The sequence below is a fragment of the Grampus griseus genome (assembly GCF_964374135.1).
Source record: "Grampus griseus genome assembly, chromosome: 15".
NCBI lineage: Eukaryota > Metazoa > Chordata > Mammalia > Artiodactyla > Delphinidae > Grampus > Grampus griseus.
In genome coordinates this window covers 46,980,094-47,052,182 of record NC_139009.1, presented here as the reverse complement: position 1 = coordinate 47,052,182, position 72,089 = coordinate 46,980,094, and positions in this window count along the sequence as shown.

The following is a 72,089-nucleotide window of genomic DNA, read 5'->3' as shown; positions in this document are numbered from 1 at the left end:
GGAACTTCCATACTGTTTTCCATAGTGGCAGTACCAATTTGCATTCCTTGTAACAGTATACTAGGGTTTCCTTTTCTCCACATCCTTGCCAAAATCTGTTATTCTGACAGGTGTGAGGTGATATCTCATTGTGGTTTTGATTTGGATTTCTCTGACGATTAGTGATGTTGAACATCTTTTCATGTGCTTGTTTACCATCTCTATATCTTCTTTTGAAAAATGCCTGTTCAGGTCTTCTGCTCATTTTTTAATCAGGTTGTTTGTTGTTTTGATACTGAGTTGTATGAACTATTTGCTTATTTTGAATATTAACTCCTTTTCCATATATCACTTGCAAATATTTTCTACCATTCAGTAAGGTTGTCTTTTTTGTTGTTGATGATTTCCTTTGCTGTGCAAAACCTTTTAAGTTTAATTAGGCCCAATTTGTTAATTTTTGCTTTTGTTTTCTTTGCCTTAGGAGACAGATCCAAAAAATATTGCTATGATTTATGTCAAAGAATATTTTCCTATGTTTTTTCTAGGAGTTTTATGATTTCTAGTCTTACATTTAGGTCTTTAATCTATTTTGAGTTTATTTTTGTATATGTTGTGAGGAAATTTTCTAATTTCATTCTTTTACATGATGCTGTTCAATCTTCCCAGTACCACTTATTAAAGAGACTGTCTTTTCCCCATTGTATATTCTTGCCTCCTTTGTAGTAGATTAATTGGCCATAAGTGTGTGTGGGCTTATTTCTGGGCTCTCTGTTCTGTTCCATTGATCTATGTGTCTGTTTTTGTACCAATACCATATAGTTTTGATTATTGTAGCTTTGCAGTATAGTCTGAAGTCAGGGCTTGTGATACGTCCAGTTTTGTTCTTTTTTGTCAAGATTGCTTTGGCTATTTGGGGTCTTTGAGGATGCCATATAAATTTTAGGATTATTTGTTCTAGTTCTGTGAAAAATGTCATTGGTATTTTGATAGGGATTGCATTATATCTGTAGATTGCTTTGTGAAGTATGGACATCTTAACAGTATTAATTTTTCCAATCCATAAACCTGGGATATCTTTCTATTTTTTTGTATCCTCTTCAGTTACCTTTGCCAGCGTTTTATAGTTTTCAGTGTATAGGTCTTTCACCTCTTTGGTAGCGTTTATTCCTAGCTATTTTATTCTTCTTGATGCAATTTTGAACATGATTATCTTCTTGCTTTGTCTTTCTAATGGTTCATTATTAGTCTATAGAAAAACAACATATTTCTGTGTATTAATCTTGTATCTTGCAACTTTACTGAATTCATTTATTAGTTCTAATGGTTTTTTGGTGGAGACTTCTATATACAGTATCATGTTATCCACAAATAATGACAGTTTTACCTCTTCCCTTCCAATTTAAATGCTAAGAAATTTTAAAGGCAATATACATAAGATTATGAGATTTAAAATACTGTTTCCTTACTAGGAGTACATGTTCCCCAAACCTGAAGTACTTTTTTTTTTTTTTTTTCTTGGAGTCTGTGCATGAGTTTAGATCCAAGAAAGGACCATGCTTCTGGAATTGAGATTCTGTTATTCTGGTAGTGATAATGGATTCTGACACCTTTATTCAGGATTCTGACACCTTTATTCAAGTTCTAAGGAGGGATCAGAAGATATTAGTGGGAGGGCTGGGCAACAGTTATTGTATATCCATCCAGTCTGGCCAACTTCCCTGGCAGAGATAAGTGTTCCAGCTGTGTGGATGATAGCCTCAGTCTTCATGGATTAAAGGTGTACATTAAGGTTAATTTTTTAACAGAGCTACTGAATTCAAGGATGGAGTAGGGAGCTACCTGTATATTAGGATTTCAGGGGAATCAAAAAGCACCCCAATGCCCTAACAATGGGCACTGTCCCACTGCTGATGACTTTAACTGACATGCTTAGACATTTATTTCTTTGACAATATTTTCTTCACTGATAGAATGAAAAAAAATCCATATAATATTATAATCATGATTTTCTAATATTCTTTAGAGAGAAGGCAAAAGGATAGCTCATGTATACCATATTTTTGAGGAAAAAAATCAGTGTGCCTCTTCTGACACTTTAACATTATGCTTTGTGGAAAAAGGGATAGAATATTTAACATTAGAAATATCTATGAAATCCTGTGTGTATACAATCACTTTGCTTATAAGAGATGGGCAACATGACTTTGAAGATTACATGCTTGAGGTTGTGGATAGAGAGAGGGAAGGAGTACAGACCTTAGAACAAGGCAGAAGTGTGGTCTCCTTTTTATCTACAAGATTGAGAGCTTTTACCAGAACGTAAATGTACTAGGTCAGTAAGCACACCACTTAGTTCAGCTGTTTTACATGTAGCAAGACTTTCTCTGTGAAGGAAGCAGCATAAGACTCTCAGTTGAGTGCAAGCTCTTAGCTCATGGTGGACATCATTTTGGGTAGCGTCATTTCAAGCAAAGGGAGAGAGCCAGGAAAAAGGGATATCTTGGGAGCCAAGGGAAAACACAGCCTGTTTCACTTTTGTTGAGTTCTGAGCGGGTTTCTTTATCCAGATTGTTAGAACTACCATCTGTAACCTTCATTTATTGGTTCTTATTCTGTCCTTCAGTTGTGGGACTTCCCTAAGTCTTCCTCACCCCCGCAGTTCCTTTAATAATTCTCCATAATGCTTGGTTTTCAGACCCTTCATCATCATCTTCACCATTGTTAGAATGTACCACATTTTATCCAGGTTGAACGCAAAATGATGAACTCATGCCTGTTCTAGACACATACTAACTGGAGCAGAGACTGTGGGAACTATTTTGTCCTGGACGCTGTGCCACCTCACCACAGCCCGTGATTTCATGTTTGCTCATAGATATGTCTCAATTCTTAATAACATTAAGTGTACTGTTAACTGAAACCCCATGCCTTTATACTTTCTTCACATGAACTGGAGTTAACTTATATTTCCATCATCTGGTACATGTGAAGCTGATTTTTTAAACCTACTTGCCTGATACTTCATTCATCATTACTGACGAATGACTTAATTTTGTCTGTTCTTCTGATCAGAAGAACAAGATTTATTGGCCGTTCTGGGGTGCTAGTGTAGAGAGTAAATTGTTTCAAGGTGCTATCAAGGCATTTAAACAAAACATTTGGAATTATGTTACAAATACCTTATCTACTCATTCAATGCTGTAATGGGATTTATGTGATTGAAAAACTCTTGCTGAGGGACTAAAAGCTTAGAATTTTTCATTAAAAATCAGCTGCATATGTGAGCATTTATTCATTTACCCTTGTTTATAAACATCACCTAATAATTGTGGAAATTATTGTTTGCAAAAGAAGTTTCTACATATTTTTGGAAAATGTTATTTGGCTTTACTAAAATCCCAGTTTTCTTTTATATAAAATACACTTTATGGGAATGTTTTGAAGATAAAATAATCTGTGATTAATAGTAATTTCAGTCCACAAATTCCCATTTGCAATAAATATTTCCTATAATTAAATTTAATTTGAAATCTGAGTCACCATTCATTGTACTAGTGAGAAAGGCAACATTTAGTCATTCTTGAGGTTTGTACAAATTAAAGAAGAGGTGGGATTTTAACATGAATTTGAAGTGGGGGGAGAACTCTACCTGGAATGATTGGACGAATTCAGGAGTGGCAGTTTAGACAATTCAAGGGGAGGGAGAGCAGGCAAAAAAGGTGTTACGTAGGAGAAGCCAAACTGGGTTTGAAACCAGAACTCAGTCTAGTGTGCTTGTAATAGCAACTATGCATTGGAAGAAATAAGGGAGAAAAGTACGATGGGAGTGGAATTACTTTCACAACTGTTTACCCAGACTGCGCTAGGCTAGGTAGATAGGTTCGAGTTCCTCTGCAATTAAATGCTTTGGGGCCATTAAATTCTTCTGAGGATAAAGTGACATGGTTACCTTCATGCTTTTAATGGAACATAAAGATAACTGGAACAAGTGTGGTCATGTTTGGAAAGGAAGTGCTTGCAGTTAGGAAGCCCCATTAGGACATATTACAGTGGTCCAGGCAAGTGATTCAGAAGGCCCAGACTAGAGGAGTGTTGGAGAGAACACGAAGGAGGGAACATGATATTGGGTTCTTTCTGACAAGGAAGCACTCTTAATAGAAATACTTGTCTTCATCATTAGAGTCTATTCCTTCTTCCACTTCAATCAACCATTGATTAGATAGTCAGAGTCATGCATTTTCTACCTCCTACTAATCCTTGTCCCTAGCCTGGGACAGCAAGTTGTTTCTTAGTGAATGTAGCTACCAGGGAAAATTGACTTACAATCAGTGTGTAGTGGGAATTAGCAAAATAAGTTCTACTTAGAATAAAGTTATATTTGGAATATAGAAGTTATTTTTATGATCATTTTATGCCTTTATAATTTAAAAATCAGTAGCTAGATAAGGTTAAATAAGTATAAATGGCATTTATATTTGTTATAGTTGAAGGTAACTAAATAATATGATTAATTCTTATTAAGCTCTAAGACAAATTGAATATGGGTTAAATAATAAGGTTATAAGTTATGTCCTTTGGCTACTGGTATTAAAATTGATAGAAACCAGAAGAATATAAATATAATATGCCATTAATTGCTGTTTATAGATTTTTTGTCATATCTAAAATTTTAAAAAAGCGTAAGACCTTTAATGTGCCATGTGCTTTGTAGCTCACAAATCACATTCTTGGATAGTCTCATTTAATCCTCAGTACAGTTCTGCCAGCAAGGCACTTATTATTTTCCCAAACAGAGACTCTGAAGAAGTCAAATGAATTTTACAACTTTTTATCGAGCTGGCCAGTAAAAAATGAGAACTTGACACTGTGATTTTGTGTGAGTGATTCTGTGTGTTTTGAATGCCACACCATGCTACCTAAGTTATTAGTCAGGATACACTAAATTTCAATAACTCAGAACAAACAGTATCTATCTATCTATCTATCTATCTATCTTTCTTACACTTGTCCATCAAGTGCTAGCTTCAGGCTCTGCTCTGTGCTTTCTTTAGTCCAGAACATGAAGCCAACAGAGGACATCCAATCTGGTAGTGGCTGGTCACCATGACAAAGGGAAAGAGGACATGACAAAGCTCATACATTTTGAAAGCTTCTGCCTTGGTGACTCACAGTACTAATATCTGCATGCCATTGGTCAAAGTAAATTAAACAATTACGCCTAGCTTCGGGTGCGCAGAGATGTATGTCTTTCCATGTGTCCAGAAAGAGAGCTGGACTATTTATAAACATCCTAATTACTACCATAGTTGTTAAAAGTCAAAATTGAAAAACTAATAAAAATTTAGAAAAACCGTATTTTTGTTTTAAATAAAACAATGTTTGCCTTTTACCCAAAGTTTACATATGAAATGTTTGCTTTGTGTAATTTTAATGAGCATAATTTATTGACAACTCAGCATAGAAATTCTCAAAGTGAGAATTGTGTAAGACCAAACCTTTGAGATGCTCTGTGATCCAAGGTTGTATAAGTTTTGAAACTCTATCTCCTATCACTTTCTTGGAGAGTCACAGTTATATTAGCATTTAAAGCCCAAGAAATCCTGATGAAGTTCCAAACTCATCTGAAGACACTCCTTTGTGTGTGTGCATGCATGTGTCACATCCACTAGCGTCCTGACAACGCGGGACTCCTTGGGAAATTCACCCTGAATTCTTCTTTAATGTCCTCTTTTTCCTTAATCTTCACATTCAGTCTGCCAGAAAGTCCATTCAGAATTATATTTTCCTGAGTAGTAGGCAGCAAAAATTGTAAAAAGCCTATTGTAATAACCATACTAGCTATATGCCATAGCAAGTGACTTAAACTTTTGGAACCTCAGAAGTGTTGTTTGTAAAATGGGTTTAATAGTTGCTGTGAGGATGAAAGTAATGACATGTAAGATACCTGACCCAGCAGGTAGCTAGTTTTGATTTTCCTATCTATTCTTCCTTTTTCTTTCCACTTACATACTGGGAAAATAAAAGAATGGAAATGATTTGCCATTTTTTCTTATTTATTTAACTAAAATATTCTATTTGTGTGTTTCTTAAAGATAGCCTGCAAAACAGTAATAGAATAAACTACCACACACTTTAACTTTGCTAACTTCTTAGAGGGAACATTAGAAGCAGAGAGCACTGAGCCAATGGGGTACAGAAGTCATGATTTCAGGCACCAGCATGTGTCAAAGACACTAAGCTAAAAAGCTAAAGAACTTTTGTCAGCAAAGCTGACTGCCACTTTCCATAATGAAGGCACATTTCCAAAATGTGCCTTGAGTAGTTCCCCAGAGCAGGAAATAAAAAACATCCCATTTTAACGTCCTATTTAGATTTGCTCTACTCTAGTCTTATCTTTTTTGGTAACAAGAAGAGAGAATTATTTGTCAGGATAAGGATTCCTTGTTAAAACTCATTTTTAAATGGATTTACCTTTCGGACATATATAATGAGAAAGAGGTTCTTTGGGACATCATCATAGACAAAAGCAGCCACCACAATGATGTAATGAAGCAAAATTGAAATAATAAAAATAAATATGAGATGATGAAAATGTTAGAAAGTAAAAGCTTTTCTACTATACAATCCCAGGGGTGCTGGGCTACAAAACTATCTTATTCTGGAATCAACTATATATTTCCAGATCTGGCCCAGATCAGAAGCAGTTTTTTCTGAGATGTAAGAAATTATGCCTAGTTTCTCTTTATGCCATATCTGGGCCACAGAGACCATGAAGAAGGAGACTGGTAGTGAAACCCATTTAAGGACTGGGTTATAAATCAGTCATCTGCAAACCTGACCAGGGAGTCTGGACTTCATATGCTCTTGTGTAGTGAATCTTTACTAAATAATCTTCTGTAGAACTCTGTTACCTTTAAGTGAGATAAAGAGAGAGTGTGGTGCAGGGTAACTGGGAAGAATAATGATTTCTTATCAGGAGCACCCTACTCTGGTTCTCTGTGGCCCAGTAGATGTGGGTCCTTTTCTGTTTAACTTTTTGATTTTTATCCTTAAGTTATCCTCAGCAGTGGACTGCTATTTGTTTCTTTATGCGAGAAAGCTTTCCCCTGGCTATGGTGTCCCCTGAAAGCAGTCATCTTCATCAGTTCTACTGAGTCCAGGAGTGATTTTCTAATGCTAATTTTAGGCTTGTGCCCTGGAGTTGAAGGTCTACAGAGCTAAATATAGAGTAGACATTATTTCCACTCTGTAACATCAATGAAGAGCACATCATAGCTTCAAATGATGAGAAAATGTGAACCTCTCCTCAACAGAAAAGACTGCAAAGCTAGCATAGAAAGCACAAACTAAGAGATTTAACATCTGACTTGGTGATCTACAGATAATTGCCCATACATTTATTGTCTCATTTATTCCCCCATTCATCAGACATTTGCTAAAGTCTCCTATGTGTCCTTTTGTGTAATATACAGAGGAGGTGATCGCAAAGAAACCACACATTGCAGACCGAGGCAGTTCTGGAGCCCAAACCTGACTTTTTTAGTCCCTGCAAGTTACATATCACTCTATGCCTTAGTTTCTCCATGTATAAATGGAAGAAATAAACATTGTAGCATACTTTTCTTAGTGGATTAGGTGGTGTACTTAAAACCACGTAGCAAACAGTGGTATCACACAACACTAGTTAATTCTCTTTGCTTTTTGAGCTGTCTTTCCCTATGATTCTGGAAATGATGCCGATATGATGATATGGTTTCTATCCCCGAGGAACAGACTGAAACTGATGCTAGTCAAAAAACATGGAAAGCCTTTCAAATGGGTTAGACCAGACCTACTTTTAACATAGGAACCCCAAAATTATAGCATATCTATGAGGGGAACAAACATGTCTGTCTTTTATATAGTTTTGGAGTTAATAGAGCCTTATCACGATTCCTGTCACTTAGTGCTTTCCAGTAAATATTAAATGGATGAATGAGCCTGAAAGAAGTAGAGATCAAGGACTAAGTAATTTCTAATGAGGGAGAAATGATTTCTTACATATAAGGTGTTCAGGTCTGGTGCTTAGGACACAGAATCTGAGATTGAGATTTGTGTGCAGAAATGTTATTAGAGATGGTCTCAGGATTAACATGTACAGGGGTAGGTAAGGAAGCAGAGTTGGGCAGAGAGAGGAGTTGGGCTGTGTGATGCACTCAGAAGAGTCAGTGAATCCACTGGTATCTCAGAGACTAGAACAGGTAGGGTTTTCCTGAGCACCCTTACTTTGAGCAACATGCAGGCTACCCTTGAGAAGTGGGTATAACCTTTTACTGAGGGAAATTCCTGGAGAGGGCTGACAGCTGAGGGCTATCGGGCTGCAGGCTTCTCAGCAATATGGAAAATTGGCCTTTATTACCGAAGGGAGGGTCTGTGGGTGCAGTACACTGTCCACTGCAGTCTACCATTCCTTCTGATCAGATCTACTTCTTCCTGTATATCTGAGAACAGCTATTCCAGGATATTGGTTCAGCTCTTTTCCTGTGGACACTTACAATAGGAAGGTTAGTGAGATCACTAGAGACTCTGCTGCTATAGCTTTTCTTGAAATCACAACTAATGTTCATCCTCTCCTTCCCCTATTGTCCATTTAGTCTTCACCTCAACCACAGCCAACCTCTGCTGGTCTCAGTGGCATACCTGCTGATGTGATTCAGAGTCTCATTTCTGAGGGGTCTGAACTTCTGGTCACCAAACTCTTCTTAGACTGTGGCTGCTACACTTCTCTATTTAACGTCAAATTTGGACAAGCGATTACCTAGAGAGTCCTAAGAGGATTGCCTCAGTGTCAGATACATTCTTCCCTTTCCCCATTACATAACCACAGCCTAATCTCCTCTTAATGATTGATAAACTGCCAGAATAGTGACTCTTCTTGCCTGCTGGTCCTTTGGCATAATGTGGATCCTGAAGTGCCTGTATAGCAGCCGTATCTTAAAATTTAACACTTGCTCTAAACCAGCAGTGAACAGATTTGGAGGGAAGGGAAGTACACATTTTCCAAGTGGGCCACGCTCTTGTCCCTGAACCCATGTATTCTGTCTAGTAAAGGCATGGCACCATGTGATGGCCACTGTTTAGAGTATATAATGAATCGGGAGGATGGCATCCCATCTTCACAGAGTTTGATCTTTCAGTTGGTGTCTCAGCTGTGCCTTCAACAGGCTGTTAGTTGCTATGTCAGACTAGCAGCTTCAGGTTGGTAAGATTTTTTGATAGGACCAGTGGATCTCACAGTGATGTGCTCACTGCCCACCCCCTCTTCTGTAAATCGTGTTCTTTGGTCTGATATGATATTATATGGGATTCTGTGTCAGCTTACTTTGTAAGCCCTTTAATGGTGGTAAAGGCAGAACACCTGATGGTAGCAAAAAGGAAGTTCTTATATGGAATGTGTCTATTTCAGCCAAGTGACTCACTCTCAGGGTACAAGAAGTTCAGTGTGGTTAAGTTGCTCTCAGGTGGATGGTTGGTTTCCTTGGAGAATGGTCCTGTATCAGGGAGTCATTGTTCTATTATGTTCTCTACCATGGTACCACATGACATACTTCATCTGAGCCCATATAGCTCCCTCAGGTTCTCTTTCTTGCTTCTGTAACTAGGAAAAAGAAGCACAGGGATATTTTCCAAGACTGGGAACACTGCTTCCAAATTTCCGGTCCCCTTAAGTATGCTATGACAAGTCATACCCTTGTCTTCAAAAATATAGGAAACATATGCTGTCAAATAATCACTCCTCTCTCACTTTCCCCATCTGGGAAAACTTTCTTTTCTCTCTATTGTATCTTTCTAAAACTCATTTTCTTTTATCCCTTCTCTTTGGAGATGTCCAGAATAATTCTTTCAGTGAGTTTATCTCTAGACAAATAAAAGAATAGCTCTTGACTTCAAACTGCTTCTGATGTTAGCCCTGGAAAAAAGAAGTTCCAAAGGCAAGAAACTACTAAAGGTCTGGCTACTGTACTAGAGACGGGGGAGGAAAAATAAAGCAAACAAAATGCAAGTTAATGCACCAAAAGTGTCAAGCTAAAGTGGTCCAGTGCTATGAATCCAACAGACAGGAGAGAGAGACTGAGGGAAAACGGTTTAGTGGGGTGAGATGACAGACGGAATGATTATGTACCACCACAGTCAAAAAGAATTTTAGGGGCAAAAAAGACCCTGAAGATCACATAATCCAATTCTTTTCTTTTACACAAGGGTAATCTGAGGCTCAGAGCTAGAACCAAAGTCCAGGGCTCTTAATTACCAGCCCAATCTCCATTTCTAACTCTTATTTTCATGCCTTAGATGACTGATTTTTCTTGTTCAAACCTTGGTAAGGAGAGATGTGCTGAGTTCTTGGCAGGTGACTGTGAAATTCATGCTGCAACTAGTTTAAGGTTTAGATGTTTGTTTCCTGCATGCACGCTACTATGAGACCACAAGGAGCTGTGAGATACGATCTGCAGTCATAAATCAAGCTAGAGATATTTAACAAAGGCAGTTTGTGTCGTGAAAATGAATGTATTGTGGTGCTATGTAACGACAAAAACCTCTCTTTTCCCTTCCCCTTCCTTGCTGAAGCTGAAGGCAGCTGCATAATAAAAAGTGACCCTTTGAAGCCAGCAATGCTAACCTTCCCAAACTTGATAAGAATATTTAATTTCTTTATCACCAGACTGGGCTTCAAGGAAAGTACAATTCAGACATAAAGAGACCAGGCAAATGGTTCCAGGGCTCTTTTCTGTTTCTGCTCTACCTGCCAGAATTTTTGGCATTGCATCAAGCAGCCCTGCATTCCCCAGCCCAGACAGATGCTTGTCAAGGGAATGGATATTTTAAAGAGGTTGCCTTCTGTTTCAATTAACTGACTGATAAATGAAGTATATCTGGCAATGCCATGTTCATTCTCATGTTAAAATTACAGTGAATATATGAACACGCAAGAATAGGTATATGTAGTAAACATTTGTATTTCTCCATCCACCCAGATTCTGCCCCTGTGTCTTCTAATATTAGAACTGTAATCCCCTTTGCGGAAATTATATCCTATGCGTTATATATAGTCTGCATATTGTTCTCCATTGATGTGCTCTGTACAATCCTGGTAAATTGTCAATGCATACCTGAGGCTCAGTTTCTTTGAAACTCTCTCCAGATTTTTAATCTTCAGTGGCATGACGCAGGGTGGAAAAATGGAGTTGATTCATGTAAGAGGCTGATTCATTCTAGCATAGTGTTATCCAATAGATATTTCTGCAATCATGGAAATATGATACCTTTGTGCTATCTAATGCAATAGCCGCTAGCCACGTGAGACTACTGAGCACTGAGGTGTGGCTAGTGTAGCTCAATAACTGAATTTTTAGTTTTATTTAATTTTAATTAATTAAAATTTAAATAACCACATTTTTATGGTAACGTCTGTTTCAGACAGCACAGCTCCAGCAGAGCTCCCTGGAGAAATCAGGCACTGGCACATGGTATGTGTGCACGTGGATTCCCAGATAGTACGGTTCTTTCTCTTTTTGAACCTCTTTCTTTAGCTATTTCTTTGACTCTCTGAGCTACCTCAATCCAGTTTGTTATGATAATTTCCTCCTTTTCCTAGTAGCTGGAATCAATTTTATTTGCTTGTAACCAAAGAACTCTAACTGAAGAGCTTAAGTGGGGAAACTCACTAATTTATTGACATATCAATAAGTTAAGTATCTATATGTGTCTGAGCTGGTCTTTGGGGATGAAAAGTTATAAACAAAAATCCTTACCTTTCAGGAGCTGAGACTAATGAAGAAGATAGAAACATAAACAGCAGTAATGCAATGAGAGAAATCAGATATTTACAAAGAATTCTGGGATCCCAATGGATATTTCATTAATACAGTGCAGTGGGTTAAATAGTGCTCCCCCCCAAAAGATAAGTCCATCTGGAACCTGTGAACATGACCTAATGAGGAAATAGTGTCTTTACAGATGTAATTAAGGATTTTTGAGATGAGATTATCTTGGATGTAGAGTGGACCCTAAATCCAATGACAGTGTACTTACAAAGGACACACAGAGGAGAGACACAGGGAGACGAGGAGAAGGTATTTGAAGGTGGAGGAAGAGAATGGAATTATACTGCCACAAGCTAAGGAATGTCTGGAGCCACCAGAAGCTAGAAGAGGCCAGGATGGTTCTCCCCTAGAAGATCTGGAGGGAGCGTGGCCCTGCCAATACTTTGATTTTAGACTTCTGGCCTCCAGAACTGTGAACTAATATATTTAATTTGTTTTAAACCATCAAATTTGTGGTAGTTTGTTATGACAGTTACAGGAAATTAATGTATATAGTAAGATATTCCAGTTCTACTAACAGAACACTGCCTTAAACCCAGCCTTCTGTGTTGTCCCTTGGGTAGCCGACCTAGATATCAGGGACGCTAGACCCTATTTGTTCTACCTCCAAGTGTTAAGTAGGGTTATTCTGCAACACAGATGGAACATATCCATCTTATCTTTGCATATTGTCCATTCAGCTGTAAGTTCCACAAGGGAAGGGATATTTGTCTAGCCTGTTCACTACTATATTTCCAGCACCTAGAAGTATACCTGCCGTACATTTAGTTTTAAGTAAATATTAAATTAATAAATTAAATTTAAAAATAATTTAATTTAAAATTAATTTAATTTAATATTAAATAAATTAATGCTGCTGGGTCCTTCCCCTGGACCTTGCCAAACTTCTTTCTCCTGCCACATCCACTTTCAGTATTAATGCTAATGTTGGTGATGTTCAAGTTCACCCTTCTTCCTTGGTGAATCATGTTGAGATTGCTGATTACTACTTACCCAAAAGAAACACAACCATGGAATTGACTTGGTCACCCCTACCCTAATCCCAAATTGTCACTAGATTCTGCCACCCCTCTTTTAAATCAAAATATCCTGAAAGGAGTAAGAGTAAAAAGCATCTCTGGATCATATTGGAATAATCACATCTTTGGGGAAAACTGGTGCTTTTTTCCTGGTATATTAAAGCAGATTGCTTTGATCAGTATATTGTTGAGCTACTGCCAAGTTTATTTTCTTAGACTCTACAACCTCATCCATAATTTCAGAGTTAAGTTGTATCATGCTTTAACCATCATGCCACAAAATGTATACATTGAATTCCTGGCACTGTATTCTACGAAGAGGTCTTCAGATTCTCGTTAGATTTTATTGACTGTCTTTCAACATATACTTTTAGAAAATATGATTGTCTTTTTTCTCAGCTCATAAGGCATTTAAGTAGTGGCAGTGACTCACATGCAGTGACTTCACACAGTGACAAGTTACAGACTAATACTGAGAAAAAAGGAAGTTATAAAATAGATACAAAAAATGTAATGTACAACAGACAGCAGCCATGTAATGCAGGGGCTAATCATTCTACATCCCTCAATAATCTACAGTATTACAATGGGTGCTCATTATAATGACTCAATCATCAAAACAGACTTAGCTTATATTCAGTATATTAATCTCTATAAGAGATTAGAGAGGTAGAGAATATATGTTTTTAAGAATGTCACAAACTCATTAATTTATGTATTTTTTAACAATCACCATGAAAATATTTATTTGTGATAATCGTAAGTCAGTAAGACCAGCACAAACAGACACGGTCTTTATAGCGCTGGAAGGGGTTTTATGTTTACAAATACACCGCAAGCGTACAGTAGGTGGGGCTGGTAGAGCACGGGGCTAGTGAAACTACTGCCTGAACCGCAGGGAATCCCCCAGCTGCCGCCCCCCGCAGCCAGGACTGAACTGTGTCTGAGGCTGCATGACTTAAACCCCCCCCACCCCCCAGAAACCTCCAAAATCTGAGCTCCATTCAGGAATGACAGGGTAGGCATCGACTGGCCTGAGTCAGTGCCTTGGTCCTCCTGTGGGTCCAGTTATGCAATTGTTGGCCAAAGTCCCAACTAAAATTCAGAATTAGAAAGTATGCAGCTTTAAAGCCAAAAACACCACCCACATACTTCTTATCTTTGGGGGCTACATGGAGTAAATTAAGAATTCAATCCCATTTCCCCGAATATCAACATCTGTATCTCCTATCATCAAGACAGCAACAAACTCATTAATTAAAAAAAAAAAAAAAATGGTACTTGAAATGGCAAATCTTACTTAGGGGGATAATCCCCTTAAGGGTTCATGCTGAGAAAGACTGGGAAGCTCCTGGAGCTCTGGAACAACAACAAGCCTGCCCAAGTATAAGGACTGAAGGTTCTGAAGACAAAGAAATCAGGTTATTAATGTCAAACTGGAATATATACTATGATTTGAAACACAAGTAGGAGGTCACTGAAGGTACACAGGGTATAATCTCCAACCTGGTAGATTGATGGTTCCATCTCTCTCTCTCTCTCTCTCTCTCTCTCTCTCTCTCTCTCTCTCTCTCTCTCTCTCTCTCCCCCTCTCCCTCTCCCCCTCCCCCTCTCCCTCCCCCTCTCCCTCCCCCTCCCCCTCCCTCTCTCTCTCTCTCACACACACACACACACACACACACGTATAGAAACAATCAAGACCACATCTTTGGGGTGTGGAGGCCCTGAAGCGACCTTGTATACATCTCTCTTTATCCCAGCACAAGGGCAGCCAATCTAAAATTGAATTATGAAATCATTTGTTCTTGATTTCAGCCCCTATGGTGTCCATTGTACTTACAGGAGCCATGCTGCCTCCTTTTCTGTCTCAGGGAAAACCCTCTCCTCTACTGGACTTATTATCTACAGGTATTATTTCCAGTCATTCTTTCAAATGCTACAATCTCTCCAACCCCAATCTAAAAATAAAAACTCTGATAGTATCAATCCACATTTACCTGAAACATATTTAGTATCGACCCCATGATGTAATACCCCCAGTATTATTATTTTTATCTCTAATTATATTGATAGATTTGTCCAATTAAAGGAACCTCAGACAGTACAGGAAGAATTTGAACTCTTGAAAGAGATGGGAGATTTAAGTGTTAAGGAATTTCATATCATCCAGCTGGCTGAGAAGCAAACAGCAGCTTTGGGGTACATACTGGGGCCTCTTGTCTTTTAAGTGGATATGTTAGAACATTGATCATTGCTATTACTATTATTACTGTGCTTACAGTGGTAGTGACAGTAGAGTATTCACATGGTTATGGTGTTAAGGAAAATTGTGGATGCATATCTGACAAGGTAGTCTTCTGCATTTGATGGTTTGGGTTCCATACTCCTTAAGAAGTTACATTCCTCTTCCAGCATGAGGAAAATACATAAATAAATATGTGTAAGTGAGAAATATTGGGAATTTTTATCTTCTTCAGTGAGGTTCATAGTTTTAAAAACCCATTGATCATATAACCATCTGTCACCATTCAAGCTAATAAGTATTTGAGGTTTGCTTTCTCACGAGGATTCAGTGCTGTGTCTTGTGAGGCTGGTTTTACTTTTTGCCTGATTATTTATGTCTCTCTTCTTTTTTTCATCTTAGAGGCATAACAAGGAAAACTGCTGTCTTCCCATAGAGTTATTTTTTAATAGTTTCAGTATATTTATTTATTTGGTTTGAACTGACCAGTCGTCTCAAATGCTTGTGGTTTGAAATATTCTTCAATGATCTACTGAAGGAATTCTCTTCAGCTGAGTGTGATTCCTATCCTCTTGTCAGGTCTTCGGTATCTGAAAGAATGTGTAGAGATACCAAGACCTTTGGAAGATTTATCAGCTGTTCCCACTACCCAAAATACAAGCGTTCTTGTAATAAATTAGAATACTATGTGATATGACTCCTGGGGCATCACTCTGTCTTTAAAAGATAAAAAGTTACTAGATTTAGTAAAATTCAAAACTGGAGAAAAAAATGCTCTGTTTTCTTGCATTCTACCTGGCCTTGGTATATGGGTTTACAAAATTAATGTTTTTAGTTTCTTATGTTGACAATTATCTTAAACAACAGAAGAGGGTTTAGTGGTTGAGGTTTGGTATTCACCTTTTCCTAGACTTGCCTTTCACAAAAAAATTCCATCATTGCAGCACTAAATGGAGCAACTTAGGAAAAATTTAATCAAACTTCTTTCACAGAGGAAAAAGAACAAAATCTTGCTCTATCATGTTGCACAAATGATGTATTTTCTCTTTCTAAATAATCAGGCACTAGGGATGCTCCAATGAGTTGGTTTAGTGGAATGCAGATTCTGATTAAGCTAACATTTACTGAGCAAAAACTGCATGCCAGACACTGCCACATCTTTTAATGATACTGTTTAATCACACAGTGTAATAACTGTAGCTACAACGTATAATTGCCAACTATATGCCAGACAATTTTTGCTCATTTATTGATGTTGCTCCAAGCTATGCAGTCAGTGAGTGCTGGAGACAAGATTTGCTCTTCACTTTGTGTAGCTCCACAGCTTCTCCTCTAGTATTTCTCAGCCAATGCTGCCTGACCAAATAGGGTAATTTGACCTTCCCTTGATTTGTACCACTCTTATCATGATATCTCTCCCTGGATGATTAAATTCTAAAACTGATTTACCCATTTAGATCATTAAAACACTCAACTGTTTAAGTGATTCTTCAGTGCACAAATGCTCCTGAGAGGCTAACCCCTTAAGCCTTTCTTGGCTCAAAGTACGGAGGATGAGACTCGAGCCAGGCCCTGGGACAGTGGGATGCAGGCAAAGCGACTACGGGCATGTGATTGCGATTATGTACTTGGCTCAGTGATGGAGAGAATCATGGCAAAGAAAGCTGGAGGAATCCCAGACAAGTCCTTGGTGCTTCATAATTTAAAGAACAATTCCTCGTCTACCTTGTGTCCAATCAGAACTGTTCCACCAAGAAGACCTACAGGTCCTAGCTATAGGTTTATTGTAATCTCTTCCTTTATCTTTCCTTTATTCTTTTAACTGTTTCCAGTTTGTATGCCTCCTTTCATCAGTTTAGTTGCTTGAGGCTAGTGTTTGAACTTGCCTTGCAGTCTTGTAGGCATCCTGCACAAACTTACACATGGCAATTTTCAATAGAATAAAATTGTTTGAAGTTAACTTCTTCCAGGGAAAGTATTTCACAGTGTCTATACAAGGTGAATATCCATTTAATTATCCTAATTTTTATCATAGTGACCGAGGCTAGATGGGAGATATAACCACTAGGAGATATTCATCTAGTAAAATACAGAACCAAATGGGCAAGTGTCCAAGAGTAGGAACTGGAATGTAAATTCCAGAACCTTTTTTTTTTTTTACATCTTTATTGGAGTATAATTGCTTTACAATGGTGTGTTAGTTTCTGCTTTATAACAAAGTGAATCAGTTATACATATACATACATCCCCATATCTCCTCCCTCTTGCGTCTCCCTCCCTCCCACCCTCCCTATCCCACCCCTCTAGGTGGTCACAAAGCACCGAGCTGATCTCCCTGTGCTATGCGGCTGCTTCCCACTAGCTATCTGTTTTACGTTTGGTAGTGTATATATGTCCATGCCACTCTCTCGCTTTGTCACAGCTTACTTCTTTTCATTTATATAAGTTGGTGTTGCACTGGTGTCAGTTCTCTTATAATCATTCCTGGTAAGAGAGCAAAACCATGTTTGAGATATGGTTAGGTTAAATTGCATGAAAAATATGGAGTTGGGCAAGTGAGGATGGGAACACCAGAGAAGTGAAATCTATTGAATTAATAAGAATTTATTCAATATTTACTGTACTCCTGGTACTGGAAATGTAGATTGAACTTAAGCTAGGGGATTTTTTTTTTTTTTTTTTTTTTCAGTACGCGGGCCTCTCCCTGTTGTGGCCTGTCCCGTTGCGGAGCACAGGCTCCGGACGCGCAGGCTCAGTGGCCATGGCTCACGGGCCCTGCCGCTCCGCAGCATGCGGGATCCTCCCAGACCGGGGCACCAACCCGTGTCCCCTGCATCAGCAGACGGACCACTGCGCCACCAGGGAAGCCCGCTAGGAGATATTTTGTAATAACTTCGAGTTTTCTTTTTTTAATTTAATTAATTAATTTATTTATTTTGGCTGTGCTGGGTCTTCATTGCTGCGCGCAGGCTTTCTGTAGTTGTGGCGAGCGGGGGCTGCTCTGCATTGTGGTGTGCGGGCTTCTTATTGCTGTGGCTGTTCTTGTTGAGGAGCATGGGCTCTAGGTGCGTGGGCTTCAGTAGTTGCAGCACGCGGGCACAGTAGTTGTGGTTCGCAGGCTGTAGAGCACAGGCTCCGTAGTTGTAACGCAGGGGCTTAGTTGCTCCGTGGCATGTGGGACCTTCCCGGACCAGGGATCAAACCCATGTCCCTGCATTGGCAGGCGGATTCTTAACCACTTTGCTACCAGGGAAGTCCCTGGGTTTTCTTTAGTACCCCAATTTTCCCCTTACTGTTCCCCTTTCTCTCAGATGGTTTGCTTCAAGAATTTTGATTTTGTTGTGTTTATCCAAAATATTCTAAGTTATTATTGGTAAGAAATTGCAATTTTAAATAATCCTATAAGACCAGTTGGACAGATAGGAAGGGCACTAGGTTTGGAATAAGAGAGACATACGTTTTTAATCTCTGCTTTACCACTTAATATACTTCTGTTTTTCGATAAGTCATTTATCTTCTCTAATCCCAAGTGTCTCTGTCTATAAAATGGAGATAAATACCTTCTGGGTTGGTGTGAAATGTGAAGATTAAATGAGATAATGTATGTATCGTACACAATGCACAGCACCAAGTAAGTGCTCCATAAATAACCCTAACTGCTGTGCTCTTCTATTTAAATCACCCAGAACAGAGCTAAGAATATATTAAAATCACTGTAATTCTTATTGCATTTCTCTTCCCTTTAATATTCAAGACCTGAATCTAGGGGTAGAATTTCTGTCCCTGAAACTGGGAGAAGTAGATGCAAATTTGGCTCAAAGGAAAGAGGAGGAAAAGAAGAAAAGTGGTAGGAACTTTCTGAGACTCTTCAAATCAAACCAGCTGTGACCTTAAATCCACTTTGAATTAAGCTCTGTTCCACTAGTGGAAGATTTCAGAAAGGCAGTTTGTCTTTCCTTTACTGTCTCAAATTGTGTCTGGGCAGAGAACAAACAGGCAACCTCTTGACATTCTTTATTTTGTTAGCTAAAACCCATATACCTAGATCTCCAAATTTGACTAACAATATAACTACAACATTTGGAAAAAATGTATTTTCTTTTCTTTATCAATAACATGTTTTCCCTCTCAACAACTGTTTGTTTTTTAGTTGGAGGGTGGCAGGATTGGGGAGGGGCTCTTTTAGTCATTTCCTATTTCAAATTTCATCTGTTCCTACAATTTATACATGGAGTGCCTACAGAAAGAATGCTCAGGCTTTCAGATTTTAGTTCTTCATTACAGCTGCAGCTTCTCTCCAAGATGGTGGCTGAGCATATGGGGGTAGAAATATGACTTGCATGATGTCATGTAGGAGGGAAAGGCTTAGAGAACTTGGAGATTCTGTGGTCTGCTTCTTGTGTCGCAGGCAGTGTCTTTTTTCCTCCCTGGTTGAGGCTTGCTCATCTGGTATCCCTGGCTGGAGGGTGTAGCTGATGTAAGTCACAGTCCTTTCTCCCTTCCAGGGCCTGACTCATTGACCTTTACCTGAGCCCCTCTTGGTCTATAGACCCCTTTCAGATCTGACTGTAACTCGCCTTCAGCCAGGTGCCAGGAATCCGAACTGCAGTTCTCATCCAAGCCATTTTGTCTCACTCTTGGGATCCCCTCTCTAAGTCCCCTAGCCAGGTTCCCAGCTATTTCTGGGTCCTGTCTATGCCTCGTCGGGATCAGCAGGCTCATGATCATGGAACCTCAGTGCCTTTTAGTGACTGACCATCCTGAGCCACCGGGTTTACTTTTTACAGCTGTGGCTGTGAGGCTTTCTCTTCTCATCATTCCAAAAGAAGAGTGGATACCCTCGGTATCGCTACCACTTGTCTCATTAATGCTCCCTTTCTGAGCTGAAGACTGAAGAGGGTAAACTGAGCACGTGCCTCTATTTTCTCTCCTGCCTTTCTTCTCCCTTTTTCCTCCCATAACCCCAGGACCCAACTGTGCAGGCTTTTCTTTACTTCAAACTCCAGCCTCGTTACTGAACCTAAATGATGATGAGTATTTCATTCACTTTACAGGGACAGTTCTATAATGTGTTCTCACTTTAGCCTTTGACTTGTTAAATCATCGCTAAAAGAATGAGGTAATTTCTCTTTAAGAAGCCTGGCTTTTCTGCCTATTGCTGTGCCAAAGAGGCGAAGTACTGATTCTTTACTTCTTGAGAACAGTATAACTCATTGAAGTGGAAGTTTGCAGTGTGACCATGATGAAAGGGGAAGTTAACATGCACTTAACATATTTACAAAAAAATTATCTGTCACCTATTATGTCTTTGGTCTGAAAATTTCAATGGGTTTTCCATTGTGTGTGCAAATTAATTTTGAAAAATGAACCAATCACATATTATATCAGTATGTTAATGTAGTTTTCACTGTTGGTGCATATCCTCATGGAGAACATGGATTGTGATGAAATATGTGTCAGCACAGAGTTTGCTTTGTAATAGGCCCTCATTAAATATTTGTTGAGATAATTAATTCATGATGACCTGTGCTCAGGTCTATATTGGCCAAGGTCTGTGATAATATCCAAAGAGGAAACATGTAAAACATAGCAACTACTTTGATATAACATTTTCCAAGCCTTTCAAGCTCCATTTGATATTCTTTTACTATCGGGCATTTCTTGTGGCTTATTTTGTTCTTTTTTGTTTTTTTCTACCCCGTCTTCTCTTTGGTGAAAAGAAACATGCTTTTGGCAGTTGAAACCAAAGCCAGTGCCTTTTCATTTCCTTTTCACGTTAGCCATTAAACTTTTCACAGTTTCTGAGTCTTGTCCTGATAGTCTTTTGTTTCGACAGTTAGCTTCAAGTCTGAAGGCAAACGTTTGTGCAACTCGGCTGTAGAGCAGCTAACTGGGCATCTGCATTATATGAGCAAGCCCTACCCACTAGTAACTGGATGCAGAAATGAACAAAAGACAACAGTCTTTGCCCTTACGGAGCTTATATTATAGTGGAGGCAAATACAGACCAAAAAAAAAAAAAACAGGTTTGTCATGTGAAATCAAATTATTAAACATTTACCGAGTATTTACTGTATCCCAGTGTTTGTGAAGTGCTATGATACTTAAAAGTTGGTATACCCATGGTCTTTTCCTTAAAACTCAAAGTCTGTCTTAACTAAACTTAAGCTAAATGTGAAGCAGTTAGAAAACCAATACAATTGGTAACATTTGTAACAAATGTAAAAGGAATGAAGAGAAGAGCATAGCCACCAGAATCTTTAATAATAATAATTTATTACATTTAAATTTATTATAACTACACACATCACTAGGCCATTTGCATTAATGAGAACTCAGTAAGGTTGGGGGACACATACGATTATCCCCATTTGTAGGAAGAATATGAGACAAGACGGGGTAAAGCAACTTGCCTGTGTTTTATGACGGATTAGTAGTACCAGAGCTAGAATCAAGGTGTTGGACCCATACTGCGTCCAGGGGGAGGGGAGAGGAGGGGAGGGGAGGGGAGGGGAATTTTTGCCAAGAGAGACAGCGGTGACAAAGGCACAGAGCTGGAAAGATACAGAGTATTAAAGGAGTCTCAAGATCTCAGGTTTTTCATGTTTCAGATTTGAAGCAGATGAAACCAAGATCATTCTTAAAGACTCTTCTAACATCAAAAATACATTATTCCTTTTTAAAGAAATATCATTTCCATTACGTACTCTTAAAGTTTGATGGAACAGATTTTTCCACTCAACAAAAGTATAACTATTTTTGGTGGGCAGTTTTCTATTTCTGCAACTCTGATATTTCTTTGAACCTTACGTGCTGCCTCTCTTACTTTTTGAAGAACAGTTTCACCTGAAGTTTTTATTTTACCTTCAAGGTATTATGTGTAAAGAATTTGTTATATTTATTTCCAAATAAATTTCCTTTCAAAGTATGTTTATAGCTGTTTTTTCCCCAGTAGCTAAGGATGAAAACTTCGAAGCCATCCTTGCTGCCTGCCTTTTTTTTACTTTCCCTTTTCTAAGAGCAGCAGTCACCAGTGTTTTCTGCAATTGCTAATTCCTTTGCATTCCACTGTTCCCAAGCTAAAACGGAATTTTATTACTTCATTGTTTGCATGACTTTAATAATTTTGTAATTAATTTTCTCCATCCCTTTCAGTTCATCATGCAAACTCAAGACGACAGAGTCAGTATAAATATAAAATTATTGTCAACCAAAACAGGTACAGGATAAAGAAAGGTTATTAATGTGTCAATGGCATTTTTTGTTGTATTTTATATTTGTCTTAAGAACAGGTATCTTGTATGTCTTATTCACTACTTTGTCCCCAACACCTGGAATATAAGGCTCTTGTAGACAGACTCTAAGATGGCTCTCCTGTCTCATGATATTTTGATCTGCTCCCCATGATTATAGATAGGACTTGTGACTTGCTTCTAACCAATATATTCAATAATATGGAAGAGTGGTAGAATATCATTTCCACAACTACATTATAGAAGATTGTAACTTCCATCTTGCTAGCAGGCTTTGATTATTGACTCTTTCCCTTGCTGGCTTTTATGAAGCAGGCTGCCACATGGATAGACCCACATGGCAAGGAAATAAAGATGATCTCTGGCTGACAGCCAACAAGTCCCTAAGGGCTTTATCTGATAGCTTATAAGCATCTGAATCCTGCTGATAACCACATAAGCTTGGAAGTAGCAGATCCTTCCCCAGTCAAGTCTCAGATGAGACCCTAGCACTGGTCCATGCCTCAATTGCAGCCTCATGAGAAACACTGAAGTAGAGGACCCAGCTAAGCCATGGTGGGATTCCTGATCTACAGAAATTGTGAGATAATAAATGTGTGTAATTTAAGGCTGATAGGTTTATGGCAATTTGTTATGCAGCAATAAATAACGCAATGCCTTGCATCTATTTTGCAGTTAATAAATATTTGTCAATTGAATACATGAATGAAATATCCTCATTGTATATTTAAGTCCATCTGGTCTAATGTGTCATTTAAGGCCTCTGTTTTCTTATTGATTTTCTACCTGGATGATCTGTCCACTGATGAAAGTGGGGTGTGAAAGTCCCCCACTATTATGTTACTGTCGATTTCTCCTTATATGTCTGTTAGCATTTGCCTTATATATTGAGGTGCTCCTATGTTGGGTACATATATATTTACAATTGTTATATCTTCTTCTTGGGTTGATCCCTTGATCTTTATGTAGTGTCCATCTTTGTCTCTTGTAACAGTCTTTATTTTAAAGTCCGTTTTGTGTAATACGAGTACTGTTTCTCCAGCTTTCTTTTGATTTCCATTTGCATGGCATACCTTTTTCCATCCCCTCACTTTCAGTGTGTATGTGTCCCTAGGTCTGAAGTGGGTCTCTTGTAGACAGCATATATATGGGTCTTGTTTTTGTATCCATTCAGCCAGTCTTATGTCTTTTGGTTGGAGCATTTAATCAGTTTACATTTAAGATAATTATTGATATTTATGTACTTATTGCCATTTTGTTAATTGTTTTGGAACTTGTTTTTGTAGATCTTTTTTCTTCCCTTCCTCCTTTCATCTCTTCTTTTGTGATTTGATGACTAACTTTAATGTTGTGTTTGGATTCCTTTTTCTTTTGTGTGTGTGTTTCTATTGTAGATTTTCGGTTTGTGGTTACCATGAGGTTTTTTTTGTTTTTTTGTTTTGCGGTACACGGGCCTCTCACTGTTGTGGCCTCTCCCGTTGCGGAGCACAGGCTCCGGACGCGCAGGCTCAGTGGCCATGGCTCACGGGCCCAGCCGCTCTGCAGCATGTGGGATCTTCCTGGACCGGGGCACGAACCCATGTCCCCTGCATCGGCAGGCAGACTCTCAACCACTGCGCCACCAGGGAAGCCCCTACCATGAGGTTTTGATATAGCATTCTATGTATAAACAAGAGTGTTTTAAGTTGCTGGTCTTTTAATTTCAAATGTATTTCCAACATCGTGCATTTGTGCTCTCCTCTTCTCATGATTGCTGGTTTTGATATCATATTTGTGTGTGGATGATTTCCTAACTTTACTGTATGTTTGCCTTTACTAGTGAGCTTTCCCACCCATAATTTTCTTGTTTTCAGTTGTGGCCTTTCCTGCCTAGAGAAGTTCCTTAAGCATTTGTTATAAAGCTCATTTGGTGGTGTTGAATTCTTTTAGCTTTTGCTTGTCTGTAAAGCTTTTGATTTCTCCGTCGAATCTGAATGAGAGCCTTGCTGGTAGAGTATTTTTGGTTGTAGCTTTTTCTTTCATCACTGTAAATATATTATGCCACTCCCTTCTGGCCTGCAGAGTTTCTCCTGAAAAATCAGCTGATAACCTTATGGAGATTCCCTTGTAAGCTATTTGTTGCTTTTCCCTTGTCGCTTTTAATATTTTCTCTTTTCTTTAATTTTTGCCAGTTTGATTAATATATGTCTTTGTGTGTTCCTTCTTGGGTTTATCCTGTATGGGGCTCTCTGTGCTTCCTGGACTTGGGTGACTGTTGCCTTTCCTATGTTAGGGAAGTTTTCAGCTATTATCTCTTCAAATATTTTCTCAGGCCCTTTCTCTCTCTCTTCTTCTGGGACCTCGATAATGTGAATGTTGGCATGTTTAATGTTGTCCCAGAGGTCTCTTAAACTATCTTCATTTCTTTTCATTCTTTATTCTGTTCCACAGCAGTGATTTCCACCATTCTGTCTTGCAGTTCACTTATTCATTCTCCTGCCTCATTTATGCTGCTGTTGATTCCCTCTAGTGTATTTTTCATTTCAGTTACTGTATTGTTCATCTCAGTTTGTTTGTTCTGTAAATCTTCTAGGTTTTTGTTAAACATTTCTTGCATCTTCTCAGTCTGTGCCTCCATTCTTTTTCCAAGATCTTGGATCATCTTTACTATCAGTAGTCTTTTTAGGTGGAAGTCCTATCTCCACTTCACTTTGTTGTTTTTCTGGGGTTTTATCTTGTTCCTTCTTCTGGAACATATTCCTTCTCATTTTGTCTAATTTTCTGTGATTGTGGTTTCCATTCCACAGGCTGCAGGGTTGTCGTTCCTCTTGCTTCTGGTGTCTGCCCCCTGGTGGATGAGGCCAGTCTAAGAGGTTTATGCAGGCTTCTGGGTGGGAGGGGCTTCTTCCTGCTCACTGGTGGCTGGAGCTGGATCGTGTCCCTCTGATGGGCAGGGCCGTGTCAAGGGATATGTTTAGAGGTGGCTGTAGGTTCGGGTAGGGCTGGGTTCCCAACCTGTTGGGTTGTTTGGCCTGAAGTGTCCCAGCACTGGAGCCTACAGGATGTTGGGTGGGGCCAGGTCAAAATGGCGGCCTCCAGGAGAGCTCACACCAATCAGTACATCTGTCCCCAAAGTGTCTTTGACCCCACAGTGAGTCACAGCTGCCCACCTCCCCAGGAGACCCTACAAACCAGCAGGTAGGTCTGGCCCAGGCTCCTATGAAGTCACTGCTTTTTCTCTGGGTTCCAGAGCATCTGAGACCTTGTGGGCACCCTCCAAGAGTGGAGTTTCTATTACACCCAGTCCTGTGGAGTTCCTGCGATCAAGCTCTGATGGCCTTCAAAGCCAAATGCTCAGGGGGCACTTCCTCCTGATGCCAGACCCTTAGGCTGGGGACCCTGACATGGGGCTCAGAACTCTCATTCCTGCAGGAGAACCTCTGCGATATGATTATTTTCCAGTCTGTGGGTCACCCACCTGGCGGGTATGGGACTTAATTTTATTGTGATTGTGCCCCTCCTGCCATCTCATTGTGGCTTCTTCTTTGTCTTTGGATGTAGAATATCTTTTTGGGGGAGGTTCCAGTCTTTTTTTTTCGATGGTTGTTCAGCAGTTAGTTGTGATTTTGGTGTTTTCGTAAGAGGAGGTGAGCTCACGTCCTTCTTCTGTGCCATCTTGTCCTCTCTCCGTTTTGTATCTTTATAAATGAATATTCTATATACATATTTCAATAAATACTACCTAAAAAGAACAAAAAAAAACCTCTTAAGAGTTAAGAAAACTAGATTAATTTTAAGACTGGGACCTTTAATCTCTGGGCATATTCTTTAGTGTTGAGTAATTATGATGTGGTGAATGTGGTAGTGTCAGGTATTGCTTTTGAGTTTTTCTTGTTGTTTGATGGCTAACATCTCTGCTGTCATTGAACATACTTAATTAAATGTGTGATCTATACTTTCACACACTAGTTAATTAAACCCATGTCTGTAGACATAAGGTGAACTCTCCTTTTATTTTCTCAGAGACTTTGACGTTCCAAAGTCATTTTTGCCATAATTCTTGAGGATACTTAATTAAATGTGTATTGTTTTCAAATATCCTCGTTACCAACAGCATATTGTACCATGGTGCTGGACATGCAGACAGAAAATCAAATTATAAATTGAAATGTGGCAAATATACATTAAAAATTAAATTCTATAGATCTTACCTCACTTGGCAAAGACTACTGTCAGAAGATGTAACTTAATATTTCAGATCTTCAATAAAATATTCAAAAATCACAATTCTCTTCTCTTGGGAAGAAGAAAAAGTTTCAGCAAACTTAACATCTACAAAATATAGTGACATATGAGGGGCACATATTTTTTATTATAAGTAGTAAAGGAAAATATCAGGAGGCAATATGTTTATTACCAGGTTGGAAGTGCTAGTTACTGTGTTTGTATCAGCTGTTTCTGGAAATTTTGCAATAGGTTTAAATGTTTGCTTCTGTGACACTCAGGCAATTCCTTGTTTGCTTCTTCTTCTAGTCCAGTTCATTTTCACTCTGTCTCACCCCATCAGAATCCTGTCTTTTCATTCTGCCATTCTTGTGGTTGTGTTTAGAACTGATCACATTACTCAGAAAATAATTTTTTTTTTTTTTAGAAAATAATTTTGAATCAATTAAATGTGCCTTGAATTAAAAAAAATAAAACAGAGGATGAGAGTATATTTAGCAACATGCCTTGTTAAAAAAAAAAATTGTTAGTGGAAACCCCAATTTCAAAACATAATATGGAAAGCAATAGTAAAATTGGACAGTAAGTCATGTTTAACTGAGAATACAAATGGATAATTAAACTTGTGTGTGGGAATTCTCTGGTGGTCTAGTGGCTAAGACTTGGCATGTTCACTGCCTTGGGCCCAGATTGATCCCTGGTCAAGGAAATAAGATCCCACAAGCCATGTGGCATAGGCAAAAAAAAAAAAAAAAGAGAGAAAGGAAAACCTTTGTGTGACCACAATTCACAATTAAAGGATAAAGGAAAGCAAATAAAAATTGCAAATTCAAATTTCAATCCAAGTAGTTGTTGATACTTTTTTTATCTTTTTGTTTCAAATGAAGTGGAGGTGAAACTTGATTGAGGGTTGGCTAGTGAACAAATTGGCCTCATGTATCATTTTGTGGAGAGTATGAGTTGTATGGTCAACCAAGGACATTATATTTGACACAGAGAAATGGGTGGATTTCAAGAAAGAAGAGGATATTTAGAAAGTGGGACCGGTAGAGGAGAGTAGAAAATAAGAACCTAGGTCTTCCCTAGATCTTAGTCTCTGGTACCTTTTAAATTTTTTTAAGCAGCTTTATTGAGGTATATTTGATATATAAAAACTGCATGTATGTATGTGTACAATTTGATGAGTTTGATGTTTACAAACACCCATGATATCATCATGATGATCAGAGAATAGATATATCCAGAACCTCCCAAAGTTTCCTTGTGTCCCTGTTTTCTTTCTCCTGTTTCTGTTTGTTTATTCTTTTGTGGTAAGAACACAACATGAGATCTATTCTCTTAAGAGATTTGAAGTGTAAATACTATATTATTAACTGTAGACATGATGTTGTCACTAGGTATCTAGAACTTATTCATCTAGGATAACTGAAACTTTATACCCTTTGAAAAACAACACCCCATTTCCCCCAACCCTCAGCCCCTGGTGACCATTATTATATTCTCTGCTTCTATGAGTTTCACTATTTTAGATACCTCATATAAATGGTATCTAAATCAGGATATGATTTATCTAAATGGTATCATGCAGTATTCCACTCTGTGATTGACTTATTTCACTTAGTATAATGTCCTTCATCTATGTTGTCACAAATGAACATGGGAGTATAGATATCTCTTTAAGATCTTGATTTCATTTCTCTTGGTTTATACCCAGAAGTGGGGTTGCTGGATCATATGGTAGTTATACTTTCAATATTTTTTTAATGATCCTCCATATTGTTTTCCACAGCTGCTGTACCATTTTCCACTTCTTTTAGAACTAATATGCAAATTAGAGTTGCAGATATAAAATCAACATGGAAAAATCAGTTGTATTTCTGTACACTAACAATGACCGATGTCTCAATTCTTAAGAAAATAATCCCACTTACAATAGCATCAAAAAGAATAAAATACTTAGGAATAAATTTAACCAAGGAAGTGAAAGATTTGCACACTTAAAATTATAAAACATTGATGAAAGAAATAAAAGCGGTCACAAATAATTAGAAGACATTGTGCATTCATGGAATGAAGACTTAATATTGTTAAAATGGTCCAGACTACACAAAGCAATGTACAGATCCAAGCTATCCCCATCAAAATCCCAATTGCATTTTTTTCTTACAGAAATAGAAAAATTACAATCCTAAAATTCATGTGGAACAACAAAAGATATAGATTAACCAAAGTGATTTTGACAAAGAAGAACATATCTAGAGGCATCACAGTTCCTGATTTTAAAATATATTATGAAGCTACAGTAATTAAAACAGTATGGTATGAGCATAAGTACAGACATAAAGAACAATGAAATAAAATAGAGAACCCAGAATAAACCCACACTAGAAGATTTACAGAACAAACAAACTGAGATGAACAGTACAGTAACTGAAATGAAAAATACACTAGAGGGAATCAACAGCCCAGGTCGTAGGGATCTGTGACAAAGGCTAAGAGATCATGAGAATCCCAGGTGTGAGGTAGATTGACAGTAGACTATGGCAAAATGAAAAATCATTGTCCTGCCAACTTCCAGATCAAAGTCAGTTCACAGCCTCAGGGTTCTTTGATTGAAGGAGATCCTAAGTCCCCAACATCACCACAAATATATGTGTTAAATAGTCCATTGTTTTATTCCCCAAAAGATGTGGGGGCTTTGTCAGGGTTTCAGTGCCCTGGAAAGGCCCCTTACCTAGACTTTTCAACAGGGTGTCTGAACTGTGCTGACACAGAATATCTGAGACAGTATCATCGTTTTACAGTTATAGAGGCCAATGGTGGACCAGTTGTAGCAGTGAGTACCATAGCTTGTTTCATTAACTTCCTTGCTTGAAGTTTTTTCAGATATTGTTTCTGTGACTTTTACTTCCTCTTTTGGAGAAGTGAGGGCATTTTATCTTCATAAAAATGGTGGGTCATTTTGCAGTATGAGAACTGGAAAAAATGGGAGGGCATGAATAGATCTGAGTGATGCAACGAATGGGCCGTATCAGACACCTTCTAAGTACCACTTCAAATGTTTGTGACCTCATCTGCCCTAGTCTCTGGCCACTGGTTTTACCCCAGGTGCTGTGATGACTGACTTCACATGAGAGCACCTTGTCTCATGCCTGTACTCTATATCTCTTGTCTCTTGCCTGAGGTTTCCTGGTTTCCACTGAGGTGTGAAATGCCATAGAATACACTTGGCACCTATGCTTATACAGTCCTGAAGCTGAACTTTTAACTGAGGGGAAGTGGGAGTTGGTGACTGTATTCTTAATTCTTCTCCACCTGGAAGGGCTCTCTCTTTTTTTTTTTTTTTTTTGCGGTACACGGACCTCTCACTGCTGTGGCCTCTCCCGTTGCGGAGGACAGGCTCCGGACGCACAGGCTCAGCGGCCATGGCTCACGGGCCCAGCCGCTCCACGGCGTGTGGGATCTTCCTGGACCGGGGCACGAATCCGTGTCCCCTGCATCGGCAGGTGGAATCTCAACCACTAGAAGGGCTCTCTTAAATGCAGTAGTAAATAGGCCCTCTCAGAAGATAAACCTACTAGATCAAGCAAAATTAGTTGTGTTGGATTTTAAGCAGTGACCAGCTCCATGGTACTTTCTTTCCTATTTACTCTTCTTCCTTCAATACCTCACTCCCCATTTCCTTCCCTCCTGATTCCTTGGGATTTCTCTCACCAATAAAGTATTAACACATATATTTTTGCCTTAAGCTTTGTTTCTAGAAAAAAAAAAGCTTATATAATATCACATTCCTCAGACATACGTATTTACTTCTTATACCTGCACTGATTTTGTTTCCTTACTTGAGTAGCAAACTCCTGATCATTCTTCAAGTTTTATTTCACTGTGTTCAATAAAGCTTGATCTACTCAAACAGAATTAATCATTTTCTCCATTGTGTTACTATTAACTTCCTAGCACATACATCTATCATTGTATTTACCATAATGTTTTATAGTGGTTTGTGTTGCTGATTAAACCATGAACTCCTTGAAAGTCATATCTTATGCTTCTTTGGATTTTCAACATCATTAATAGTCTCTGGAACATAGTGTGTAATCATCATTTTATTTTTTTACATCTTTATTGGAGTATAATTGCTTTACAGTGTTGTGTTACTTTGTGCTATATAACAAAGTGAGTCAGCTATATGTATACATATGTGCCCATATCCCCTCCCTCTTGTGCCTCCTTCCCACCCTCCTTACCTCACCCCTCTAGGTGGTCACAGAGCACTGAGCTGATCTCCCTGTGCTATGCAGCTGCTTCCCACTAGCTGTCTATTTTACATTTGGTAGTTTATATTGGTCAGTGCTACACTCTCACTTCATCCCAGCTTACCCTCCCTGAGCCCATGTCCTCAAGTCCATTCTCTACATCTGCATCTTTATTCCTGTCCAGCCCCTAGGTTCATCAGAACCTTTTTTTTTTTTTAGATTCCATATATACGTGTCAGCATATGGTATTTGTTTTTCTCTTTATGACTTACTTCACGCTGTATGACAGCCTCTAGGTCCATCCACCTCACTACAAATAACTCAATTTCCTTTCTTTTTATGGCTGAGTAGTATTCCATTGTATATATGTGCCACATCTTCTTGATCCACTCATGTGGCAATGGACACTTAAGTTGATTCCATGTCCTGGCTATTGTAAATAGGGCTGCAATGAATATTATGGTACATGGTTCTTTTTGATTATGGTTTTCTCAGGGTGTATGAACAGTAGTGGGGTTGCTGGGTCACAGGGTAGTTCTATTTTTAGTTCTTTTGAGGAACCTCCGTACTGTTCTCCATAGTGGCTGTATCAATTTACATTCCCACCAACAGTGCAAGAGGGTTCCCTTTTCTCCACACCCATTCCAGCATTTATTGTTTGTAGATTTTTTGATAATGGGCATTCTGACTGTGTGAGGTGATACCTCACTGTGGTTTTGATTTGCGTTTCTCTAATGATTAGGGATGTAGAGCATCCTTTCGTGTGTTTGTTGGCAATCCTTATATTGTCTTTGCAGAAATGTCTCTTTTGGTCTTCCACCCATTTTAGGGCTGGGTTGATTGTTTTTTTGATATTGAGCTGTTTGAGCTGCTTGTATATTTTGGAGATTAATCCTTTGTCAGTTGCTTCATTTGCAAATATTTTCTCCCATTCTGAAGGTTGTTTTTTCATCTTGTCTTTGGTTTCCTTTGCTGTGCGAAAACTTTAAGTTTCATTAGGTCCCCTTTGTTTATTTTTATTTTTATTTCCATTAGTCTAGGAGGTGGGTCAAAAAGGATCTTGCTGTGATTTATGTCATAGATTGTCCTGCCTATGTTTTACTCTAAGAGTTTTATAGTGTCTGATCTTACATTTAGGTCTTTAATCCATTTTGAGTTTATTTTTGTGTATGGTGTTAGGGAGTATTCTAATTTCATTCTTTTACTTGTAGCTGTCCAGTTTTCCTAGCACCAGTTATTGAAAAGGCTTTCTTTTCTGCACCGTATTGTGTTGCCTCCTTTGTCAAAGATAAGATGACCATATGTGCGTGGGTTTAGCTCTGAGTTTTCTATCCTGTGCCATTGATCTATATTTCTCCTTTTGTGCCAGTACCATACTGTCTTGATTACTGTAGCTTTGTAGTATAGTCTGAAGTCAGGGAGCCAGATTCCTTCAGCTTCGTTTTTCTTTCTCAAGACTGTTTTGGCTATTCAGGGTCTTTGTGTTTCCATACAAATTGTGAAATTTTTTTGTTCTAGTCTGTGAAAAATGTCATTGGTAGTTTGATAGGGATTACATTGAATGTGTAGATTGCTTTGGGTAGTATAGTCATTTTCACATTGATTCTTCCAATCCAAGAACATGGTATATCTCTTCATCAGTTTGTAGTGTCTTTGATTTCTTTCGTCAGTGTCTTATAGTTTTCTGCATACAGGTCTTTTCTCTCCTTAGGTAGGTTTATTCCTAGGTATTTTATTCTTTTTGTTGCAATGGTAAATGGGAGTGTTTCCTTAATTTCTCTTTCAGATTTTTCACCATTAGTGTATAGGAATGCAAGAGATTTCTGTGCATTAATTTTGTATCCTGCTACTTTACCAAGTCATTGATTAGCTCTAGTTTTCTGGTAGCATGTTTAGGATTCTCTATATATGGTATCATGTCATCTACAAACAGTGACAGTTTTACTTCTTCTTTTCCAATTTGGATTTCTTTTATTGCTTTTTCTTCTCTGATTGCTGAGGCTAAACCTTCCAAAACTATGTTGAATAATAGTGGTAAGAATGGGTAACCTTGTCTTTTTCCTGATCTTAGTGGAAATGCTTTCAGTTTTTCACCATTGAGAAAGGTGTTGGCTGTGTGTTTGTCATATATGGCCTTTATTATGTTGAGGTAAGTTCCCTCTATGCCTACTTTGTGGAGAGTTTTTATCATAAATGGGTGTTGAATTTTGTCAAAAGCTTTTTCTGCATCTATTGAGATGATCATAAAGTTTTTCTCCTTCAGTTTGTTAATATGGTTTATCACATTGAATGATTTGCATATATTGAAGAATCCTTGCATTCCTGGGATAAACCCCACTTGACCATGGTGTATGATCCTTTTAATGTGTTGTTGGATTCTGTTTGCTAGTATTTTGTTGAGGATCTTTGCATCTATTTCATCAGTGATATTGTCCTGTAGTTTTCTTTTTTTGTGACATCTTTGTCTGGTTTTAGTATCAGGGTGATGGTGGCCTCGTAGAATGAGTTTAGGAGTATTCCTCCCTCTGCTGCGTTTTGGAAGAGTTTGAGAACGATAGCTGTTAGCTCTTCTCTAAATGTTTGATAGAGTTTGCCTGTGAAGCCATCTGGTCCTGGACTTTTGTTTGTTGGAAGGTTTTTAATCACAGTTTCAATTTCAGTGCTTGTGATTGGTCTGTTCGTATTTTCTGTTTCTTCCTGGTTCAGTCTTGGAACGTTGTACTTTTCTAAGAATTTGTCCATTTCTTCCAGGTTGTACATTTTATTGGCATATAGCTGCTTGTAGTAATCTCTCATGATCCTTTGTATTTCTGCAGTGGCAATTGTTACTTCTCCTTTTCCCTTTCTAATTCTGTTGATTTTAGTCTTCTTTGTTTTCTTGATGAGTCTGGCTAATGGTTTATCATTTTGTTTATCTCTCAGAGAATCAGCTTCTAGTTTTATTCATCTTTGCTATTGTTTCCTTCATTTCTTTTTCATTTATTTTTGACCTGATATTTATGATTTCTTCCTTCTGCTAACTTTTGGGTTTTTTTTTTTTATTGTTGTTGTTCTTCTTTCTCTAATTGCTTTAGGTGTAAAGTTTGTTTGAGATTTTTCTTGTTTCTTGAGGTAGGATTGTATTGCTATAAACTTCCCTCTTAACAACTGTTTTTGCTGTATCCAGTAGTATTTGGGTTGTCGTGTTTTCATTGTCATTTGTTTCTAGGTATTTTTTGGTTTCCTCTTTGATGTCTTCAGTGATCTCTTGGTTATTTAGTAGTGTATTGTTTAGCCTCCACGTGTTTGTAATTTTTACAGTTTTTTTCCTGTAAGTGATATCTAGTCTCATAGTGTTGTGGTCATAAAAGATACTTGATACAATTTCAGTTATCTTAAATTTACTAAGGCTTGATTTGTGACCCAAGATATGATCTGTCCTGGAGAATGTTCCATGTGCACTTGAGAAGAAAGTGTATTCTGTTGTTTTTGGATGGAATGTCTTATAAATATCAATTAAGCCCATCTGTTGTAATGTGTCATTTAAAGCTTGTGTTTCCTTACTTATTTTCATTTTGGATGATCTGTCCGTTGGTGAAATTGGAGTGTTAAAGTCACCCACTATTATTGTGTTACTGTTGATTTCCCCTTTTATTTCTGTTAGCATTTGCCTTATGTGTTGAGGTGCTCCTATGTTGGGTGCATAAATATTTACAATTGTTACATCTTCTTCTTAGATTGATCCCTTGATCATTATGTAGTGTCCTTCTTTGTCTCTTGTAATAGGCTTTATTTTAAAGTCTATTTTGTCTGATATGAGAATTGCTACTCCAGCTTTCTTTTGATTTCCATTTGCATGGAATATCTTTTTCCATCCCCTCACTTTCAGTGTGTATGTGTCCCTAGGTCTGAAGTGGGTGTCTTATAGACAGCATATACATGGGTCTTGTTTTTATATCCATAGAGCCAGTCTGTCTCTTTTGGTTGGAGCATTTAATCCATTTACATTTAAGGTAATTATCGATACATATGTTCCAATCCCATTTTCTTAATTGTTTTGGGTTTGTTTTTGTAGGTCTTTTCCTTCTCTTGTATTTCCCACCTAGAGAAGTTCCTTTAGCCTTTGTTGTAAAGCTGGTTTGGTGGTGCTGGATTCTCTTAACTTTGTTTGCATAGCTCCTAGGGTTCAGCTTTGGTTTTGGCCCAGCTTCTGCATGTAGGCCACCCTCAGGCATCTGTTCCCCACCCAGACAGGAGGGGGTTAAAGCAGCAGCTGGGGTCTCTTGCTCACTCAGGCTGGGGAGAGGGAGGGTTATGGTAGTAGTAATTTGAATGCGAGGCGTGCCTGTGTTGGCAGAGGCCAGCATGACGTTGCAACAGCCTGAGGCAAGCTATGTGTTTTCCCAGGGATGTTGTCCCTGGATCATGGGACCCTGGCAGTGGTGGGCTGCACAGGCTCCCGGGGGCGTGTGTGTAGTGACCTGTGCCTGCACACAGGATTGTTGTTGACAGTGGCAGCAGCGATAACAGTCCCTACCTGCCTCTGGGGTCCGAGCTGATAGCCGCAGCTGGCACCCATCTATGGAGCTCACTTAGCCCGTGCTATTCCGTCTGTGGGCACACGGAGCAGGAAGCCCTTCTCCTCGTGCACCTGGAAACAGTGGTCTCTTGCCTCTCCAGCAGGTCCAGACTTTTTCCTGGACTCCCTCCCAGCTAGCTGTGGCGCACTAGCCCCCTTCCGGCTGTCTTCACACAGCTAACCTCAGTCCTCTCCCTCATGTCTGACCTCTGAAACCAGGGCCTCAGCTCCAAGCCCCCACCCACCCTGGCGGGTGAGCAGACAAGCCTCTCAGGCTGGTGAGTGCTGGTTGGCACCAGTCTTCTGTGCAGGAATCTCTCTGCTTTGCCCTCTGCACCCTGTTGCTGCGCTCTCCTCCATGGCTCTGAAGCTTCCCCCTCCGCCACCCCCATCTCCACCAGTGAAGGGGCTTCCTAGTGTGGGGAAACTTTTCCTGCTTCACAGCTCCCTCCCAGAGGTGCAAGTCCTGTCCCTATTCTTTTGTCTCTGTTTTTTCTTTTTTCTTTTGCCCTACCCAGATACATGGGGATTTTCTTGCCTTTTGGGAAGTCTGAGGTCTTCTGCCAGCATTCAGTAGGTGTTCTGCAGGAGTTCTTCCACATGTAGATGTATTTTTGATGTATTTATAGGGAGGAAGGTGATCTCCACGTCTTACTCCTCCACCATCTTGAACGTCTCCCTAATCATCATTTTTTATGGAATGAATTAATGTGTTAATTAAAATTTAATATTAAGACCATGTTCTAGTTTTGTGGCCTCTGTGAATGCAGAGAAATGTGTAATAGCTGAAGATTTATACTATTATACATAAGCACCTAGTATGTAACTATATGTACCTGTTATGTAATTATTTACATATATTGAATATCCAAAAATATTTTATTTACCTATATATTTTATCTTCCTGTCTAGCTGTCTCTCTCCCCTCTACCTATTTCTGTATTGTCAGTGTGTACTATTACTTTGAGGATGAGAAAGAGAACAGACAAGTGCCATTGATAAAGCAATAGACCACGAGGTTACTTGTTCAAAGTCAAAACACTGTATGCTTTGGAGAAATGATTTTTATTGCTTTAGTTCAGAAGTGAGCCTGCATTGCTGCTTTGTTTGGGCCTGGCGTGTTTTAGTTCTGACAGAGATTTTGCTGTTATAATGGTCTCAATGCAGTACTTAAACTAGAAATAGCAAGCCTAAGAAATGACTTAATTTTTACCAATAACTGAGGTGACAATGAAGAAATTTCATTTGCAGCTTCAGACACTTTGAGCTTCAAGTCAATACTGGATCCCTGAGCACATATGAATTTATTTGCAGATCCCTCTCTAATATATCTCTGTGCTCCAACCTCCATAACCGCCTAGTATAATTGTTATAGTTCTGATTTGCAGGTGTTGCCTCTCATTTCTATGCCACAGGCTACTTGCTCATCCAAAGCCAGTTATTTCATAACTCCCAAAGAGGGAGAGAAATGTCCTCCCACATCCAGAGCTTCATCATTGTTGGCATATTATGTTTCTAATTAATCAGCTTTCTTTCAAATTTAGCCTTTAGGCTTTTGCCTCCAAAATCACCAAAAATGGCATCAAATCCTGAGTGCTTCAATAGTATAAGAACTTTAGTATCTGTGTCCTAGAAAACCCTTACCACTTACTTTATTATATTATTATAAATATTCAGAAAATATGCAATGATAATTTGTATCCAGTTGAAAATACATTATTAGCATGTAATTATTCCCTATTGAATTTATTTCTGATCTGAATATATTATTTATGGGTGAGAATAAGGGGAGAAAATCATTCCTTTTCTGTTCAGTTTATCTCTTTATGATTTATTCAAACTAATTAATTTATTACTTTTTTGTTTTGTTTTGCTTTTGTTTTTGTGTTTTGAGGACAACACTTTGAGATAATGCATCCTGGAAAGTATCTGCATTCTGGTTAGGACATTTATTTGGAATGAATTAAAGCTCTTGAAGACTCTATTATATTCTTTCTTTGTTATGCATTTAAGAGATTTCTCAGTTCCTTTCAAGGTATTTATTATTTCTTGTTCTGAGTTTGATGTAAAATGTCAGAAAACAACTCTAGGAGAGTGTGGGCAGTTTCCATACTGTCAAAGAGAAGTGATCCTCATTTATGATGAAATAGTTATTTACTTTAGGCTTGTAAGCCCCTTTGTCATGTGCAATTTTCCATTCAATCATGACACTTTAAACAAAAGAAATATAAATAGATGGAGACATCAAATCAATGAATATGATCACTTTATTAACTAAAACGATTTTAAAAGGGGCCAGGTAAGTTTAGGAAAACAAACCTTAGAATTTCATTTGAAATCCTACAGACTTTTGTCTGCATTTCCCATGCTCTCAGATGCTGAAACAATAACACACTTGATGGCAGTGAACAAGAAACGTTTGTTAAAGTAATCTACTTGCCAAACATGACCTAACCTTGTTTTATTTTTTACATTGTTTTTCTGTCTACAAAGGTACAAGGCTTTTGTGTGCTTCTCAGACAGATTAGGCCCCAAAAGGGAAGTGCATGATCAAGCAATGAAAAAAGTTTTGGAATTGGCTGGCTTGTTTGTGAGCGGTCCATTCTATTATTGCTCTTAGGCTCAAATCTGATACTTGTGGTGCAATGAGAGGATGTGGGTATGGGGGCTGAGTTGGTAAAATTCAGTGGCAAAAAGAGGAAAAGGAGCGCACATCCTTAAGGAGAGCATGCTACTTCTGATCTTAGGTTTACTATTGAACATCTCCCCATTTCACAGATAGGATGAAACCAATTAAACACCATCAGGATCTAATGTGCTCACTAGATCTTGATGGTTTTCTTACCTTTTTCTCTTGTATATCTTCCTACACACCCTGTTCTGCCATTTGTTCCTTTATACTAAAATGGAGCTTCTCAAAGGTGGCAGCATTGACATTTTGGGGTGAATTGATTCTTTTTTGGGGAGTGAAGGCTGGGCTGCCTTTGGCATTATAAGCTGTTAAGCAGCAACTCTGATTTTTATCTGCTAGATTTGAGTAACACAGTCCTCCCCTGCCCTAGTTATGACAACCAAAAATATCTCTAGACATTACCAAATATCCCTTGAGATATTTGCAAAATATCCCCCCAAGTCACCCCTTGTTGAGAACCACTGTACTAAAAGAATAATTTTAAAAACTGCATTAAATATGGTGCTCTAGCTGCTGTCCTCAAATCTCAGTTACTCAACACATTAAAAGTTTATGTTCTCCACACTTTACCATTATGTGCAGATATTCCTGGTCAGATGGCCTTCCATAATGTAATGAAGGAATATAAGCACCTTACATTTCACAGATCTGCCCTTCTCAAGGGCCTTTGAGTCTTTTCTATCCAGTAAATGGAAAAAGAGAGCAGGAAAAAAACTGCCCAATTCTTAACTACTTTGGATAGGAATTGATATGCATATTGTATTTGCTTACATTCCATTGAGAAAAGTAGTCATTGGCATCACATAGATGAATATGAACTGGAAAATCTAGTCCCTAGATCGGCAGCCATTTCCAAGCAATTATTCCACACCAAAAAAGAACAAAACAGAAGTCTTTGGGGGAAGAAGTGGTATGTCACTTATCCTTCTTTGCTGCATAACCCTAGAATATCATTTCTTTTCCATGGACCCCCTAAGGTGCGGCTGCTGATAGATATCTGGGAGAGGAACTAAACTGAGGTGCCACTGGACAGAAGATATTTTAAGATATTTACCCTGAAGAGAAGTAAAAAATCTTAGAAACCTACCGACACTATAGCTACACAATTAGAAGAATGATAAACATAATTTTTGAGACACTAAAATATTTACTATATTACATATTCATCTAAAAATAATTAAATGAATATTCATTTAAATAAACCATACCCTACAATATAGTGGGTTTAAAAGAACAGAAGTCTGATATTAGATTTTGAGTCTGTCCTTACTGGCTTGTGATTTGCGCAAGTCATTGAATATTCCAGCGTGTTTGTTCTGCATGTGTAAAATAGACATAAAACCACTTAATGTTCTTACAGGGGATTCATAGGAGAGTTACGTTATAACTTTATTTGAAAAATTCTTCATTCTAGCTAACTTCAAAGTTATACTTATATCACACTACTTATTATGAGTTACTGTGTGGAGCTGGTAAATGATCACATATTGGTTCACTGTCCATTAGAGAGAGGGATTCTGAATTATCTAAAGAAAAGAAGGCTGAGAGGCTGCATGGCAATCTTGTGAGCCCAGTGAGCATTTGGACATATTCATGGAGACCTCAGCCTATATAAAAGGAATCTCCTTTATGTTTTAGGTACTATAAAGGCCTCTGTAACAGTAGTTGAGCAATAAGGAGGATGAATTTATAAGCCAGGGCATTCTCTGATTGGCAGTAGCCAAGAAATTAGGTCTTAATTTTTGAAGACTGGATGCATCAATGATATCTGGAGCAGAAGCAAGAAACACTACAATCCTGCAGCCTGTGGAACAAAAAACACATTCACAAAAAGATAGACAAGATGAAAAGGCAGAGGCCTAGGTATCAGATGAAGGAACAAGATAAAACCCCAGAAAAACAATTAAATCAAGTGGATAGGCACCCTACCAGAAAAATATTTCAGAATAATGATAGTGAAGATGATCCAGGACCTCAGAAAAAGAATGGAGGCAAAGATCGAGAAGATGCAAGAAATGTTTAACAAAGACCTAGAAGAATTAAAGAACAAACAAACAGAGATGAACAATACAATAACTGAAATGAAAAGTACACTAGAAGGAATCAATAGCAGAATAACTGAGGCAGAAGAACGGATAAGTGACCTGGAAGACAGAATGGTGGAATTCACTGTTGCAGAACAGAATAAGAAAAAAGAATGAAAAGAAATGAAGACAGCCAAAGAGACCTCTGGAACAAAATTAAATGCAACAACGTTCACATTATAGGAGTCCCAGAAGGAGAAGAGAGAGAGAAAGGACCAGAGAAAATATTTGAAGAGATTATAGTCGAAAACTTCCCTAACATGGGAAAGGAAATAGCCACCCAAGTCCAGGAAGTGCAGAGAGTCCCAGGCAGGATAAACCCAAGGAGAAACATGCCGAGACACATAGTAATCAAATTGGCAAAAATTAAAGACAAAGAAAATTTACTGAAAGCAGCAAGGGAAAAATGACAACATACAAGGGAATTCCCATAAGGTTAACAGCCGATTTCTCAGCAGAAACTCTACAGGCCAGAACGGAGTGGCATGATATACTTAAAGTGATGAAAAGGAAGAACCTACAACCAAGATTACTCTACCTGGCAAGGATCTCATTCAGATTTGATGGAGAAATCAAAAGCTTTACAGACAAGCAAAAGCTAGGAGCATTCAGCACCACCAAACCAGCTCTACAACAATTGCTAAAGGAACTTCCCGAAGTGGGAAACACAAGAGAAGGAAAGGACCTACAAAAACAAACCCAAAACAATTAAGAAAATGGTAATAGGAACATACATATCGATAATTACCTTAAACGTGAATCGATTAAAGGCTCCAACCAAAAGACACAGGCTTGCTGAATGGATACAAAAACAAGACTCATATATATGCTGCCGACAGGAGATCCACTTCAGACCTAGGGACACATACAGACTGAAAGTGAGGGGATGGAAAAAGATACTCCATGTAAATGTAAATCAAGAGAAAGCTGGAGGGCTTCCCTGGTAGCGCAGTGGTTGAGAGTCCGCCTGCCGATGCAGGGGACACGGGTTCGTGCCCTGGTACGGGAAGATCCCACATGCCGCAGAGTGGCTGGGCCCGTGAGCCATGGCCGCTGAGCCTGCGCATCTGGAGACTGTGCTCCGCAGCAGGAGAGGCCACAGCAGTGAGAGACCCATGTACTGCAATTAAAAAAAAAGAAAAAAGAAAGAAAGCTGGAATAGCAGTACTCATATCAGATAAAATAGACTTTAAAGTAAAGACTGTTGCAAAAGATAAGGAGGAACCCTACATAATGATAAAGGGACCAATCCAAGAAGAAGATATAATAACTATAAATGTTTATGCACCCAAGATAGGAGCACCTCAATACATAAGGCAACTGCTAAAAGCTCTAAAAGAGGAAATCAACAGTAACACAATAATAGTGGGGGACTTTAACACCTCACTTACACCAATGGACAGATCATCCAAACAGAAAATTAGTAAGGAAAAACAAGCTTTAAATGACACAATAGACCAGATAGATTTAATTGATGTTTATAGGACATTCCATCCAAAAACAGCAGATTACACTTTCTTCTCAAGTATGCAGGAAAAATTCTCCAGGACAGATCACATCTTGGGTCACAAATCAAGCCTCAGTAAATTTAAGAAAATTGAAATCATATCAAGCATCTTTTCTGACCACAACGCTATGAGATTAGAAATGAACTACAGGGCAAAAAAACGTAAAAAAAACACAAACACATGGAGGCTAAACAATACATTACTAAATAACCAAGAGATCACTGAAGAAATCAAAGAAATCAGTAACTACCTAGAGACAAATGACAATGAAAACATGACGATCCAAAATCTATGGGATGCAGCAAAAGCAGTTCCAAGAGGGAAGTTTATACCTGTACAAGCCTACCTCAAGAAACAAGAAAAATCTCAAACAAACAATCTAACCTTACACCTAAAGAAACTATAAAAAGAAGAACAATCAAATCCCAAAGTTATCAGAAGGAAAGAAATCATAAATATCAAAACAGAAATAAATGAAATAGTCACAAAGAAAACAATAGTAAAGATCAATAAAACCAAAAGCTGGTGCTTTGAGAAGATAAACAAAATTGATAAACCATTAGCCAGACTCATCAAGAAAAAGAGGGAGAGAACTCAAATCAATAAAATTAGAAATGAAAAAGGAGAAGTTACAACAGACACTGAGAAATACAAAGCATCCTAAAGCAACTCTGTGCCAATAAAATGGACAACCTTAAAGAAATGGACAAATTCTTAGAAAAGTATAACCTTCCAAGACTGAACCTGGAAGAAATAGAAAATATATAAACAGACCAGTCACAAGTAATGAAATTGAAACTGTGATTTAAAATCTTCCAACAAACAAAGGTCCAGGACCACATGGCTTCACAGGTGAATTCTATCAAACATTTAGAGAAGAGGTAACACCCATCCTTCTCAAACTCTTCCTAAAAATTGTAGAGGAAAGAATACTCCCAATATCATTCTATGAGGCCACCTTCACCCTGATACCAAAACCAGGCAAAGATACTACAAAAAAAGAAAATTACAGACCAATATCACTGATGAATATAGATGCAAAAATCCTCAAAAAAAATACTAGCAAACAGAATCCAATAACACATGAAAAGGATCATACACCATAATCAGTGGGATTTATCCCAGGGATGCAAGGATTCTTCAATATATGCAAATCAATCAATTTGATACACCATATTAACAAATTGAAGAAGAAAAACCATATGATCATCTCAATAGATGCAGAAAAAGCTTTTGACAAAATTCAACACCCATTTATGATAAAAACTCTCCAGAAAGTGGGCATAGAGGGAACCTACCTCAACATAATAAATGCCATATATGACAAACCCACAGCAAACATCATTCTCAGTGGTGAAAAACAAAGCATTTCCTCTAAGATCAGGAACAAGACAAGGAAGTCCATTCTCACCACTATTATTAAACATAGTTTTGGAGGTCCTACCCATGGCAATCAGAGAAGAAAAAAAATGAAAGGAATCCAAATTGGAAAAGAAGAAGTAAAACTGTCACTGTTTGCAGATGACATGATACTATACATAGAGAATCCTAAAGATGCCACCAGAAAACTACTAGAGCTAATAAGTGCATTTGGTAAAGTTGCAGGATACAAAATTAATGCTCAGTAATCTCTTGCATTCCTATATACTAATGAAGAAAAATCTGAAAGAGAAATTAAGGAATCACTCTCATTTATCACTGCAATAAAAAGAATAAAATACCTAGGAATAAACCTACTGAGGGAGACAAAAGACCTGTATGCAGAAAAGTGTAAGACATTGATGAAAGAAATTAAAGATGATACCAGCAGATGGAGGGATATACCATGTTCTTGGATTGGAAGAATCAATATTGTGAAAATGACTATACTACCTAAAGCAATCTACAGATTCAATGCAATCCCTATCAAATTACCAATGGCATTTTACAGAAGTAGAACAAAAAATCTTAAAATTTGTATGGAGACTCAAAAGACCCTGAATAGCCAAAGTATTCTTGAGGGAAAATATCGGAGCTGGAGGAATCAGATTCCCTGACTTCAGACTATACTGTAAAGCTATAGTTATCAAGACAATATGGTACTGGCACAAAAACAGAAATATAGATCAATGGAACATGATAGAAAGCCCAGAGATAAACCCACCTACCTGTGGTCAACTAATCTATGACAAAGGAGCCAAGGATATCCAATGGAGAAACAACAGTCTCTTCAATAAGTGGTGCTGGGAAAACTGGACAGCTACATGTAAAAGAATAAAATTAGAACACTCCCTAACACCATACACCAAAATAAACTCAAAATGGATTAGAGACCTAAATGTAAGACTGGACACTATAAAACTCTTAGAGGAAAACATAGGAAGAACACTCTTTGACATAAATCACAGCAAGATCTTTTTTGATACACCTTCTAGAGTAATGGAAATAAAAACAAAAATAAACAAATGGGACCTAATGTAACTTCACAGCTTTTGCACAGCAAAGGAAACCATAAGCAAGACGAAAAGACAGCCCTCAGAATGGGAGAAAATATTTGCAAATGAATCAGTGGACAAAGGATTAATCTCCAACATATATAAACAGCTCATGCAGCTCAATATTAAAAAAAAAAACAACCCAATCCAAAAGTGGGCAGAAGACCTAAATAGACATTTCTCCAAAGAACACATACAGATGGCCAGGAAGCACATGAAAAGCTGTTCAACATCACTAATTATCAGAGAAATGCAAACCAAAACTACAATGAGGTCTCACTCACACCAGTTAGAATGGGCATCATCAGAAAATCTACAAACAAGAAATGCTGGAGAGGGTGTGGAGTAAAGGGAACCCTCTTGCCCTGTTGGTGGGAATGTAAATTGATACAGCCACTATGGAGAACATTATGGAGGTTACTTAAAAAACTAAAAATAGAATTACCATATGATCCAGCAATCCCACTACTAGGCATATACACAGAGAAAACCGTAATTCAAAAAGACACATGCACCCCAGTGTTCATTGCAGCACTTTTTACAATAGCCAGGTCATGGAAGCAACCTAAATGCCCCTTGACAGATGAGTGGATGAAGAAAATGTGGTACATATATACAGTGGAATACTACTTAGCCATAAAAGGAACGAAATGTTGAGACGTGGATTTATCTAGAGACAGTCATACAGAGTGAAATAAGTCAGAAAGAGAAAAACAAATATCGTATATTAACGCATATATGTGGAACCTAGAAAAATGGTACAGATGAACTAGTTTGCAGGGCAGAAATTGAGACACAGATGTAGAGAACAAATGTATGGACACCAAGGGAGGAAAGTGGCGGGGGGGTCTGGGTGGTGGTATGATGAATTGGGCAATTGGGATTGACATGTATACACTGATGTGTATAAAATTGATGACTAATATGAACCTGCTGTATAAAAAAATAAAATTAAATTAAAACAGAAACAGAGGGCTTCCCTGGTAGCACAGTGGTTGAGAGTACGCCTGCTGATGCAGGGGACATGGGTTCGTGCCCCGGTCCGGGAGGATCCCACATGCCGCGGAGCAGCTGGGCCCGTGAGCCCTGGTCGCTGAGCCTGCGTGTCTGGAGCCTGTGCTCCACAACGGGAGAGGCCACAACAGTGAGAGGCCTGCGTACTGCAAAAAAAAAAAAAAGAAAAGAAAAGTAAACACACTTACGGCTGCTAAGGAGGAAAGGTGGGGTTGGGTGAGGCATAATCCAGGAAGTTGAAATTAGCATAGATTCCTTTCCAAAGACCAATAAATAAATAAATAAATAAATAAAATCTGTTACAAGGCTTTCAAAGGAGCTATCCATTGTTCTGATACTCTATTTCAGACCTTTCTGCATCAAAGGGCCAATATCCTTATTCTTGGTACAATATTTGCCTCTCAACCTTGTCCTCCTGATTGTAACTACCCTTAACATTACTGTGCTCTAGATCAAAACTGATCTGTGAAACCATTTTTATACCTTGAATGGTTTCCAACCTAACTTCCAGTAACCTTAATAAGTTAATGAGTTACACTGCTGCCCAAGTTAATCGATACCTAGCCTGATCTTCACATTCCCCAGTTATGCCCCAGACCTACATTCTGGTTTCAAACTGGATTAATTACACAACAAAAAATGCATATATTATGCATGTAGCCAATGGCTGGAGAATTACTTTCATAATGCATCAATAATTATAGTGTAAGTCAAACTAATTTTTATGGTTTGTGACATTTTTAAGTACCTGAGAAGAACCTGATTTTAGAACACAGATAAATCTTACGAATAGTTTTATATGTGAGCAGTGATTTGGTTGTAAATTAATACTTCTGCTGATTGTTCATGTTTCTTATCTCAACCAAGAATCCCCAAAGACTCAAATAATATTTTTAACAGATGATGAAATCACATGGGCAACTTTGATACTTATTATGTTATCTCACAGGATTCCATTCTCATGTAAATGCTCTACTCTGGTAATAAGAAAAGGAAAGATGGGAGGTCTGTTTGGGGCTTGAAGTTTGATTATTCTCTTCATTGACTTTTAAGAATATGAAGTGTATTATTTATGCCAAGCCCATGAGACACATTACCTGTACTAAGAAGAACAGTATTTTGCAGAGTTGATTCCTATTAAAGAGTGAGTTTTAACAGCCAAGGGCACAAATAAGCCAACTTGAGGAGTATTGATCAGGGAGAAATGTGGCATTGGCACTGACTGGAAAGTGCACGTTTGCTACTCAATTAGAGTCAAATCCAGCAGCAAGAAAACTGGGGGGTGGGGGTGGGGATTCCTTAAAAAAAATTGGGTGCAAGGAGCTCTAACTTTCATAAGAATTAATTTTAGTTAAATCAGGTACTCTCAAGGTAAGGAAAAATGGGTGAACTGGTAGGATAATGATTTACCTGAGACACTCTATTTTCATTTCATCTGGTTGACTTTTTTTCCAATGATATAAAAATGTACATGGTTTTTAGATCACTTAATGAATATAAATATAGATATTTTAATCTGTGTTTCAGTAGACTAACACAGTAGTACCACGACTAAACATTGCAAAATTTAGAAACACGTGTCTGTTTCCCCTTGGTAAATTTCCCATGGCAGAATTTCTCTACTTACATTCCTTTTTATGTGGCTAGAACCCATGGTATTTGAAGATGGGAAGGGAAGAATACTACCTAAGTGATAGTAACAAAGATATTCATTGGCAATTATTGCTTTTACGTTTACCTTTTCTATATTGGATATCATATGAACAAAGATAAAAATTATTAAGATTTTGGCCTCATTTTCAGTGATTTAAACAGAGGAATCAGCTTAAAGAAAAAAACAATATCCAGGCCCTAGGGTGATTAGTTTGACAGTAGTCCTATATTGTTGATTTTATGCTTTGAGTTTTGTGAATGCTTTTATTTCACATTTGGCAGTTTTATTGTTTACGCATATACAATTAGTTGAAAGCCTAAGAAAAAAAAATAACGAAAGGCATTGTCCACTTCTTTAAGTTGGGTAACACGTGGTTATTTTTTCTGCATGTCTATGTTCTTTCTTAAATGTTCTTTAAGACAGTGCTTCCAAACTTTAATGTGCATGTGAATCATTTATGCATCTTGTTAAAATGTGGAATCTGATAGTTGGTTTGTAATAGAGACTGAGATTCTGCATTTCTAACAAGCACCCAGGTAATGCCAATGCTGCTGGTCTGCAGACCATACTTCTAATTTCTCTTATGTAATAGCTATTAGCTATTACATCATAGAAGTAGCTATTATAGTAAGCTATTTGACTTTCCTATTTCAGGACCAATAGGGATGGTGAAATGTGGTGATTAAGACCATGGGCTCTAGTGTCAGGTGGTCTGAGTTTGACTTCCAGCTTTCATCTTTGCTTAGCTGTGACTAAATTGTTAAATATTTCTAAGCCTCAGTGTCCCATTATATAAAAAGTAGATAATGTCTGGTCCTACATCATGGAATTCTTATGTTGATTTCATGAGATAATGCTTATAAAGTACTTAGCCCACTGATAGGCACATAGTAGATACTCTAAAATATTAGGTACAATCATTTATATTTGCATTTATATGAAGCAGAAGGGGCATTCAGAAATTATATAGTTTAACCCTGTTAAAGCTTGGAATATTGAGACATGTAAGATAAACTGAGTTGCCTTGGATCGATCAGCAGGTGCTGGTTAATAACCTAGATAAGATGGCATATCAGAGGCAGCATCTGAGAGAAAATTGGGAAGAATTAAGACAGTTAAAACAAAATTCATTACTTTGGCAGATGCATTAATCAAAAGAATAAACCCAGCATATCCTATATTACTTAATAGATTTTCATATTTTTATGAACACACTTCTATTTTTTCAAACATCATTTTACTTGTGCTATTTCAAACACTTTATGATACAACTCATACAGTTTTTAAAGCCATTTTAGCAGAGAAAATCTTGAAGTGCAAGTAGAAATTTATAACATACTCTTCAGCAGAATAATTGCTTTGCAGATATCATCACTTTTTTATGCTTAAGAAAAAATCTCCATGGAGGTCTGTCACTGTTTGGCCCTGAGAATCAGGAGGTATGCAATTTAATTCTATTTCTGTTGCTCACTGATTGTGGGTTCTTGGGTAAGTCAGTTTATCTCTGGCTCAGTTTCATCAACTATAAAAATATCCATTTTTCCTCCAAGCATCAAGTATAGTTCTGGGTGTTGAAAATTTGTTGTTGGATTATCGCCAAAATGAGTTCATTATTATAATGGCACCTTCACCTTCAGAATATGACCAAGGCTATCAATGACATAAGCCCTTTATTGTAGGAAATTCTATGTCAGTGACTTCCACAATGATTGAAAGTGAGGGCCCATTTCTTTGGGTGTTAAAAGCACTGAGAAATTGGGTAGCAGCTGTTGACATTGCACAAGCTAAATTATTAACAATATATGTGTAAACCTATGCATTTCCTTTAGGAAAAAATGTACCCTACACCACTGTGAAATATGGTGGCATTAACTTTATCTCCAGCTGAATTTAAAAAAATAAACTTCAGTATTATTATAATGCAGATACAAGTTGTCTATGAGGCTTTCCAAAAGATTTTCTTGTGCTTTGAGTTGAGATCTTTTTAAAAATTTTATGCCTTTATGTTTTTTCTCTCTCACAAAATGACATCCAAATGCAAACATATGTGGACAGAAAAAAATGATCATAATAAAGTGGATCCTCATCTTTTCATTAGAGATGGATTAATATTTATGGGTTTATCTTTACCTTAAGTATGTTTTTACAGGAAATGCATTTCAAAATTCTGGATTGTCCATAAGGTTTCTTTACATTCCTGACAATGTTCTTCCCAGTGAAGATCAAGATTTATATAAGAAAAGTTTATTGTATTTGTAATTGGAAAAGCATAAAAACTGATTTCTGTCAGTTCCCTCAAGTAGAGGTGCCAAAACTATTTAGACCTCCACTTCTTTCTTTCTGGAATCTCTGCATACACACTCCTTTACCTACCGAGGATGTCATCATTTCAGCATTCCCCATGTGCCTGGTGCTGTTAGTTCGTGAAGCCCGATCCCTTTTGCTGTCATTTGTCCCCCTGTGGGTCACTTAAAAATATCAGATACAGCTGTTGCTTTTACCTATAACTTTGCCCCAAGGTAATAGTTGATGTAAGTGTAAAGAATATCTTGAGAAGAAAATTTGGCATTTAAAATAGAAAGTACAGTATCTTTCTAGGTCAATTTCTAAAGAATGCTATCATTTTGAATTAACACTTTAATTCAAAGTAAAGGGCTGAAAGATGTCTTGGCCTCACTTATTAAGCTCTTTTCTTAATTTAGACGGTTTTGATTTTTAAATATTTTATATTAAATGTGCAAAAGTAAATATACTGGAGTTTTCTAAGTCTTTTATTTTTTATTTTTATTTACAATGTTGTGTTAGTTTTAGGTGTACAATACAGTGATTCAGTTATGCATATACATATATTCATTCTTCTTCAGATTCTGTTCTCATATAGGTTATCACAAGAATATTGAGTAGAGTTCCCTGTGCTATAGAGTGGGTCCTTGTTGGTTATCTATCTTATATATAGTAGTGTGTGTATGTTAATCCCAAGCTCCTGATTTATCCCTTCCCCACCCACATTTCCCCTTTGGTGACCATAAGTTTGTTTTTGATATCTTTAAGTCTGTTTCTGTTTTGTAAATAATATCATTTGTGTCATTGTTTAAAATTAGATTCCACATATGAGTGATAGCATATGATATTTGTTTTTCTTTATCTGATTTACTTCACTTAGCATGATAATCTCTAGGTCCATCGGTGTTGCTGCAAACGGCATTATTTTGTTCTTTTTTTTTCATGAATATCATTTATTTTTTATTTTAAAAAGACACAATAAAAATATTTTGATATTTTAAAACCCAATGCATTCTTTTTTTTTAACATCTTTATTGGAGTATAATTGCTTTACAATGGTGTCTTAGTTTCTGCTTTATAACAAAGTGAATCAGTTATACATATGTTCCCATATCTCTTCCCTCTTGTGTCTCCCTCCCTCCCACCCTCCATATCCCACCCCTCTAGGTGGTCACAGAGCACCGAGTTGATCTCCCTGTGCTATGCGGCTGCTTCCCACTAGCTATCTATTTTACATTTGGTAGTGTATATATGTCCATGCCACTCTCTCACTTTGTCACAGCTTACCCTTCCCCCTCCCCATATCCTCAAGTCCATTCTCTAGTAGGTCTGTGTCTTTATTTCAGTCTTACCCCTAGGTTCTTCATGACACTTTTTTTTCTTAGATTCCATGTATATGTGTTAGCATACGGTATTTGTTTTTCTCTTTCTGACATACTTCACGCTGTATGACAGACTCTAGGTCCATCCACCTCAATAAAAATAACTCAATTTCATTTCTTTTTATGGCTGAGTAATATTCCATTGTATATATGTGCCACATCTTCTTTATCCATTCATCCGGTGATGGACACTTAGGTTGCTTCCATGTCCTGGCAATTGTAAATTGAGCTGCAATGAACATTGTGGTACATGACTCTTTTTGAATTATGGTTTTCTTTTTCAGGGTATATGCCCAGTAGTGGGATTGCTGGGTCATATGGTAGTTCTATTTGTAGTTTTTTAAGGAACCTCTATACTGTTCTCCATAGTGGCTGTACCAATTCACATTCCCACCAACAGTGCAAGAGGGTTCCCTTTTCTCCAGACCCTCTCCAGCATTTATTGTTTCTAGATTTTTTGATGATGGCCATTCTGACCAGTGTGAGATGATATCTTATTGTAGTTTTTATTTGCATTTCTCTAATGCTTAATGATGTTGAGTATCAATTCACGTGTTTGTTGGCAATCTGTATACCTTCTTTGGAGAAATGTCTGTTTAGGTCTTATGCCCATTTTTGGATTGGGTTGTTTGTTTTTTTGTTGTTGAGCTGCATGAGCTGCTTGTAAATTTTGGAGATTAATCCTTTGTCAGTTGCTTCATTTGCAAATATTTTCTCCCATTCTGAGGGTTGTCTTTTGGTCTTGTTTATGGTTTCCTTTGCTGTGCAAAAGCTTTGAAGTTTCATTAGGTCTCATTTGTTTATTTTTGTTTTTATTTCCATTTCTCTAGGAGATGTGTCAAAAAGGATCTTGCTGTGAATTATGTCATAGAATGTTCTGCCTGTGTTTTCGTCTAAGAGTTTGATAGTTTCTGGCCTTACATTTAGGTCTTTAATCCATTTTGAGCTTATTTTTGTGTATGGTGTTAGGGAGTGTTCTAATTTTATTCTTTTACATGTAGCTGTCCAGTTTTCCCAGCACCACTTATTGAAGAGGCTGTCATTTCTCCACTGTACATTCCTGCCTCCTTTATCAAAGATAAGGTGACCATATGTGCGTGGGTTTATCTCTGGGCTTTCTATCCTGTTCCATTGACCTATCTTTCTGTTTTTGTGCCAGTACCATACTGTCTTGATTACTGTAGCTTTGTAGTATAGTCTGAAGTCAGAGAGCCTGATTCCTCCAGCTCTGTTTTTCGTTCTCAAGATTGCTTTGGCTATTCGGGGTATTTTGTGTTTCCATACAAATTGTGAAATTTTTTGTTCTAGTTCTGTGAAAAATGCCAGTGGTCGTTTGATAGGGATTTCACTGAATCTGTAGATTGCTTTGGGTAGTAGAGTCATTTTCACAATGTTGATTCTTCCAATCCAAGAACATGGTATATCTCTCCATCTATTTGTATCATCTTTAATTTCTTTCATCAATGTCTTATCATTTTCTGCATACAGGTCTTTTCTCTCCTTAGGTAGGTTTATTCCTAGATATTTTATTCTTTTTGTTGTAATGGTAAATGGGAGGGTTTTCTTAATTTCACTTTCAGATTTTTCATCATTAATGTATAGGAATGCCAGAGATTCCTGAGCATTAATTTTGTATCCTGCTACTTTACCAAATTCATTGATTAGCTCTAGTAGTTTTCTGGTAGCATCTTTAGGATTCTCTATGTATAGTATCATGTCATCTGCAAACAGTGACAGCTTTACTTCTTCTTTTCCGATTTGGATTCCTTTTATTTCCTTTTCTTCTCTGATTGTTGTGGCTAAAACTTCCAAAACTATGTTGAATAAGAGCGGTGAGAGTGCACAACCTTGTCTTGTTCCTGATCTTAGTGGGGAGGTTTCAGTTTTTCACCATTGAGGATGATGTTGGCTGTGGGCTTGTCATTTATGGCCTTTATTATGTTGAGGAAAGTTCCCTCTATGCCTACTTACTGCAGGGTTTTTACCATAAATGGGTTTTGAATTTGGTCGAAAGCTTTCTCTGCATCTATTGAGATGATCATATGGTTTTTCTCCTTCAATTTGTTAATATGGTGTATCACGTTGATCGATTTGCATATATTGAAGAATCCTTGCATTCCAGGAATAAACCCCACTTGATCATGGTGTATGATCCTTTTAATGTGCTGTTGGATTCTGTTTGCTAGTATTTTGTTGAGGATTTTTGCATCTATGTTCATCAGTGATATTGGCCCTTAGTTTTCTTTCTTTGTGACATCTTTGTCTGGTTTTGGTATCAGGGTGATGGTGGCCTCGTAGAATGAGTTTGGGAGTTTTCCTCCCTCTGCTATATTTTGGAAGAGTTTGAGAAGGATAGATGTTAGCTCTTCTCTAAATGTTTGATAGAATTCGCCTGTGAGCCATCTGGTCCTGGGCTTTTGTTTGTTGGAAGATTTTTAATCACAGTTTCAATTTCAGTGCTTGTGATTGGTCTCTTCGTATTTTCTATCTCTTCCTGATTCAGCCTTGGCAGTTTGTGCATTTGTAATAATTTGTCCATTTATTCCAGGTTGTCCACTTTATTGGCATAGAGTTGCTTGTAGTCTCTCATGATATTTTGTATTTCTGCAGTGTCATTTGTTACTTCTCCTATTTCATTTCTAATTCTGTTGATTTGAGCCTTCTCCCTTTTTTTCTTGATGATTCTGGCTAATGGTTTATCAATTTTGTTTATCTTCTCAAAGAACCAGCTTTTAGTTTTATTGATCTTTGCTATAGTTTCTTTCATTTCTTTTTCATTTATTTCTGATCTGATCTTTATGATTTATTTCCTTCTGCTTTTGGGTTGATTTGTTCTTCTTTCTCTAATTGCTTTAGGTGCAAGGTTAGGTTGTTTATTTGAGATGTTTCTTGTTTCTTGAGGTAGGATTGTATTGCTATAAACTTCCCTCTTAGAACTGCTTTTGCTGCATCCCATAGGTTTGGGGTCGTCATGTCTCCCTTGTCATTGTTTCTAGGTATTTTTTGATTTCCTCTTTGATTTCTTCAGTGATCACTTACTTCGGTATTAAGTACTGTATTGTTTAGCCTCCATGTGTTTGTATTTTTTACAGATGTTTTCCTGTAATTGATATCTAGTCTCATAGCATTGTGGTCGAAAAGATACTTGATACAATTTCAATTTTCTTAAATTTACCAAGGCTTGATTTGTGACCCAAGATATGATCTGTCCTGGAGAATGTTCCATGAGCCCTTGAGAAAACTATGTATTCTGTTGTTTTTGGATGGAATGTCCTATAAATGTCAGTTAAGTCCATCTTGTTTAATGTATCATTTAAAGCTTGTGTTTCCTGATTTATTGTCTTTTTGGATGATCTGTTCATTGGTGAAAGTGGGGTGTTAAAGTCCTCTACTATGAATGTGTTACTGTCGATTTCCCCTTTTATAGCTGTTAGTATTTGCCTTATGTATTGAGGTGCTTCTATATTGGGTGCATAAATATTTACAATTGTTATATCTTCTTCTTGATTTGATCCCTTGATCATTATATAGTGTCCTTCTTTATCTCTTGTAATAGTCTTTATTTTAAAGTCTATTTTGTCTGATATGAGAATTGCTACTCCATATTTCTTTTGATTCCCATTTGCATGGAATATCTTTTTTCATCCCCTCACTTTCAGTCTGTGTGTGTCCCTAGGTCTGAAGTGGGTCTCTTGTAGACAGCATATATATGGGTCTTGTTTTTGTATCCATTCAGCCAGTCTGTGTCTTTTGTTGGGAGTGTTTAATCCATTTACATTTAAGGTAATTATCGATATGTATGTTCCTATTCCCATTTTCTTAATTGTTTTGGGTTTGTTATTGTAGGTCTCCTTCTCTTGTGTTTGTTGCCTAGAGAAGTTCCTTTAGCATTCATTGTAAAGCTGGTTTGGTGGTGCTGAACTCTCTCAGCTTTTGCTTGTCTGTAAAGGTTTTAATTTCTCCATCAAATCTGAATGAGATCCTTGATGGGTAGAGTAATCTTGGTTGTAGGTTTTTCTCCTTCATCACTTTAAATATGTCCTGCCACTCACTTCTGGCTTGCAGAGTTTCTGCTGTAAGATCAGCTGTTAACCTTATGGGGATTCCCTCTGCAGTGGCGGGCTGCAGAGGCTCCCTGGAAGGGGGGGGTGTGGATAGTGACCTGTGCTCACACACAGGCTTCTTGCTGGCAGCAGCAGCAGCCTTAGCGTCTCTTGCCCGTCTCTGGGGTCCGTGCTGATAGCTGCGGCCCGTGCCCATCTCTGGAGCTCCTTTAAGCAACGCTCTTAATCCCCTCTCCTCATGCACCGGGAAACAAAGAGGCAAGAAATAGTCTCTTGCCTCTTCGGCAGGTCCAGACTTTTCCTTGGACTCCCTCCCAGCTAGCCGTGGTGCACTAACCCCTTTAGGCTGTGTTCACACCACCAACCCCAGTCCTCTCCCTGGGATCCGACCGAAGCCCGAGCCTCAGCTCCCAGCTCCCGCCCGCCCCGGCGGGTTAGCAGACAAGCCTCTCGAGCTGGTGAGTGCCAGTCAGCACTGATCCTCTGTGCGGGAATCTCTCCGCTTTGCCCTCCGCACCCCTGTTGCTGCGGTCTCATCCGCGGCTCTGAAGCTTCCCGCCTCCACCACCCACAGTCTCCACCCATGAAGGGTCTTCCTAGTGTGTGGAAACCTATCCTCCTTCACAGCTCCCTCCCACTAGTGCAAGTCCCATCCCTATTCTTTTGTCTCTGTTTATTCTTTTTTCTTTTGCCCTACCCAGGTACGTGGGGACTTTCTTGCCTTTTGGGAGGTCTGAGGTCTTCTGCCAGGTTCAGTGGGTGTTCTGTAGGAATTGTTCCATGTGTAGATGTATTTCTGATGTATCTTTGGGGGGAGAAGGTGATCTCTGCGTCTTACTCTTCCACCATCTTCCCCCTCTCTCTCTTTGTTCTTTTTTTAAGGCTGAGTAATATATCATTGTATATATGTACCACATTTTCTTTATCCATTCCTCTGTCGATGGACATTTAGGTTGCCTTCATGTTCTCGCTATTGTAAATAGTGCTGCAGTGAACATTAGGTTGCATGTATCTTTTTGAATTATGGTTTTCTCCAGGTATATGCCCAGGAGTAGGATTGCTGGATCATATGGTAGCTCTATTTTTAGTTTTCTAAGGAACCTGCATAGTGTTTTCCATAGTGGCTGTACTAATTTACATACTCATCAACAGTGTAGGAGGTTTCCCTTTTCTTCACACCCTCTCCAGCATTTATTGTTTATAGAGTTTTTGATGATAGCCATTCTGACCGGTGTGAGTTGATACCTCATCGTAGTTTTGATTTACATTTCTCTGATAATTAATGATGTTGAGCGTCTTTTCATGTGCTTTTGGCCATCTGTATGTCTTCTTTGGAGAAATGTCTATTTATATCTTCTGCCCAGATTTTTATTGGGTTGTCTGGATTTTTTGATACAGAGCTGCATGAGCTGTTTTTATATTTTGGAGATTAATCCCTTGTCAGTCGCTTCATTTGCAAATATTTTTTCCCATTCTGTGGGTTGTCTTTTTGTTTTGTTTAAGGTTTCCTTTGCTGTGCAGAAGCTTTAAGTTTAATTAGGTCCTATTTGTTTATTTTTGTTTTCATTTTCATTACTCTAGGAGGTAGATCAAAGAAGATATTTATGTCTGCAATTTATGTCAAAGTGTGTTCAGCCTATGTTTTCCTCTAAGAATTTTATAGTGTCTAGCCTTACATTTTGGTCTTTTATCTCTTTTGAATTTATTTTTGTGTATGGTTTTAGGGAATGTTCTAATTTCATTCTTTTACATGGAGCTGTGCAGTTGAATAAGCACTGCTTATTAAAGAGACTGTCTTTTCTACATTGTATTCTTGCCTCCTTTGTCATAGATTAATTGACCATAGGTGGGTGAGTTTATTTCTGGGCTTTCTATCCTGTTCCATTGATTGATATTTGTGTCCTTGCACCAGTACCATAGTGTTTTGATTATTGTGGCTTTGTAGTATAGTCTGAAGTCAGGGAGCCTGATTCCCCCAGCTCTGTTTTTCTTTCTCAGGATAGCTTTGGCTTTTCAGGGTCCTTTGTGTTTCCATTCAAATTTTAAAATTGAGTCTTTTTTAAAAGTCTGTGAGAAATGATATACAGGAATCTGCCTTTTGTACAAATATTACTGTAAGCACATCAGCAGTCTATCTGGGCCCTGGATAACATTTTGGTAGATGCCTTAATCCAACCTCAGACCACATAGTCATTTAGAGGAACAGATTTTGTTTTTACAAGAGCAAATAGGCTTTGCTGATTGCTCAATATGCGGAATTGTCTGAAAAATATTCACCAAAGACACAAAGTAATATAAAAATAAAGCCCTTTTCATAAAGTATTAATTTAAAATGAATTTTGCAATGATCACGAAATGCAGTTTCTTTCTTAGTATGGCTATTGACCTTTGATTTGAGTCATAGGGACAATCTGGGATGTTGTGAGTGATTCTGAGCAATGTCTTAGAGTATGTGCCTGAAATGTAATAAACTTAGAAATAAAGAATCTCTCCCAACAAATCACTTTTATTTGACCTCTCAGCAGTGAACGTTGAGATCTGACAGATTTGAAGTTAGCACGTGAATGTGAAATATATCAGTCTTGTAAGTGCCTAGGGAAACATTGTTTTGCTACACAGAGATGATCTATTGAAGAAAGTAACCACTGTAGCAGAAAGACTCAGTTTCTTTGATGTACATATTCACTGGGGGCGTGCTTGACAGCTGATTCATTTAGGAAAATCACCATTAATACTGCAGTCCTTAAACTTAAGCTGCAACTGGCTTTTAGAGTCAAACATGGACCCAATTTGAGCTAATATTAGTACAAATACCCTACAGCTTTCATTGCCAGACTGCTTTACATAATCCATAAAAGCAGCTGTATAATTTGAATTTATCCTGGGAGTCGGCTTTGATCAGAAATAATTTCTGTCACATAAAAAATTTGATAAGCTTCCTATGATCCATGTTTGCACAGTCATGATAGCTCATCCCCTTGGAATTATCGATGGAATGACTGGGCCCTGAAGACCTGCTCAATTAGTGTTTTTATTTACAAGGCCCTCAATCCCGTGGAAAACAGGAACAGTTACTACTACTCAAAGCAGATCCTGAGACAAAGCATTAAAATAATCATAACTCATAATAACAAATGCTGATATTAAGACATTATTATTTATTCTTCAAGGGGTTATGTTTCAGAGATGCTTTTTTTCTTTACAGGCTTTTGTTTTCCCCTTGGTAGAGTGACAGTCTCTTCCCAGTCTGGGCTGTAACATCCTCCTGGCTGGAGAACTGGTATAAGAGATGTGGAGAAAAAGTCACATTGCTATTCCTGAGCGAGGGGACTGTGGCCTCTGTTGACTTTACATTCTCTTGGCTTGTAGCTTTTAAAAGTAAGGCCAGGTTTTCTGCCATTCTTCTCTCAGCTGGTCTCTGACTTGAGATTCACAGAACAAATTGCAGGAGGTAAGCCCAGCCAGGTCTTAAATCCACCTGCAGACCTTTGCCTGAAGCAGCCATTTTGTCAAAGTCTACATTTTACTTCTTCTGAATGCATAGGAGGGAAAAAATACAGTTGATCCTAAATGAATTCATCAAATTCAAAGGTAGTTGTCAGGAAAGGTAGTTTGTCAAAAAAAAAAAAAAAAAAGGAAATCTAGGATAAGAGTTTATTTGCAAAATGAAAAAGTACCTCGGTTTTCTCTTTCCAGACAAATTTGTAAAGTGCTGTTTTCTTTCACTGGTACAGCATACCTTAACCAAAAGTGGAAAATTGAAACAATTGTTTACATATCATAGGTAGTGATATCAATTGGAGTTTTATAAGACACACACACAAACTGTTTTATTGTATATAGAGTACTGTATATTATATATATGTATTTCTAAAATGTATTCCTATATAATGTATATATGTGTGGCTATAATTATTTCTTTGTACCCACTTTATGTCCACTTAGATCAACAACTTAATTTTTGGCCTTTTAAATAATTAAGGTGAGAGCTGCTATTTTAATGCATTTCTGGTTTTGCTTTGCTCCTGTCTTATTATGTACTAGTGATTTGTTACCAGCTGGAAAGAAGTTTTTGTTCATTGCTTTGTTCTATTCCCTTTATAAGTCAGGCTCAAAGGAATATATTCTTTAGCAAGCAGCCAGAGCCACTCTGATTACAGATAAGCTAATTGATGCTAAAAAATGAGGGAGACACGGAATGCTGCTCTGAGACCCTGCAGCTCCTAGGGCAGGCATAGAGACAGTGGCTGCCCCACTTTCCTCTCCAAAGCTGCAGTTCCCCTGTCTGCCAAGCCTCAAGAGCAGGGGCAAGGTGAGCAAGGGACAGGGGTTATGTAAAAACATGGGAGGTTAAATTCAAAATCATAATGGGGTAGATATGTAATGGACTTGGAGTTCACTTGTCCAGCGTTTCTCACAGTGTTGTCTGAGGCCTTCCTGGTAGAATCCCCTTCCTCCTTACTGAGTCAGTCTCTGTGGGGTTGTGGGCGCAGGTTACAAGCACACCAGGTAATTTTTTACTACACACTAAGGTTTGCAGATCACTGATTCTAATCTAATAGTCCTTTTAGCAATATTGATTTACATTGGTTACATCACCATCATTCTCATCAGCATCATAATTGCTAGGATTTATTGAGAATTTACTCTTCAGGGCACTGTGCTTTTCATGCTTTATCTTCTTTAATCTTGACAAAAATCCTATAAATTAGAATCATATAAGCCTTTATAAGTAAAAAGAAACAGGCCTAGAGAACTTGAGAACTTTCCCAAGTTGACAACAATTAGTAAGTGATAGAGACAGAATCCAACCCCTCTTCTGTATAACTACAGAGCCTTTACTTGAATACTTTGTAGATAAAAATTTTACAGAAAACAAGTATTGCTTTTTGTAGAGACTCTAAAATAGTGGAAATGAATAGGAAATACTTTAGGGAAAAAATACAATTAACTGAAATACTTGAAAGATAGAATAGCTTCATCTTATCTGGTCTGTCGTATTAACGGAAATATTGGACTCATACACAAGTTAGAAGAAATGGACATGGAGATATGGAACATTGAATAAGACCAGCATATATGCCCTAAAACTTTCCTAGGGAACTTGGAATTTGCATAGGCAAAAGTAAAACAAGGAATAGTGAAGGATCTTGTGGGTGATTAAATAAAATATCTTTAGTTCCAAATTTTAAATTCCTTTTGTTTGTTTGTATATCCATATTGCCTAGTGCAGGGTTTGCTATATAATAAGATTCAAAATTATTGTTGAATAAATTGAATTGGGTGTGGAATTGGAGAATAAAAAGTAATTGTGAGAGGCCATCCTGGTAGCTTTTCAGATCTGTCATGATGTCTTGATGGAAATGAGGCTCCTTAGGACCTGTTATGCTAACAGTAAGACTGCATCTTAGTGAAGACTTTATTTGGGGAGTGTGTGAATGAAACATTTTAAAATATAAAGGGGGATCAGAGAGAGCATCATGACATGATACCAAGGACTTTCAGTGCATGCTCTGTGCGTAAATGCAGTATTAAAAAGTGATCTGTATTGAGATGGGCTGAGGTCATAAGTCTAAAATTTAGTGTGATTTGGATGTTAATACCTCAGATGTTAAAGTCAGAAGGACCTAGTTTCAAATCACAGCTCTCCACAATGTTGTATGTGCCAGGACAACATACAGAGCCTCCTCACTTAGGAAATATGGATGAAAATGCCGAGATTATTGATATGTGGGAGGGCACGAATATCTTCTTCGTAAAACATCTCAAAAGTCAAAATTATAGAAGCAAAACTACAAAAAGGAAAATCGGGACCATGTGATATTTTACTAAACAAGCACATTTTTCTTTTGTGTGTGTATAAAACATGTTATATGATATTAGAAATGTAAGTTGTTGCTACATGATACTGAACACCAGATGAAAAATTAGAACAAAATTAACCAATCATTGCTGATTATATAAACATCCAGATGTTTGGCATCAGATAGATAAAACATCTGGCTCGTGAATTGAAATTTTTACTTTTCATATGCAAGTTGTGATAACACTACTTGGTGTTTATTTCTATATTTTTTTTTTCCTTTCTAAAGTAACAAGCTTATGAATCTCACAAGAGAAATGTATAAAGCAGGGAAAACATTTCAATTTTAGGTAGATTTTAATCTCACAATTAATTTTTACTCTCCAATTTCACACCAAATTCAGTTTAGTCAACAGTACTTTTGAATCTTATTATATAGCAAACCCCGCATTAGGCAATATGAATTTTAAGACAAACAAACAAAAGAACCACCCCTGCCTAGAGATAGGTCACTTTTGAAGGAAGGAAACAAATGTTTAAAACAATAAAAATTCAGCATCAGCACTGAAGTAAAATCAGGGTGGCACATGCACACAATAAAGAAGCTGCCTTCCCGGCTCCCAGCTAGAGGAAGTGGAGAGAAGAAGGCATGTCTGTAGAGACTTCCAAGAGGAAACTGATGTTGGAGTTGAGGAATAAGGACAAATAGCTGTATGCCGGGAGGATTCAGAAGTGATGGATATTCAAGGAGCTCATGGGTTTGCCCCTGGAGCTTAGGAGCTACATGTAAGTTGTCTGGGAGATGAGGCAGCAAGGAGAGATTCTGAATGGTTTTCTCTTAGTCAGTGGGGTGACAGAGTGGCATTGCACAGAGTGTGAGGGGAGTAGAATGCAGGATGAATGGTGAAGGGAGACAAGAAACCAGTAAGGAGACTACTGCAATGATCTGGGATTATGAAATTCCTACCTTAGGGAAAAAAAAAAAAAAAAACAGAGAAGAGGGGACAGATTGCAGAGATATAGACGAGCTAAAAGCTCATTTGGTGCTACCAGGATGGAGAGCAAAGGAAAAGGAAGTTTGCCTACAGCTTTCAGGTTTCTGTTTGAATGACAGGGAAATAATGCCATCTCTATATGGAAGAAGAAAGGAGAAGGAACAGCTGTATGGATAAATGTGGTGAAACTAGTTTTTGACACCCCTGTGAGATACAAGAGGGAGATGTCTAGAAGGTCATAAAAAAGTAGCCTAGATTGAAATATTGATTTTTGCGGATATTGAAATCCAAGTTAGAACAAGAAGAAACACTGTAAGCATTATAAACACTAACGTTAAAATACCGTCTAGATTCATTTAAATGATAATCCAGAGCATCAAGGCAATGGGTATATCTTTTGAAATTGCTTCATTATGAATTCCACGTTGGATGATCAGAAAGTTGGAAATAAAGAAATATATTATTTATGCCCTGATAGAATCTGTGAGCCATGATGTCAGTGCTGTCATATGTTGCTCTTACCCAGAACTATATGATTTTGAGAATTATCTTCTAGAACATTTTATTCAAATTCCAACACTAAAGATGTGAAAGGTATTATGTCTTTTATACTCCCGAGGGTTCATTTGTATATTTGATGGGAACTGAACTGCACTTTTAATTCAGATTTTTGTCTGTGGGTTTAAATGGCAGAAACAAAGTTTAAGTGCCCCTAAAATTTTTGAAAAATTCAATCATATATGGCTTTGTACATAGTATCAATTATTTTGTGATTGAAATATTTCTGGCCATAATCCCCAACATTGGACTAGTCCTAACTGTTGTCTCTGTTTCACCTCGCCTTGTATTTCTATCCTAATCTGCTGTTATGTGGAACCAGAGGGTAATTCCCGTTGTCAGACTTCAGAGCCCAAGCCTCACTGTCATTTGGCATGCTCTATGGAGCAAAGAAGATTTGCGTTTTGCCTAGAGCTTGTCAAGAGCCATAAACACACAGCTTTGAATTAGAGGCAAAGCTAAACTTCTGAATAGCCATCCACAGGCTAGGTCTTTGTAGCCCTTCACAGCAAGATCTGAGCTATAATCTTCAATTTTATTTCACCTCTTAAGTGATAGATTCTGGAATAAACCTCATTTTCCTTATGGCCAAGGTATCTGACTCCACTTTATACGGATACTATATGTTATTAATCTCAAAATCACCCTTGCTCTTCTTTATTGCTTAAGCAACATAAAAAATTAAAATGATAGTATTTTGTTTATAGAGGGCTAATGGTATGTTTTAATAGCCATAAAACTCTCATTGCTTTTTTTTCCCCTCTCAATGCATTTTTTAAAAAATAACTTTCTATTATACGCAAAATTCATGCTATGTGCTTCCGCACGTACTTTCAAAAAGTGAGAAATTTTCTCATATATTCATGGTCATTATAATACCAATATTAAACATAATTCCTAACTTATTTAACAGGTAGTCCATATTGAAATCCTGGGTTGCATCTCAAATGTCCTTAGCTTGCTGTTGTTTTTTGACTCAGTATTCAGATTCTATGCATTGCATTTTGTTGTTATATCCCTTAAAGCTCTTTAAGTCTTTTTCTTTTAATTGACGAATAGTTGACACACAATAGTCTATTTATTTCAGGCATATCATATAGTGATTCAGCATTTATATACATAACAAATTGATCACCGTAAGTCTAATAACCAGCTGTTACCATGTAAAGTTATTATAATATTATGGACTATATTCTCTAGGCTTTACATTACATCATTGTGGCTTATTTGTTGTAACTGAAAGTTTGTATCCCTTAATCCCTTTCACCCATTTTGCTTGCCTTTCACCCTCCTCTTCTTTGGTGACCACAATATTATTCTCTGTATCTATGGGTCTATTTCTATTTTGCTTTGTTTTGTTTTGTTTGTTTGTTTTTTAAATTCCATGTATAAGTAAAATTATATGATATTTGTCTTTCTCTTAAAATTACCTCTCAAAATGTTATATATGGAAAAACAAAGATAAGACTGACAACCGACTTCTTGTGAGAAATAATACAAATGAAGAGATACTTTTTGAACAGTTTTAACATATTAAAAAAAAGAAAACCCTGCCAACTTATAATTGAATAATTGGCAAAAACATTATTCAATATCAAAGGACATTTTCAGGCATATAAAAGGTGAAAAACATTACCACTAGCAAATCAATGCTGTAAGCAACATTAAAGAAAATCATTCCATCAGAAGGAAAAGAGATAGAAATCAGTATTGACATGGAACAAATAACACTGGAAATGGTAAATATGTGAGTAAATATAAAAGGCTTTTTTTTTTTCTTACTTTTAATTCTCTTTGAAAGGTAATGGACTGTTTGATACAGTAGTTGGCAAAATAAGGCCTGTGGACCTACAACCTATTTTATATGGCTTGAGACCTAAGGATAAATTTTGCATACTGAACTATAATAAGACATAAGCAAAAACAAAAACCAAGTAACCATGTGCAACAGATCTCATGTGACCTGCAGTGTTTAAAACATTTAACGTGTGGCCCCAGAAAAATATCCTCAGTTTAAAGCAAAAATACTAACGTTGTGACATTTACACCATTTGGAAAAGCAAAATGTGTGAAAACAATAGGACAAAGTCCAGTGGAGGGAAGATGGACTAATAATGTCACAAGATTTTTCTACTATCCTTTAAGTGATGCAATATTACTTAAAGTTAGATTGTGAAAAGTTAATTATATGAGTTAATGAGAGTTAATGATAAAGTAATAACTTAAAAAGATGAATAGTTAATAAGCCAATAAAGGAGATACAATGGATTGAAAAGTAACCAATTATTCCAGAAGATGGGAGTAAAGATGAAAAAGGATACAAAGATCAGAGGGGACAAATAAAAATGATAAGGAAGATGGTAGAACTAAACCTTAAAAGAGTAGTAAATCATATTAAATATAATTGGTCATGTACCCCATTAAATGACAGATAAGTCAGATTGCATAAAAAAGCAAGATGCAAATAAACATATGTGGTATACAGTAAGCCCTCCTGAAACATAGAGACATAAATGGTTCAAAGTCAAATAATGGGAAAATATATGCAATGCTAAGCTAATATAAAGAAAGCTGCAATGGCTATATTAATATGAGATGAAATAAATTTAAAGAAAAGAATATTGCCATTAATAAAGTGGGCCATTTTTTAATGATAAAGAGCATAAAACATTCCTAAATGTTTGTGTTCCTATTACCAAAGTTTACAGATAAATTAAAAAAAAATTACTAGAATTGAAAGCAGAAATGGACAGATACGCAATTATAGTGAAAGATTTTATACTGGATAGAAACAAAACAAAAATAAGAATCAAGAAGACTCGAATATCTCCTCCCTGTTATAAAGCAGAAACTAACACACCATTGTAAAGCAAGTATACTCCAATAAAGATGTTAAAAAAAAGACTTGAATAGCACTATAAACAAACTTTACCTAATATTTTTAGAACCTTCTACTCAATAGTAGCAAAATATGCATTCCTCTTAATTGCACATAGGAGTTTTACCAAGATAGATCATATCATGGTCATAATGCATATCTGAATAAATTTAAGAGCATTCAAATATTGCAAATTATACTGTATAACAAACATGGGATTAAATTAGAAAACTATAAGGGAAAGAAATCTGGAAAATTCCCAAACAAAATAAACCAATATCTGTAAATAAGACTTGGGTCAGGGCTTCCCTGGTGGCGCAGTGGTTGAGAGTCCGCCTGCCGATGCAGGGGACACGGGTTCGTGCCCCAGTCTGGGAAGATCCCACATGCCGCGGAGCAGCTGGGCCCGTGAGCCATGGCCGCTGAGCCTGCGCGTCCGGAGCCTGTGCTCCGCAACGGGAGAGGTCACAGCAGTGAGAGGCCCGCATACTAAAAAAAAAAAAAAAAGACTTGGGTCAAAGAGTTTATTTTTGTACATGGTGTTAGAGAACATTCTAATTTCATTCTTTTACATGTAGCTGTTCAGTTTTCCCAGAACCAGTTATTGAAGTGACTGTCTTTTCTCCATTGTATATCCTTGCCTCCTTTGTTGTAGATTAATTGAACATAAGGATGTGAGTTTATTTCTGGGCTCTCTATTCTGTTCCATTGATCTATGTATCTGTTTTTGTGCCAGTACCATACTGTTGTGATTACGGTAGCTTTGTAGTATAGTCTCAAGTCAAGGAGCTTGATTCCTCCAGCGTTTTTTTTTTGAGCAAATTTCTTTCAGATAACTTCTTTAATTTTTTTTAATTTTTATTTTACATTGGAGAATAGTTGATTAACGATGTTATGTTAGTTTCAGGTGTACAGCAAAGTGATTCAGTTATGTGTATACATGTATCTATTCTTTTTCAAATTCTTTTCCCATTTAGGTTATTATAGGATATTAAACAGAGTTCCCTGTGCTATACAGTAAGTCCTTGTTGGTTATCTATTTTAAATATAGCAGTGTGTACATGTCAATCCCAAACTTCCAATCTATCCCTCCCCCAACCGTTCACCCCTAGTAGCCATAAGTTCATTTTCTAAGTCTGTGAATCTGGTTCTGTTTTGTAAATAAGTTCATTTGTATCATTTTCTTTAGATTCCGAATATAAGTGATATCAGTCTGTCTCTGTCTGACTTACTTCACTTAGTATGATAATCTCCAGAGCCATCCATGTTGCTGCAAATGGCATTATTCAGTTCTTTTTAATGGCTGAATAATATTCCATTGTATTTATGTACCACATCTTCTTTATCCATTCCTCTGTCAATGGACATTTAGGTTGCTTCCATGTCTTGGCTATTGTAAACAGTGCTGAAATGGACATTGGGGTGCATGTATCCTTTCGAACCATGTTTTTCTGCAGATATATGCCCAGGAGTGGGATTGCTGGATCATATGGTAGCTCAATTTTTAGTTTTTTTAAGGAACCTCCCTACTGCTCTCCCTAGAGGCTGTACCAATTTACATTCCCACCAACAGTGTAGCAGGGTTCCCTTTCTCCACACCCTCTCCAGCAGTTATTGTTTGTAGATTTTTTGATGATGGCTGTCAGAATGGTGTGACGTGATGCCTCATTTTAGTTTTGATTTGCATTTCTCTAATAATTAGCAATGTTGAACATCCTTTCATGTACCTCTTGGCCATTTGTATGTCTTCTTTGGAGAAATGTCTGTTTAGGTCTTCTGCCCATTTTTTCATTGGGTTGTTTGTTTTTATGATATTGAGCCACATGGGCTATTTGTGAATTTTGGAGAATAATCCTTTGTCGGTTGCATCATTTGCAAATCAGCTCTGTTCTTCGTTCTCAGGATTGTTTTGTCTATTTGGCGTCTTTTGTGTTTCTATATAAATTTTATAATTAGTTGTTCTAGTTCTGTGAAAAATGCCATTGGTTATTTGAAACAGATTGCATTGAATCTGTAGATTGACTTGGATAGTATGGTCATTTTAAGAATACTGATTCTTCCAGTCCAAGAATACAGTATATCTTTCCAGCTGAAGAAAAATAGAACATATTTGGAACTGAATGAAATTGAAAACAAGATATATCAGAATTCTTGGGATGCAGTTAAAGTAGTACATAAAGGAAATTTAGAGCTTAAACAGTTAAATTACTTAAAAAAAAATGAGTCCACATTGTGACCTATGCTTTCTAAGACATTAGGTAAAGAAAACTAAATTTAACCCAAAATAAGCAGAAGAAAAGAAATCAGAAAGATTAAAAACAGAAATAAATAAAATAGAAAACTGAAAAACAAGCATGAAAAATCAGTGAAATTGAAAGCTGGTTTTTTGAGAATATCAATAAACTTGAAAAACCTATTAGCCAGACTGATCAGCAAAAAGAATATGTTACCGATCCTAAGGTGAGAAAAGGAACAACACTATAGATCCTATAAGTCTGAAAAGGATAAAGAGGGAAATTTTTAATCAACTTTATACCAACAATTTGAAAAGTTAGTTAATACAGACAGATTTCCTGAAAGACACGAACTACCAACTCTCATTCAAGAAGAAACAGGGCTTCCCTGGTGGCGCAGTGGTTGAGAGTCCGCCTGCCGATGCAGGGGACACGGGTTTGTGCCCCGGTCTGGGAAGATCCCACATGCCGCGGAGCGGCTGGGCCCGTGTTCCATGGCCACTGAGCCTGCGCTTCCGGAGCCTGTGCTCCACAGCAAGAGAGGCCACAACAGTGAGGCCCGTGTACCGCAAAAATAAAAAAAAAGAAGAAGAAACAGATAACCTGAAAAGCCCTATACCCATTAGAGGAATTGAATTTATGGTTAAAAACATTTCCACACAGGAAATTTCCAGTCAAATGGCTTCACTGATGCATTCTACCAAACATTAAAGGAAGAGACAGTATCAACAATACTAGCACCTAGAACATTTGGCACATGGAAATTATGTAATAAATACTAATTTAATTGATAAACCTGTTTTTAATATCTCTCTCTTTAAATATTTATAAGCACAAAACTGTGCATGCATGCTTCATATAGTTTTCATTTAGGGGCCAGTATTTAGTTAGAAATTTCTGCAGATGCAAAAGGGGAATACCTTAGGTTTGTTACTAAAATACACACCTACAGAGTGTGAACTTTTGAATTTCAAAAAAGGGAGATTACATAGTTAGCATCCCACTTTGCTCTCTGTATATTATGAAACTGCCCTACATTCATCATTGTACTACAAAAATAGTCATTTGTTATATGTGTGTATGTGACATGTATATGTGTCTATATAAAAACCGTTTTTATTTGTTACAATAAACCATATGACTTTGCAGTATTCTTACCAACTAGAGTCACATCTGGCCCAAATAGGAACATTGACCCAATTCCATGGCACATTTGACAAAACCAATTTTATCACCCTGGTATATTTTTGGACTCCAGCAAAGGAGATATAATGATACTCTCATAAATAATTTGGGGGATTTGATTATTTTGCTTTTTACCCCAGTCATGCTCTGCCTCAAAGTTTATCTATGTAATAGCAACTGACTTGGTGTGACAGTTTCTGAAACTTTCTTTTCTCTTCTGTTTCCTTTTCAAAGTAACTCTTGTAAGGTTATTTAAACAGATGTCAGTTTTAATAGAGCAAGGATAAGTTCTCAGGTTATATCTAAGAAATCAATTACAAATGTTCACTGACTTTTACTGATTCTAAAAGCCATGCACCTAAGTAAAAAATATTTATTCATTTAAAATAAATGATAGTAAAGTGTGAGATGGCAGGGGGTTTGTGGATGGAAATTTCAGGAGTCCTATCTTGAGAGATGTCCAATATTTACCTATTTTTATTTTTAATGTAATTTTAAAAATAAAAAAAAAAAACCTTTTATATGTATCCTTTCCAAATTTCAATAATTTAGATTCAAAATTGTGATTAGTGTAAAATTGGATCTTTATGTTTTTTAATTGTATTGGTTTGGTTAATAAGAGAATAGGAAATTATAGTCTTCAAATTGAACTTGACTTCTATTTGTTTTTGCTTTATGCTCAGATTTCTTAAGGTTTGCTTTCAAGAAGAGAACTGTATAACGATATAAAGTTTATCAGAAAAATCAGGTATCTTTTCTTTCTAATAAAACCTTTAAAGAATGAAATGATAGGAATATTGGCACTGATTTTTTATCCAAGAAAAACTTAAATTTTTAAAAATTTTATATTGGAGTGTAGTTGATTAACAATGTTGTGTTAGTTTCATGTGTATAGCAAAGTAATTCAGTTATATGTATACATGTATCTATTCTTTTTCAAATTCTTTTCCCATTTAGGTTATTACAGAGTACTGAGCAGAGTTCCCTGTGCTATACAGTAGGTCATTGTTGGTTATCTTATTTTATATATAACAGTGTGTATATGTCAATCTCAAACTTCCAATCTATCCCCCACCCTACTCCTCCCCCCTGGTAACCATAAGTTTGTTCTCTAAGTCTGTGAGTCTATTTCTGTTTTGTGAGTAAGTTCAATTTATCATTTTTTAAGATTCCGCATATAAGCCATATCATATGATATTTGTCTTTGTCTGACCTACTTCACTGAATATGATAATCTCTAGGTCCATCCATGTTGTGGCAATTTTCATTTCATGTTGTTGCATTATTTCATTCCTTTTTATGGCTGAGTAATATTCCATTGTATTTATGTACCACATCTTCTTTATCCATTCATCTGTCAGTAGACATTAAGGTTGCTTCCATGTCTTGGCTATTGTAAACAGCACTGCAGTGAACACTGGAGTGTGTGTATCCTTTCAAACCATGTTTTTCTCCAGATATATGCCCAGGAGTGGGATTGCTGGATCATATGGTAGCTCAACTTTTAGTTTCTTAAGGAAACTCTATACTGTTCTCCATCATGGTTGTTCCAATTTACATTCCCACCAACAGTGTAGGAGGGCTCCTTTTTCTCCACACCGTCTCCAGCATTTATTGTTTGTAGAATTTTTGATGATGGCCATTCTGACTGGTGTGAGGTGATACCTCATTGTAGTCTTGATTTGCATTTCTCTAATGATTAATGATACTGAGCATCTTTTCATGTACCTTTTGGTCATCTGTATGTCTTCTTTAGAGAAATGTCTGTTTAGGTCTTCTGCCTATTTTTTGATTGGGTTGTTTGTTTTTTTTTGTTACTGAGCAGCATGACTATTTGTAAATTTTTGAGATTAATGCCTTGTTTGTTGCTTCGTTGGCAAATATTTTCTCCCTTTCTGTGGGTTGTCTTTTCATTCTGTTTATGGTTTCCTTTGCTGTCAAAAAGTTTTTAGAGTTTCATTAGGTCACATTTGTTTATTTTTGTTTTTATTTCCATTACTCTAGGAGATGGATCAAAAAATATATTGCTGCATTTTATGTCAGAGTATTCTGCCTATGTTTTCCTCTAAGATGTTTATAGTTTCCAGTCTTACATTTAGGTCTTAAATCCATTTTGAGTTTATTTTTGTGTATGGTGTTAAAGAATGTTCTAGTTGCATTTTTTTTAATGTAGCTGTCCAGTTTTCCCAGCACCATTTATTGCAGAGACTGTGCTTTCTCCATTAGATAGTCTTGCTTCCTTTGTCATTGATTAATTGACCATAAATGCATAGGCTTATTTCTGGGCTTTCTATCTTGTTCCATTGATCTATGTTTGTTTTTGTGCCAGTAGCATACTGTTTTGATTACTGTAGCTTTGTAGTATAATCTGAAGAGAGGGACCCTGATTCCTCCAGCTCTGTTTTACTTTCGCAAGATTGCTTTGGCTATTCAGGGTCTTTTTTGTCTTCATAAAAATTAAAATAAATATTTTTGTTCTAGTTCTGTGAAAAATGCCATTGGTAATTTGATAGGGATTGCATTGAATATGTAGATTGCCTTAGATAATATAGTCATTTTGAGAATATTGATTCTTCCAATCCAAGAACATGGTATATCTTTCCATCTGTTTGTGTCATCTTCGATTTCTTTCATCAGCCCCTTACTATTTTCAGAGTACAGGTCTTTTGCCTCATTAGATAGGTTTATTCCTAAGTATGTTATTCTTTTTTTTGTTTGTTTTCATTGGAGTATAGTTGCTTTACAATGTTGTGTTAGTTTCTGCTGCACAGCCAAATGAATCAGTTATATGTATACATATATCTCCTCTTTTTTAGATATCCTTCCCATTTAGGTCACCACAGAGCATTGAGTAGAGTTTCCTGTGCTATACAGTAGGTTCTCATTAGTTATCTGTATTATACATAGTAGTGTACATATATCAATCCCAGTCTCCCAATTCATCCCACCCCGTTGCCCCCCTTGCTATAGATAAGTTTCTTTTCTACATCTGTGTCTCTATTTCTGCTTTGCAAATTAGTTCATCTGTATCATTTTTCTAGATTCCACATATGAGCAATATTATATGATATATATTTTTCCCTTTCTGACTAACTTCACTCAGTATGACAGTCTCTGGGTCTATCCATGTCTCTGCAAATGGCACTATTTTGTTCCTTTTTATGGCCTAGTAATATTCCATTGTATATATGTACCACATCTTCTTTATCCGTTCCTCTGTTAATGGACATTTAGGTTGCTTCCATGTCCTGGCTGTTGTAAATAGTGCTGCAGTGAACATTGGGGTGCAGATATCTTTCTGAATTATGGTTTTCTCTTGGTGTATGCCTAGGAGTGGGATTGATGGCTCATATGGTAGTTCCATTTTTGGTTTTTTTATGGAACCCCCATATTGTTCTCCCTAGTGGCTGTACCAATTTACATTCCCACCAATGGTGTAGAAGGGTTCCATTTTCTCTACACCCTCTGCAGCATTTACTGTTTGTAGAATTTTTGATGATGGCCATTCTGACCAGTGTGAAATGATACCCCATTGTAGTTGTGATTTTCATTTCTCTAATAATTAGTGATGTTGAGCATCTTTTCATGTGTTTGTTGGCCATCTATGTCTTCTTTGGAGAAATGTCTATTTAGATCTTTCACCCATTTTGTGATTGGGTTATTTGTTTTTTTGATATTGAGCTGCATGAGCTGCTTGTATATTTCGGAGATTAATGCCTTGTCGGTTGCTTCATTTGCAAATATTTTCTCCCATTCTGAGGGTTATCTCTTTGTTTTGTTTATGGTTTCCTTTGCTGTGAAAAAGCTTTTAAGTTTAAATAGATCCCATTTGTTTATTTTTGTTTTAATTTTCATTACTCTAGGAGGTGGATCGAAAAAGATCTTGCTGCAATTTATATCAAAGAGTGTT